The following is a 66,836-nucleotide window of genomic DNA, read 5'->3' as shown; positions in this document are numbered from 1 at the left end:
TACCTTGGAGCAATCATGAAGCTAAATGACAAGTTATTTGGAAATGAGACTTGGGAGGATGAACCTCCTTTGCTCACCAAAGAACTGGATGACTTGTCTAGGCAGAAATTGCCTCAAAAGAGACAGGATCCTGGGAAGTTTTCTATACCTTGTACCATAGGCACCATGACCTTCAAGAAGGCCTTGTGTGACTTAGGGTCAAGTGTAAACCTCATGCCCCTCTCTGTAATGGAGAAATTAGGGATCTTTGAGGTGCAAGCTGCAAAAATCTCACTTGAGATGGCAGACAACTCAAGAAAACAAGCCCATGGACTTGTAGAGGGTGTTCTGGTTAAAGTTGAAAACCATTACATCCCTACTGATTTCATAGTCCTAGAGACTGGGAAGTGCATGGATGAATCCATCATCCTTGGCAGACCCTTCCTAGCCACAGCAAAGGCTGTGATTGATGTTGATAGAGGAGAGTTGATCATTCAAGTGAATGAAGAATCCTTGGTGTTTAAAGCCCAAGGATATCCCTCTGTCATCATGGAGAGGAAGCATGAAGAGCTTCTCTCAAAACAGAGCCAAACAGAGCCCCCACAGTCAAACTCTAAGTTTGGTGTTGGGAGGCCACAACCAAACTCTAAGTTTGGTGTTGAACCCCCACATTCAAACTCTAAGTTTGGTGTTGGGAGGTTCCAACACGGTTCTGAGCATTTCTGAGGCTCCATGAGAGTCCTCTGTCAAGCTAGTGACAATAAAGAAGCGCTTGTTGGGAGGCAACCCAATGTTTTATAATTAACTATTCTCTTTTGTTATTTTATCTTTTTTGTAGGTTGATGATCATAAGAAGTCACAAAAACAATGAAAAAAGCAAAAACAGAATGAAAAACAGGAAGAAAAACAGCACACCCTGGAGGAAGAACTCACTGGCGTTTAAACGCCAATGAGGCTAGCAGTTGGGCGTTTAACGCCCAGTCTGGCACCATTCTGGGCGTTTAACGCCAGAAAGGGGCACCAGACTGGCGTTAAACGCCAGAAAGGGGCAAGATGCTGGCGTTAAACGCCAGAAATGGGCACCAGCCCGGCGTTTAACGCCAGAATTGGCTCAAAACGTGTTTTTGAGTGCCATTTGGTGCAGGGATGACTTTTCCTTGACACCTAAGAATCTGTGGACCCCACAGGATCCCCACCTACCCTACCACTCTCTCTTCTTCACCAATCACCTCAACACCTCTTCCCCAAAAACCCCTCACCTATCAAATCCCATCTTTCTCTTCACCACTCACATCCATCCTTCATAAAACCCCACCTACCTCACCATTCAAATTCAAACCACTTTCCCACCCAAACCCACCCTCAAATGGCCGAACATCTCTCTCCCCCTCTCCTATATAAACCCTCCTTCACTCCTTCATTTTCACACACCTTAAACACTACTTCTTCTCCCTTTTGGCCGAACACAAAGCCCTCTCCATCTCCTCCATTTCTTCTTCTTCTACTCTCTTCTTTCTTCTTTTGCTCGAGGACGAGCAAACATTTTAAGTTTGGTGTGGTAAAAGCATTGCTTTTAGTTTTTCCATAACCATTTATGGCATCCAAGGCCGGAAAAACCTCTAGAAAGAGGAAAGGGAAGGCAAAAGCTTCCACCTCCGAGTCATGGGAGATGGAAAGATTCATCTCAAGGGTGCATCAAGACCATTTCTATGAAGTTGTGGCCTTGAAGAAGGTGATCCCCGAGGTCCCTTTTTCACTCAAAAAGGGTGAATATCCGGAGATCCGACATGAGATCCGAAGAAGAGGTTGGGAAGTTCTTACCAACCCCATTCAACAAGTCGGAATCTTGATGGTTCAAGAGTTATATGCCAATGCATGGATCACCAAGAACCATGACCAAAGTGTGAACCCGAATCCAAAGAATTATCTTACTATGGTTCGGGGGAAATACTTGGATTTTAGTCCGGAGAGTGTGAGGGTGGCGTTCAACTTGCCTGTGATGCAAGGAGATGAACATCCTTACACTAGAAGGGTCAACTTTGATCAAAGGTTGGACCAAGTCCTCACAGTCATATGTGAAGAGGGCGCCCAATGGAAGAGAGATTCAAGAGGAAAGCCGGTTCAATTAAGAAGGCATGACCTCAAGCCCGTGGCTAGAGGATGGTTAGAGTTCATACAACGCTCAATCATTCCCACTAGCAACCGGTCCGAAGTTACCATAGACCGGGCTATCATGATCCATAGCATCATGATTGGAGAAGAAATAGAGGTTCATGAGGTTATAGCCCAAGAACTCTATAAGGTGGCGGACAAGTCCTCTACCTTGGCAAGGTTAGCCTTTCCTCATCTCATTTGTCACCTCTGTTATTCAGTGGGAGTTGACATAGAGGGAGACACCCCCATTGAGGAGGACAAGCCCATCACTAAGAAAAGGATGGAGCACACAAGAGATCCCACTCATCATGAGATCCCTGAGATTTCTCAAGGAATGCACTTTCCTCCACAAGACTATTGGGAGCAATTGAACACCTCCCTAGGAGAATTGAGTTCCAACATGCGACAACTAAGGGTGGAGCATCAAGAACACTCCATCATCCTTCATGAGATTAGAGAAGATCAAAGAATCATGAGGGAGGAGCAACAAAGACAAGGAAGAGACATTGAGGAGCTCAAGCACTCCATAGGATCTTCAAGAGCAAGAAAGAGCCGCCATCACTAAGGTGGACCCGTTCCTTGATTTCCTTGTTCTTTATTCTTCTGTTTTTCGAATTTTATGCTTATGTTTATCCATGTTTGTGTCTTGTGATCATTAGTGTCTTAGTGTCTATGCCTTAAAGTTATGAATGTCCTATGAATCCATCAATGTTCTTAAATAAAAATGTGCTTAATTGAAAAAAAGGAAAGAATTGCATGAATTTTAAATTTTATAACAGTTTAATTATTTTGATGTGGTGGCAATATTTTTGTTCTCTGAATGTATGCTTAAACAGTGCATATGTATCTTGAATTTGTGGTTCATGAATGTTGGCTCTTGAAAGAATGATGAAAAAGGAGACATGTTATTGAGGATCTGAAAAATCATTAAAATGATTCTTGAAGCAAGAAAAAAGCATTCAAAAAAAAATCGAAAAAAAAAAGAGAAAGAAAAGAAAACGAAAAAAAAAATATAGAGAAAAAAAAGAGTTGTGATCCAAAGCAAATAAGAGTGTGCTTAAGAACCCTGGACACCTCTAATTGGGGACTTTAGCAAAGCTGAGTCACAATCTGAAAAGGTTCACCCAATTATGTGTCTGTGGCATGTATGTATCCGGTGGTAATACTGGAAGACAGAGTGCTTTGGGCCACAGCCAAGACTCAATAAGTAGCTTTGTTCAAGAATCATCATACTTTACTAGGAGAATCATTAACACTATCTGGATTCTAAGTTCCTAAAGAAGCCAACCATTCTGAATTTCAAAGGATAGAGTGAGATGCCAAAACTGTTCAGAGGCAAAAAGCTAAAAGCCCCGCTCATCTAATTAATACTGATCTTCACAGATGTTTTTGAGATTCATTGCATATTCTCTTCTTTTTGAATAGCTTTTTCTTGCTTCAAGAATCATTTTTAATGATTTTTCAGATCCTCAGTAACATGTCTCCTTTTTCATCATTCTTTCAAGAGCCAACATTCATGAACCACAAATTCAAGATACATATGCACTGTTTAAGCATACATTCAGAGAACAAAAATATTGCCACCACATCAAACCAATTAAACTGTTATAAAATTCAAAATTCATGCAATTCTTTCCTTTTTTCAATTAAGCACATTTTTATTTAAGAAAGGTGATGGATTCATAGGACATTCATAACTTTAAGGCATAGACACTAAGACACTAATGATCACAAGACACAAACATGGACAACCATAAGCATAAAATTCGAAAAACAGAAGAACAAATAACAAGGAAATCAAAGAACGGGTCCACCTTAGTGATGGCGGCTCTTTCTTGCTCTTGAAGATCCTATGGAGTGCTTGAGCTCCTCAATGTCTCTTCCTTGTCTTTGTTGCTCCTCCCTCATGATTCTTTGATCTTCTCTAATTTCATGAAGGATGATGGAGTGTTCTTGATGCTCCACCCTTAGTTGTCCCATGTTGGAACTCAACTCTCATAGGGAGGTGTTTAATTGCTCCCAATAGTTTTGTGGAGGAAAGTGCATCCCTTGAGGAATCTCAGGGGTTTCATGATGAGTGGGATCTCTTGTGTGCTCCATCCTCTTCTTAGTGATGGGCTTATCCTCATCAATGGGGGTGTCTCCCTCTATGTCAATTCCAACTGAATAACAGAGGTGACAAATGAGATGAGGAAAGGCTAACCTTGCCAAGGTAGAGGACTTGTCCGCCACCTTATAGAGTTCTTGGGCTATAACCTCATGAACCTCTATTTCTTCTCCAATCATGATGCTATGGATCATGATAGCCCGGTCTATGGTAACTTCAGACCGGTTGCTAGTGGGAATGATTGAGCGTTGTATGAACTCTAACCATCCTCTAGCCACGGGCTTGAGGTCATGCCTTCTCAATTGAACTGGCTTTCCCCTTGAATCTTGCTTCCATTGTGCGCCCTCTTCACATATGACTGTGAGGACTTGGTCCAACCTTTGATCAAAGTTGACCCTTCTTGTGTAAGGATGTTCATCTCCTTGCATCATAGGCAAGTTGAACGCCATCCTCACACTCTCCGGTCTAAAATCCAAGTATTTCCCCCGAACCATAGTAAGATAATTCTTTGGATTCGGGTTCACACTTTGGTCATGGTTCTTGGTGATCCATGCATTGGCATAGAACTCTTGAACCATCAAGATTCCGACTTGTTGAATGGGGTTGGTAAGAACTTCCCAACCTCTTCTTCGGATCTCATGTCGGATCTCCGGATATTCACCCTTTTTGAGTGAAAAGGGGACCTCGGGGATCACCTTCTTCAAGGCCACAACTTCATAGAAGTGGTCTTGATGCACCCTTGAGATGAATCTATCCATCTCCCATGACTCGGAGGTGGAAGCTTTTGCCTTCCCTTTCCTCTTTCTAGAGGTTTCTCCGGCCTTGGATGCCATAAATGGTTATGGAAAAACAAAAAGCAATGCTTTTACCACACCAAACTTAAAATGTTTGCTCGTCCTCGAGCAATAGAAGAAAGAAGAGAGTAGAAGAAGAAGAAATGAGGAAGAGGGAGATGGTGGTGTATTCGGCCAAAGAGGGGGAGAAGTAGTGTTTAGGTTATGTGAAAATGAAGGGTTGAAGAAGGGTATATATAGGATAGAGGGGGGTAATGGTTCGGCCATTATGGGTGGGTTTGGGAGTCAAAGTGGTTTGAATTTGAAGGGTGAGGTTGGTGGGGATTTATGAAGGATGGATGTGAGTGGTGAAGAGAAAAGATGGGATTTGATAGGTGAAGGGTTTTTGGGGAAGAGGTGTTGAGGTGATTGGTGAATGGGGGAAGAAGAGAGAGAGTGATGGTAGGGTCCTGTGGGGTCCACAGATCCTGTGGTGTCAAGGAAAAGGCATCCTTGCACCAAATGGCATCAAAATCCACGTTTTGAGCCATTTCTGGCGTTAAACGCCGGGCTGGTGCCCATTCCTGGCGTTTAACGCCAGGTTCTTGCCCTTTCCTGGCGTTTAACGCCAGTCTGGTGCCCCTTTCTGGCGTTAAACGCCCAGAATGGTGCCAGACTGGGCGTTAAACGCCCAACTGCTAGGCTTACTGGCGTTTGAACGCCAGCAGCATCTTCCTCCAGGGTGTGCTGTTTTTCTTCCTGTTTTTCATTCTGTTTTTGCTTTTTCTATTGTTTTTGTGACTTCTTATGATCATCAACCTACAAAAAAGATAAAATAACAAAAGAAAATAGTTAATTATAAAACATTGGGTTGCCTCCCAACAAGCGCTTTCTTTAATGTCATTAGCTTGACAGAGGACTCTCATGGAGCCTCAGAAATGCTCAGAACCGTGTTGGAACCTCCCAACACCAAACTTAGAGTTTGAATGTGGGGGTTCAACACCAAACTTAGAGTTTGGCTGTGGCCTCCCAACACCAAACTTAGAGTTTGACTGTGGGGGCTCTGTTTGGCTCTGTTTGGAGAGAAGCTCTTCATGCTTCCTCTCCATGATGACAGAGGGATATCCTTGGGCCTTAAACACCAAGGATTCTTCATTCACTTGAATGATCAACTCTCCTCTATCAACATCAATCACAGCCTTTGCTGTGGCTAGGAAGGGTCTGCCAAGGATGATGGATTCATCCATACTCTTCCCAGTCTCTAGGACTATGAAATCAGTAGGGATGTAATGGTCTTCAACTTTAACTAGAACATCCTCTACAAGTCCATAGGCTTGTTTTCTTGAGTTGTCTGCCATCTCTAGTGAGATTTTTGCAGCTTGCACCTCAAAGATCCCTAATTTCTCCATTACAGAGAGGGGCATGAGGTTTACACTTGACCCTAAGTCACACAAGGCCTTCTTGAAGGTCATGGTGCCTATGGTACAAGGTATAGAAAACTTTCCAGGGTCCTGCCTCTTTTGAGGTAATTTCTGCCTAGACAAGTCATCCAGTTCTTTGGTGAGCAAAGGAGGTTCATCCTCCCAAGTCTCATTTCCAAATAACTTGTCATTTAGCTTCATGATTGCTCCAAGGTATTTAGCAACTTGCTCTTCAGTGACATACTCATCCTCTTCAGAGGAAGAATACTCATCAGAGCTCATGAATGGCAGAAGTAAGTCCAATGGAATCTCTATGGTCTCAGTTTGAGCCTCAGATTTCCATGGCTCCTCATTGGGGAACTCATTGGAGGCTAGTGGACGTCCAGTGAGGTCTTCCTCAGTGGCGTTCACTGCCTCTTCTTCCTCCCAGAATTCGGCCATGTTGATGGCCTTGCACTCTCCTTTTGGATTTTCTTCAGTATTGCTTGGGAGAGTACTTGGAGGGAGCTCAGTAATTTTCTTGCTCAGCTGACCCACTTGTCCTTCCAAATTTCTAATGGAGGACCTTGTTTCAGTCATGAAACTTTGAGTGGTTTTAATTAGATCAGAGACCATGGTTGCTAAGTCAGAGGTATTCTGCTTAGAGCTCTCTGTCTGTTGCTGAGAAGATGTGGAAAAGGCTTGCTATTGCTAAACCTGTTTCTTCCACCATTATTGTTATTGAAACCTTGTTGAGGTCTCTGTTGATCCTTCCATGAAAGATTTGGATGATTCCTCCATGAAGGATTGTAGGTGTTTCCATAGGGTTCTCCCATGTAATTCACCTCTTCAATTGAAGAGTTCTCAGGATCATAAGCTTCTTCCTCAGATGAAGCCTCCTTAGTACTGCTTGGTGCATTTTGCATTCCAGACAGACTTTGAGAAATCATATTGACTTGTTGAGTCAATATCTTATTCTGAGCCAATATGGCATTCAGAGTGTCAATCTCAAGAACTCCTTTCTTCTGACTAGTCCCATTGTTCACAGGATTTCTTTCAGAAGTGTACATGAATTGGTTATTTGCAACCATTTCAATCAGTTCCTGAGCCTCTGCAGGCGTCTTCTTCAGATGAAGAGATCCTCCAGAAGAGCTATCCAAGGACATCTTGGACAGTTCAGAGAGACCATCATAGAAAATACCTATGATGCTCCATTCAGAAAGCATGTCAGTGGGACATTTCTAATCAATTGTTTGTATCTTTCCCAAGCTTCATAGAGGGATTCTCCTTCCTTCTGTCTGAAGGTTTGGACTTCCACTCTAAGCTTACTCAATTTTTGAGGTGGAAAGAACTTTGCCAAGAAGGCATTGACTAGCTTTTCCCAAGAGTCCAGGCTTTCTTTAGGTTGAGAATCCAACCATGTTCTAGCTCTGTCTCTTACAGCAAAAGGGAATAGCATCAGTCTGTAGACCTCAGGGTCTACCCCATTAGTCTTGACTGTGTCACAGATTTTCAAGAACTCAGCTAAAAACTGATGAGGATCTTCCAGTGGAAGTCCATGGAACTTGCAATTCTGTTGCATTAGAGAAACTAATTGAGGCTTAAGCTCAAAGTTGTTTGCTCCAATGGCAGGGATAGAGATGCTTCTCCCATAGAAGTCGGGAGTAGGTGCAGTAAAGTCACCCAGCACCTTCCTTGCATTGTTGGCATTGTTGTTGTTTTCGGCTGCCATTTGTTCTTCTTCCTTGAAGAATTCGGTCAGGTGCTCTAAAGAGAGTTGTGCTTTGGCTTCTCTTAGCTTTCTCTTCAAGGTCCTTTCAGGTTCAGGATCAGCCTCAACAAGAATGCCTTTGTCTTTGCTCCTGCTCATAAGAAAGAGAAGAAAACAAGAAAATGTGGAATCCTCTATGTCACAGTATAGAGATTCCTTTAGGTGTCAGAGGAAAAGAAGAGTAGAAGACAGAAGTGGAAAATTCGAACTTATCAAAGAGAATGGAGTTTGAATTTTGCATTAAAGGATAGTGTTAGTCCATAAATAGAAGGATGTGAGAAGGAGGGAAGTCATTTTCGAAAATTAAGTGAAAAATTTTGAAAACATTTTTGAAAAACATTACTTAATTTTCGAAAATGAAAATGGAAAAGAAATCAAGTGATTTTTGAAAAGGATTTTGAAATTAGAAATAAAAACGATTTGATTGAAAACTATTTTGAAAAAGATGTGGTTAAGAAGATATGATTGATTTTAAAAAAAATGTGATTGAGAAGATATGATTTGAAAAACATTTTAAAAAGATTTGATTTGAAAATTAAAAACTTGACTAACAAGAAAAGATATGATTCAAACATTAAACCTTTCTCAACAGAAAAGGTAACATACTTGAAATGTTGAATCAAATCATTAATTGATAGTAAGTATCTTTAAAAATGGAAGGAAATTGGTTTTGAAGAAGATTTGATTGGAAAATTGATTTGAAAAAGATTTGATTTTGAAAAGATTTTGAAAACTTAGAAAAAATTTGATTTGAAAACAAAATCTTCCCTTCTAGCCATCCTGGCGTTAAACGCCCAGAATGGTGCACATTCTGGCGTTTAACGCCCAAAATGCTACCCTTTTGGGCGTTAAACGCCCAACCAGGTACCCTGGCTGGCGTTTAAACGCCAGTCTGTCCTTCTTCACTGGGCGTTTTGAACTCCCAGCTTTTTTTGTGCAATTCATCTGCTGTATGTTCTGAATCTTCAATTCTCTGTATTATTGACTTGAAAAGACACAAATTAAAAATATTTTTGGATTTTTAATAATAAGGACAAACCAAAATGCAACAAGAATCAAATAACAATGCATGCAAGACACCAAACTTAGCAGTTTGTATACCACTGACACTAACAAAATGAAAATGCATATGAGACACACAAAACAATCAAGTCAATAGAATTTCAAAGATCAGAGCAAGTAAATCATCAAGAACATCTTGAAGATCAATTAGACACATGAATGCATGCAATTGACACCAAACTTATGATGAGACACTAGACTTAAACAAGAAATATTTTTGGATTTTATAATTTTGTAAAATTTTTTTGTGTTTTTTTGAAAATTAAGTGGAAAAAGATATCAAAATTCTTAATGAGAATTCCAGGAATCAGTGCAATGTTAGTCTAAAACTCCGGTCCAGGAATTAGACATGGCTTCACAGCCAGCCAAGCTTTCAAAGAAAGCTTCGGTCCAAAACACTAGACATGGCCAGAGGCCAGCCAAGCCTTAGCAGATCACTGCTCCAAAAGCAAGATTGATAAGAAATCAACAAGCTCTTGTGGTGATAAGTTGAAACCTCGGTCCAATGAAATTAGACATGGCTTCTCAGCCAGCCAGATTTCAACAAATCATCATGAAACTCTAGAATTCATCTTCAAGAATTTCGAAAAAAATAAATACCTAATCTAAGCAACAAGATGAACCGTCAGTTGTCCAGCCTGAACAATCCCGGGCAGTAACACCAAAAACTTGATGTTGCTGCCGGATCTTGGCACTGATGTTACCAAAAGCTTGCTCAAAACTTGAACAATCCCCGGAAACGGCGCCAAAAACTTGGTGGGCGAAATTGTGAACAATACTTTTTCACAACTCTCATAATCCCCAGTAATGGCTCCAAGAACGTGGTAGCTCAATACCATGGCATTACACAACTTCGCACAACTAACCAGCAAGTGCACTGGGTCGTCCAAGTAATAAACCTTACGTGAGTAAGGGTCGATCCCACGGAGATTGTTAGTATTGAAGCAAGCTATGGTCATCTTGTAAATCTTAGTCAGGCAAACTCAAATGTATATGGTGATGAACGAAAATAACACAAAGATAAAGATAGTGATACTTATGTAATTCATTGGTAGGAACTTCAGATAAGCGCATGAAGATGCCTTCCCTTCCGTCTCTCTGCTTTCCTACTATCTTCATCCAATCCTTCTTACTCCTTTCCATGGCAAGCTTAAGCAAGGGTTTCACCGTTGTCAGTGACTACCTCCCATCCTCTCAGTGAAAGCGATTGCATATGCTCTGTCACAGCATAGCGAAATTCATCTGTCGGTTCTCAATCAGGCCAGAATAGAATCCAGTGATTCTTTTGCGTCTGTCACTAACGCCCCGCCCTCAGGAGTTTGAAACTCGTCACAGTCATTCAGTCATTGAATCCTACTCAGAATACCACAGACAAGGTTAGACCTTCCGGATTCTCTTGAATGCTGCCATCAGTTCTCGCCTATACCACGAAGACTCTGATCTCACGGAATGGCTGGCTCGTTTGTCAGGCGAGCACTCGGTTGTCAGGCGATCAACCATGCATCGTGCAATCAGGAATCCAAGAGATATTCACTAGAGCCTTGAACGCTTGTAGAACAAGAGTGGTTGTCAGTCACCTTGTTCATGGGTGAGAATGGTGATGATTCGTGACAATCATCACCTTCATTAAGTTGAAGAACGAGTGATATCTTGGATAAAGAACAAGCGGAATTGAATGGAAGAACAATAGTAATTGCATTAATACTCGAGGTACAGCAGAGCTCCACACCTTAATCTATGGTGTGTAGAAGCTCCACCGTTGAAAATACATAAGCATAAGGTCTAGGCATGGCCGAATGGCCAGCCTCCCAATGATCTAAGAACTAAAATGTCCAAAGATGATCTAGAGATCTAAAGTGATCAAAAGATTTCTAATACAATAGTCAAAGGTCCTACTTATAGAAAACTAGTAGCCTAAGGTGTACAGAAATGAGTAAATGACATAAAAATCCTCTTCCGGGCCCACTTGGTGTGTGCTTGGGCTGAGCAATGAAGCATTTTCGTGTAGAGACTCTTCTTGGAGTTAAACGCCAGCTTTAGTGCCAGTTTGGGCGTTTAACTCCCATTTGGGTGCCAGTTCCAGCGTTTAACGCTGGGATTTCTTGAGGTGACTTTGAACGCCGGTTTGGGCCATCAAATCTTGAGCAAAGTATGGACTATCATATATTGCTGGAAAGCCCAGGATGTCTACTTTCCAACGCCGTTGAGAGCGCGCCAATTGGGCTTCTGTAGCTCCAGAAAATCCACTTCGAGTGCAGGGAGGTCAGAATCCAACAGCATCTGCAGTCCTTTTTGGTCTCTGAATCAGATTTTTGCTCAGGTCCCTCAATTTCAGCCAGAAAATACCTGAAATCACAGAAAAACACACAAACTCATAGTAAAGTCCAGAAAAGTGAATTTTGACTAAAAACTAATAAAAATATACTAAAATCTAACTAGATCATACCAAAAACATACTAAAAATAATGCCAAAAAGTATACAAATTATCCGCTCATCAGTTTGTTAGTAATTTTAGATTGAAAAGGCTAGGAATGGATCAAAGGAGTGAAGAGAAAAGCATGCAAAGTAGAGAAATCATGAAAAGGCAAAGAAGTTGAACTCGCCCATGGACGCGCGCGCGCACCTGGACCTTGCGCTCACCTTGCGAATCACCCCATGGACGCGTACGCGTGCTGTGCGCGTACGCGTCGGTGCTGGTTTATGATTTTTTAATGAAAACGTGACCAACAAATTCTCAAGGGTTGTGGGGCCCAATTCCAACCAACTTTGGCGCCTAAACTGCTATTTAAAGCCAAGGATTGAAGAGCAAAGGGAGATTAGTTCATTCACACTCATTAGGATTAGTTTAGAAGTAGTTTCTAGAGAGAGAAGCTCTCACTTCTCTCTAGGATTAGGATTAGGATTAGGTTTAGTTCTTAAATCTAGATTTTAATTCATCTTCTTCTACTTCTATCCTCTCAATTCCTTGTTGTTACATCCATTCTTCTTCCATTATTTTATTGTAATTTCCTTTATGTTGTTCTTATACTTTGTTGTAGATCTACTATTGTTCCTTCCATTTTCTTTCAATTCAATAAGAGATAATTCATAATAATTGTTCTTCTTTGCTTTTCTATTGTTGATCTCTTGCCTTTGTAGTTAGATCTTTCTTTAATTCTTGCAATTTATGTTGTTTACTTTTATTGCCTTTTATGTGTTTGTTGAAATGCCTCTTCTAGATATAGTATAGATTTTGTTCCTCTTGGCCTAGGTAGAGTAATTAGTGACACTTGAGTTATCTAATTCCTTTGTTGATTGGTAATTGGAGAGATTGCTAATTGGTTTGGAGTGCACTAAAGCTAGTCTTTCCTTGGGAGTTGGCTAGGACTTGTGGCTCAAGTCAATTCATCCACTTGACTTTCCTTTATTTAGTAAGGGTTAACTAAGTGGTAGCAATGAACAATTTTCATCACAATTGAGAAGGATAACTAGGATAGGACTTCTAATTTTCATACCTTGCCAAGAGCCTTTTATAGTTGTTAGTTTATTTTCATTGCCATTTACTTTTCATGCTTCTTATCCAAAACCCCAAAACACATTTCTAACCAATAACAAGGCACTTTATTGTAATTCCTAGGGAGAACGACCCGAGGTTTGAATACTTCGGTTTATAAAATTAGGGGTTTGTTACTTGTGACAAACAATCTTTTGTATGAAAGGATTATTGATTGGTTTAGAAACTATACTTGCAACGAGAATTCATTTGTGAAATTCTATACCATCAAAAATCCAATCATCAAACACCGACGCGGATGCATGGCTCACGCGACCGTGCGAATTGGAGAAAATCGCAGTGATGCATTCGCGTGCTTGATGCAAACGCGTGGATTGGAGTCTTCATAAATGACGCGAACGCGTGGACGACGCGTACACGTGGCAAGGAAAAATGTTGAATGACCTGCACGTATGGATGACGCGTACGCGTGACATGTGCAATCTGCAAAATTAACAGAATACGCTGGGAGCGATTTCGGGCCGCATTTTGACCTAGTTTTCAGCCCAAAAACACAAAATAAAGCCAGGAAACATGCAGAGACTCAAGGCATACTTATCATCATTCATAATTTACAATTTTAGTTTTTAGATGTAGTTTTAGAGAGAGGTCTCTCTCTCTCTTAGGATTTAGGATTAGGATTCCTCTTAAAGGATTTAGAATTTCTTCTTCTCAATTTCCAGGTTTAATGTTCCTTTTATTTATTTTCCCAATTTAATTTATGAATTTTTCCATGTTAGATTTGATTTCTTTTATTGATGCAATTTGAGGTAATTCATATTTATGATTTTAATTTAGCTTTTTACACTCTTAGCTTTGGTTGAGTAATTAGTAACACTTGAGTTATCAAACTCAGCTGTTGATTGAAATTGGAATCCTCTGCTGATTAATTTGTACTCCAATAACTCTAGTCTTTCCATAGGAGTTGACTAGGACTTGAGGATCAAATTAATTAGTCCTCTTGACATTCTTTTATTTAGTAAGGGTTAACTAAAGTGGGAGCAAAATCGAATTCTCATCACACTTGATAAGGGTAACTAGGATAGGACTTCAATTTCTCATACCTTGCCAAGAGATTTTATAATTATTAATTTATTTTCCTTGCCATTTAAATAACCTGTTCCTTATTTTAAAAACCCAAAATTATACTGTTTTCTTTAACCAATAATAAATCATACCTCCCTGCAATTCCTTGAGAGACGACTCGAGGTTTGAATACTTCGGTTATAAATTTTATTGGGTTTTGTTACTTGTGACAACCAAAACTTTTGCACAAAAGGATCTCTGTTGGTTTAGAAACTATACTTACAACGCGATTATATTAGTGAATTTCTTTACCGATAGAAATCTGATCATCAGTCATATATTTCTGCTTCTTCAAAAAAATATAAATTAACTTTTCGGAAAGTTAAAAGCTTTTTTTAAAATGGTAACAGATACGCGTATTGTGACTTTTCATAATTCAAAAAAAAATTTCTGCTACTTCCCAAATAGGCTCTTAGTGTTTTTATGTCAATTTTCAAGATCTTACAAATTCATTGATCAATTATGGAGGCATTAATATGGATAAAAAGAAAGAAAGACAACTAATTCCACATTTTGGACAAGGTAATGAGAACTTGATTGCTAATGAATTGTCCATGAGATATGATTTAATCACAACTCTTACTCCTAAATTCTTAGTATTTTATTATATGAATAATTTTTACGCAACTAAATCTTATTTTTGCTCTATATCTATTGCTTGTGAAGATATTAATTTAAAGTGCCATAGTGGAATCAAAAGAATCTCAAATATGTTATCTATATATTTTATTGGCCTCATAAATGTAGGAGTATAGATGGAATTTATTCTAGTTTTATTGCATAAAAAAAGTTGAATCTCAAGCTTTTTTGAATATGTTATGCATTTCTTTGCTTGTTGCTACTCATACCTAGATTGATATTTCTATGGATTTTCTACTTTGGTTGTCTAGGGTTAGAAAACGTACACATATAATTAATTTTTCAGTGGATGGATTTAATATGATGATATTTCTAATTGCAAGTCTAAATATTAAAGATGTCACACGCATTACTGAGTTATTTCACAAAGAGTTTGTGTTAATTTATGCTAGTTGTTTGGATTTATGCTAGTTGTTTGAATGAGTATATCTTGTATGTTTAGCCTGTTTTGAATAATTCTATGCGAGATATTGAATGTCCTAAAAATTCTGATATTTATAACTCTGTTAGTTATTATCCTTGTGAATCTCTTAATGTCTTTCAGTCTTTGACTATTTTAAAATTCTTATTTTTACCCTTGAGTAATGGTGTTACTTTAGATGGTGAAAATATGGTTGGAAAGATTGAATTTGCACACACGAGGGACATAGCCACAATTCAGTGGGTATAGAAGAGCCATCAAACCATGTTATTCGAACCCAGAGATTGGGTTTGAATTTCTTGAAAGGAAGAAGACCTTCTTATTCATAGTAAAACAATACTTGTTGCTAGAGAAGATAGTTCATTCCAAGTGTTGGGGATTATCAGGACAAATCCAGCAAGCATAACTTTTTTAGTAGGTATGATAGTCCACTTGTATTTAGTATCTCTAATTTTTTCCTTTAGATATATATGTAGATTCGAGGACGAATCTTTTTTGAAGATGACAAGGATGATACGTAGTCAAGAGGGCATTTTTGTCATTTTAGAGTTAAGGGACAGAATGGTAATCATATCACATTCAAAGATATGAATACTAGAAGAATTATACCATGCCGGTCTTGTACATCAAAAAGACCAAAAGTCCGTTTCAAAAATAGTAGTGCTGAAATGACAACAACTCATAAGGCTCGTTGGACTAAGTGAACCCAATAATACTTTTGAAATTCAATAGGAGGCATAAATTATTATTAATTTTTGAATTTTTAGACATTTATTTTAATTTGTTTTTATGTTAGAGTTTGTTAGAAGATATGATTTACTTCTGATTTGCTTAATATTTTTAGGGATTTTAAATTTAAATCAAATCTGATCTAATCTAATAAGATTAAATCTGATTTAAATTAGTTATTTAGGATTTTAAAATTTAGATCAAATCTGATCTAATCTAATAAGATTAAATTGGATTTAAATTATTTATCTTATCTTTAGGAGATTTAAATTAAGTTATCTTATCTTATCTTTTATTTAATTTGTTAGGGGCCTATTCAAAAAATGAGACGATTTACACAATTTTTGATGAATAAAATTTTCATTTACGTTATGCACGTTTTTTAGTGTGATTAAATGAGGTAAGTGATTTACTTTGCTTGTTGTATGAAGAAATCGAAGGATCCAACACTAAGGTGATTTACGTGGTGGTTTCTTTCAATTTTTATCCATCTTTTCTTTCAATTTTCATCCACCTGATCTAGGTTGTCAAAGACAGGTTCTTTAAAAGTCTAGTAAAAAATTCTTGCCGGTGACCAGATTACTAAGAACAAATTTCTTAGAAATCTAATAGAAAAACTCCTTATCTATCCTTTATATTTCTGCCTAGTCTTTCTAGCTACTTCTTTTTTCAATTTTTTTCTTGTCCCTCTATTCTTTCTTCTAACTTGATATCAGAAGAACGCGAAGAAAAAGGAATGCAAAGACGAAATAGGAGAAAAGCGAAGAAGAAGGAACAACGCGAAAGCGAAAACAAAGACGAAGAAGGATATGTGTTACGTTATTGAAACGCGCATGTATACACGCTAGTGTAATGAAAGTGATATTTGTGAGTTTGGACTAATTTAGTTGGAATTAATTACCAAAAATACTTAAATGTGTAGCTGGATTGTGATAACATAAGTAATCGTACATACAAAAAAACCTAACGAAATTCGTAAATATCAACAAAGAACTAAAGGAACAACGGAAACAACGGGAATGGCAGCCACATAGCGCTCTTCATCTGCCCGCTGCAACGACGAGTTTTGCTCATTTGTCATGGTTGACACCAAAAAGCCACCAGTATCTCTACTTTACCCGCCACAGGGTCCCCCTGAACTTGTGTTTGTTAGTTGTGCAGCTTCAGCAAATAAATCAAATAAAATACTGTGTTGTTCTTAGCCTGCAAACCAAGGAATCAACCTTAGAATCTACGAAATTAAAGGAAAATCTTTTGATTAAATATAACTGACTAGGCTCGTTCCATAGAGATCCACCATGTTTTCATTGCGGCTACAACTATCCAACTATCTCTGCTTGATAGGGAAAAATCATGATGTATTATTATCTAATTTGTACCAACATGAGTAAGGTGAAGTCTCTGGTATGGATATATCAAAATATCTATACCTCTGGATCATACATGTATGAGTCCAATAAGAGACGCGTGTTCGCTATCGATAACCTGCAAAATCACTCCTTTAAAAGAGTGCCACTGCAATAGCAGTGGGTCAGAAACTTTGTTCAAAAGTGGTCTTGTGAGGGCAGGAGGATTATTTGTTAATGTGTTATTATTAATGGAATTTTAGGGATAAAATTTTTTGGGCCATGGACTTCGTGGGCTTAAGGAAATTTTGGCCAGTTTGTTGGGGTGAAGAATATAGGAACAGAACTGTCTATGTTTTAAAACCCATAAGGAAAGGAGAAAAAATATTTTAATGAAATAGGAAGAAAAAAGAAAAATAAGAGTGACGTGAAGATCCAATAAAATTAAAAAACAGTGACATAGTGCTACATTGAAAATATGTAAACATTAAGAAAATAAAAAATTTTTAATAATTATAAATTTTACATTTCTTAAGTATTTTATAATGCATTGGTGCCATATCTAAATTTTAATATTTTTATTTATTTTATTAAAAATTATTAACAACTGTTAACATGCAAAATAAGAAATATTTTTAATTTCGTATTATCCATTTATTCTCAATATATTATTCTTGCTCCGACAAAATTTATAAAAAAATAATTCTATTAATTATGCCCATTACCATTGTTATTACAGTAGCAAATATTTTTGTTCTCTTTAATTATAAGGTTTATTAAATTTATTGGTAACTCTTAAAATTTATATTTATTTTTGTAATGTTATAAGTCTTTTTATAAACTAAGTCTAACTAAATTAAATAATAAAATAAAATAAAATTTATTGATAACTCCTAAGGTCCATTATTCAATATTAAAATAAAATAATGTTCATTGTAAATGAGATATTTTTTAATCAACGCGATGATTATGAAAACATGAAAGCAAAATTCGCTGTAAAAAAAATATAGTTGAATGGTATTTATGCCATCCATTTTAAATGAATTTTTGAAGTAATATAATGAAATTAGGTGTTTATTTCGGTATGATGATAAATTTAGATGAATTAGTACGACAAAAATATATTATAAGCTATATATCGTTTTTTTTATTTTATTGTTAGGTTAGTTAGGCTTAATTCATAAAAAATCTTATAGCATTACTCAAATAAATATAGGCTTTAAGAGTTACCAACAAATTTAATGAATTTTATGATTGAATATAACGAAAATATTTGTTATTGTAATAACAATGTTAATAGGCATAATTAATAGAATTATTTTTTTATAAATTTTATCGGAACAAGAATAATATATTGAGAATAAATAGATAATATGAAACTGAAAATACTTTTTATTTGTATGTTAATATTTCTTAATAATTCTGTTAACTGAGAATAAGAATGTTATGTATAACGGTATATATTATCTCTCTTAATTGATGAAAAATATTTAATTAGATTTTTGACCTTCTAGTTCATTCAATTTTCAATAAAATAAATAAAAATATTAAAATTTAAATATGACACCAATGCATTATGAAATACTTAAGAAACATAAAATTTATAATTAATAATTTTTTTATTTTTTTAATGTTCACATATTTTTAATGTAGCACTATACCTGTTTTTCAATCTTATTGGATCTTCACTCCACTCTTATTTTTCTTTTATATTTTTTCTCCTTTTCTTATGGGTTTCAAAACATAGACAATTCTCCTCTTATATTCTTCACGCCCAACAATCTGGCCAAAATTTCGTTAAGCCCACGAAATCCATGGCCCAAAAAATTTTATCCCAACATTCCATTAATAATATCACATTAGCAAATAATCTTTCTGTCCTCACAAGATCACTTCTAAACAAAGTTTCTGACCCACTGTTATTGCAATGGCACTTTTTTAAATGACTGATTTTACAGGTTATCAAAAACGAACACACACATCTTTTATTGGACTCACACACGTATGATCCAGAGATATAGATATTTTGATATATTCATACCAGAGACTTCACCCATGAGTAAAAGTCTATCTAGGCATAACTGGTGTCGACAAATAGCTTTTCTTGGCCAGGCTCAATCTTGTAAGTAATTATGACTGAAAAAAAGAACTTCCGGTCAAATCTTCTACCAACTATATAAAAGCTAAATGTGATAGACAGAGATCAAGTAACATAACAACATAACTACATTTCAGTATAGAATGGCCAATCTAATAATAGGTCACTCTCCGGTATAGATTTAAATCTGTACAGATATACAGATATTCCTTTTGATTAAACTGTTTTATGACACGTGGATTTTTTTATCTCTTTTGAGAGAGCAGCTTGACAAATCATATTCAGCTTGAGGGAGCCACACAAACAGGTGAGCCATTAGTAAATTTTGGGTCAGCATTAATGGGCTTTTTTTCTTCTTTGGAGAATGCTTTGGTTTTTGAAGCTTTTTATTATATTTATTGTTATTAGTATATAAAAACTGTTCTATAGTGGTTATTAGTTTACTAGGATAGTATTTGATGAAAATTAATATTAAACCAAAAAAGAAAAAAAAAACTTAATATTAAACCTAAGAAGAGCCAAAGTATGTGATCTTATTTTCCGACCACATTTTTATTATTTTTAATCTTGAGAAATTAGTTTTTACATTTTTATCTTTATAATTATAAATTTGGTAAAATAATTAAAAGATTAGAATAAAATTTTATTTCAAAACATAAATAAAAATATTAGAATCTATTTAACAGTTACAATGTATAAAATAAATAAATTTCAATTACATAAAATATGATAAGAAAATCATGTTATTATAGATGACAGAAAATTCTTAAACTCTAAAGTATTTAGAGTTATATAGGAATACTTTAATTAAAATTTTAAATAAGTAAACGGTATACCAAAAGTAAAAGAAAAATTTAAACCGTTATAATTTGAATTCGTTGTGTGTTGTTATGATGCTAAAGTTATTATGTAACTGATAGTTAGTATTTATTCGGATTGATTTTTTTTAGTGAAAAAGTATTTTTTTAAATAAAGTATTTTCATAAAAATTTAAATATGTTTACATATTAAAAAAAAGTATTTTTGTTAAAAAATTATTACTTTAATTTTTTAAGTCAATAATATTTTTCTTTTTAAAAAAAGTAAAAGCAAAAACTTTTTTAATATTTAATTTTAAAAAAAAAATCCATCCTAATGTGCAATCGTTTTTTTCTGTTTATCAAAAAGAAAAAAAAGTTACATTTTCAAAAAACCAAAGATGACCGTCATATTTTTTGTTTAATGAAATTAAGTTCTTAGATAAAAAAATTAGTAAAAGTTGTTTTTAGCATAGTTATTAAATCTAGTTTGATCTTGTTAGTCGAATTGGTAAATCTAGTTTGATTTTGTTGATTGAATTAAAAATTCGGTCATCAATCCGTATTGGGTCATTAAAAATATAGTTGCGCTAGTGTACAGATCAAAGTTCATATAGATATACAGATTTATTTTCACTTTGTTTCACATATCGACACGTGTTGGCCCCTTGTTGCAGTATGCAGCTGGCGCAGAGGAGGTAGCGTGAGTACATGGAAGGTGCGATGAAGCCGGCTTGGTGGGGTGTAGTCAAACCGGATTTCGAACGACATCTTCATCAATTTTGAAGTTTTCTCCCGAACGGTTCGGTTGAACCAATTTTTACCGATTCTAAGAAGTTTTTACCTGCTTTGACCAGTTCTAACCGATTTTGACCGGTTCTGTTCCTTAAGCTGTTCTAAGATTGCACCAGACCAGTTGCGAGTCCGATCCACCGGTTTTTGCAGTCAAACAGGCCGATTCGGACCGATTCTTACAACTATGTTGATTCATTTAATCTTTCTTGCCATCCACCAAAAGCCACATCGTCTCTTTTCTCTCGGCTCTCCTTCTCTTCGGTCACATCATTCAACAACGAAGAAAGAAGGAAACGGAAGGTGCAGAAGCTACGGTGGGTTGTAGAATAAAAGGTGTGTTCCCGCATCCATACAAGAAAAAAGGGCTAATACCAAGAGCCTAGTCACACTACGGTCAAAGCACATCAAAAACTATTTTTCTTTATTAAGTGTAATTTACTTAGATATGATTAAAAAATAATTGAATATTATGTAGAGTAAAAAATTGATATTATTGAAGGATAAAATTAAAATTTATTTCTATGTATCGTTTTTGTCCCTAACGTTTTCGTCCTATTTAAGTCCCTAACATTTCAAAATCGTCTCAATTTTGTCCCGCCGTCAATTCTGTTAACAGATCCCTAACGGCAGGACAACATTGAGTCAATTTTAAAACGTTAAAGACTTAAATAGAACGACTGAAACGTTAGGAACAACTTTGAAACTTACCCCAAACATTGAGAACAAAAACGATATTTTACTCAAATATAAACCTAAAACATAAACTAAATAGCATATAAAGATCTATTATTTCACTTTTTTTCAATTAACTTCATATTTTTTTCCAAAATTTTTATAATTTGCATGGCCCAAAGTTAGTTATGAATAATTTTTTTCTTGCACTTAATGTAAAAAAATTATAAATATTTTAAAAAAGATACATGCAAATATAAATATGAAATTTAATTTATTTAAGTAAAAATACCAAAAATTCATTTTTTAACATTTGTCATTATTATTTTTAATAATAAAATTTTTATGGTTAATAGAATTGTTTTAATAAAAGTAGTTTTGTTTAATTTGATTAATTTTAAAATTGGCAAACTTATTATAAATAATATCAAATAAATATGGATAAAATTTCTAAATCACCCTGGATTTTTGAACACACTTTTGAAAAGTTCTGTCCTCAAAATATTTTAAAATAGATAAAAAGTACTCAACGTTAAATATATATTTTTAAAAAATACTTTAAAAATTAAAAAAAATTTGAAATTCTTTATTTATATATATTTAAAAACATATGTATTAATAATTATGAATAAGAAAATATTTATAATTTAAATAATTTTTTGAGTATGAAATTAAAATAATATCCCAAAAAATCAAACAACAAACTAATAATAAAGCCAAACAATAAAAGATCTATTTTGAGACCCAATATCACAATCCAATACTCTATTATCGGGCCAAACATTTAAAGATCCACTTCCACTACATCTAAGTCAAGCCAGCAGCATGGCTTGCTTCTAAATCCTCCCATAAGCTCTCAAACTGTTTCCCCACCTACCAACATTATTCTACTGTCATCATGATATCCTTCCAAGAGAATATCTGTATATGGAAATCTTAATACTATAATTGGCCCTAATAATAACCAAGTCTCATTCTATTAGAAAATGTGGTCAGTGTTAATAAAGAGCTAACCTTTCTGACACACTCAAGAGTATAAGTGACACTAAAGCAATATTTCTCATATCGAACAGGTGATACGAAAGAAATTACCATTCATTTGGTTAGGCAATGCACCTTCTTGCACTTTCTTTCCCGTTCTTTTTACTGCTGCAGCTGAACCATAAACATTGTTAATACTGATACTGAAAAGAGAATCCTCTGTCCACGGATAATTTTTACAAAATGCTGGGTAGCTTTCCTCCTAGAACTATCACACAAAGGGTATGCTAATGCAACTATGCATCATGGTATAGTCACCAGGCAGACCATGCACCTTTATTGCAGACAATCATACCTTTAAATCTTCTTTTCTTATTAGCTCTCCTTCTCTTACTCTCTTCCTTTGTAAGCTCTGTTTCTTCCTTAATATCACCCTTGCCTTCGAACACCTCCTGAGGAGCCAGCATAGCTGCATCTGAGACAGCCACAGCCCACAGGTGCAATCTGCCCATGGAAAGTGTATCACATTGTAAGACACTAGTAGCTGGAAGAAGCAGAAATTAAATTGATATTGCAAGGTAATAGCTCTTTACTTCTTCCATTGCCAGAGCAGGCACATTAATTTGAACAGACATGTCCTCTACAACCTGCCAAGTTCAACACAAGCCGATTAAGAAGACAAAAAATAGCTAGTGATGTGCACATCTATCAAGGGCAACCTGCAGTATGATATAATACCGGTTTTGGAGCAAAACTGAAATGAGCAAGGGCGTCCAATTTCAGTCCAAGTTTCTTGAATAATACGCTTGCCTGATCACAAATAAAAGGCATTCAATAGAACAGATCAGAATTCAAAAAAAAAAAAAAAATTACTAAGTAATGGAAGCAGAAAATAATGTAAAGCAATTGAGACTTCCATCTGTTGCTTCTGTTCATCTCTGAATGACAATGGTGCAGAAGTGGGGTCCTCCTTCTCAACATACTCTTGCTGTCCACATGCAAAAACAGTAACTAAAGGTCAATTTTTTATGACGAGACATTAAGAATTGAAAATAGCAAAAGAAATACAGACCTCATAAATTTCTGCAAGACCCTTCTTGCTTTTATTGTAATCCTGTAATCATCACCAACATGATTTGCCCAAGTAAGCAACATAAACTAATATAGCTGGATAAGAAGCCGAACTCCATATATTTATTTCAGAAAATGAAGGCTTACCAATTCTTTAACTTACCGTGGCACTTTAGATGGCAATTTAGGAGCTCTTTGGACATCATTAAAATTCCCCTATAATATACAAAAATCCAAATTAAAAAACCACATATATTGTAGACCATTTGCAAATCCCACCAGCTCACTCATTAATGGTTCATAGTCTCTCAATTATCATCTTAAAATACCCAGCTTTTTAGAGATAGTCTATATATTTATCACCATTCAAATATCTGCTTCCACCCTTGAGGAGATAAAAAGGTGCGTTATAGTATAAGTCTGAGACCAAATCACTTCAACACATTAACTTACCTCAGTGATCCTTTTCTTGATCATATCCTCAATTGAAGCTGTAACCTCCTCAGTGATTACAGGAGCAGGTCTGACATTATGCTTAAAGTCTAGATCAACCTCCAATGCACTATTCTTGGGTCTCTTTGCTGCAGTTACCTTTTATAGAATCGGGAAAGAATAATCTCATCCATAGATTGACAAAGATGGACTGTAAATTCATTAAACAAAATGTCAGGTTGAATAAGGGGCTCTTGTATTACCTCACCCTGCATATTCCAGGCTTTCGGCTCTAAGTTAGCTTTCTCCATCTGCTCCATCTTTGATTGAATTTTCTCCAGTTGCTTTTGATGAGTAGAAGCAGACCCTTTATTCTATATGCACAAATAAAAGTTCGAATATAAATTATTTTAAAATTAATCTCATCGTGGATGTGGGTGTTTCTGTGTGTGTATAAAGAATGTTGTACTTGTTTCTTAAATTCCATATCATCATCTTCCTCATCGGAACCTTCAGATTCCTGATGCAATTGAGCTTTCATTTTTTTTTTTTTGAGTACTTTCCCTTATCTCCAAAGAAGTCTTCATACCTAAAAGGCAATGGACCCAAAAGATAAACTTAGAATACCAATATTATGCAAAACATCTAGATTGGTAAGTCTACCAGGATTTCATGGATCTATTTTTTTTATCTCTTATTTCTTTTAATTTTTTCATTCTTTTTTATTATTTTATTAAATAAATGTTACTTTGTTTTTTTAAATAAGTGACAAACATACTTCTATCTGGAAGGCACGGTGAGAGAGCAAAGGGTAGTGTGAAGTGTGATACTATTTAACAGAAAATACGCAGAGGAAACGTAAACTAGAGAAGAGAGATTAGACAAGAACTATGTGAATTCAATGAACGATACAATTGCATTAAAGTGTATCTTCCCTTTACACCAGAGAGAGTCTATTTATAATAGAAGTCCCCGAAGACATGTTACCCAAGAAATCAGAACAGAAAGCTCAACATCTAACTAACTAATTTGAACTGAAGTTTGTTTTCTTGAGACTTCTCTTGAACACTATCTTTACTACTCTCAACAGGCAGGGGAGACAAGTGGCATTTAGTAGTAACCCAGACTACTGAGCAAGTAACTGAAACCTATTTTGACATAAAGCAATTTGGAATTTGGACGGGAAATATTTTAGTTTAATTACAATTCGGAAGTGTTATGTAGCACTAGAGGTAGTCCCTTTAGTTACACGCAAGAGATAGATAGGTTCAAAGAGTTGCAAAATTGACCAGCAGCTGCGAGCTAGTTGCATAATACATGAATGATAACAACACTTGAAGGAAACCATTAAAGCAAATCTATCACAGACAACCCAAGAATAAATACATGGTAAATAGTGATAAGTTAAATACTGAAAACCTAAGAAAGAGTATAAACTGCTCATCCCAACCACAGTGCTTAAGAGTCAAGAAGACACCACAGAAGAGATCCACACCTGAGGATGAAAAATATAAAATATCCTACAAAAATTACTAGGCATAAAGGAAATATGAGGCTCCTATGACTCAAGAGTTAATGGTAAAGGGAATCAATTAGCTAACTTGATTTCCTTCGGATTCCTCAAGCTGCAATTAAGGTTAATTACAATGTAAATGAAAAAGCTCCAGTTCACCTTGATCAAAGTATTTTCAATTTCAGTTTTACAGATTATTTTTTAGAATAAAAATTCAGTTTTGTAGACTAAAAAGAAAGGGAATAGAACATTATGCAAACACTCAGCAGCAAATGGAAATTCCATGTTTCACACCCAGCCAGCATGGACTCATGGTCTACCAAGTGCTAACAAACTATTCAGCTTAGAAGAAGCGGATCCAGAATTTACAAACTAGTACCAGGCTTGGGTAAACAGGATTAGTTATCATTTAAAATGTGATTTTCTGGGCAGTAAATGCAATCAACGTGGGACTAATGCAGGTAAAACAGTAGAAACAAAGGAGAATATATGCATGTAACCTTCAAAGTATGAAGGTAACAAAGTTAACTGAGTAATTTTCATCATCATCAGCTGAAGATAATTTGGGTTTTTGAGGCTTGATTGCTCCACAAGTTAATCAGGCAATTTATATCATATTGTCAAGTGACAAGCATTAAACATTAAAATAAAACATACTTTATACTTACTAGTTACTACAATAGGTATAAAAGTCCTACCAACTGAAGATGGCTTTGGTGGAGTGAGAAAGAAGAATGGTATATGAATTGAGAAACTGATGAACTAACGAGTTCAGACTGGAAATGTTGAATTGGCAGTGGTTGAGATGAGTCGAGAACTCGGAATTGAATGATAAATCATTGATATACGGAAAATGTTTTCTGAAAATCACTGTATCACTGTTTTACATTGAGATTGTTGAGACGATATGCACCCAGCAGGGACGATGGTTGGATCCTGCCTGTCGAGGTAGCGGCAGCGGCGTAAGGGCGGCGGTTCGTCCCGCTTGCGTTGAGATGTGAGGTCCGTGGCAATAGTATCCCTCTCACATCCCTTCGGATCACTAGAGTGTGCATGCACAAAATCCTGGACGGTGTTTCGAGCACCATATCTCAGGGGTTCCCAATTATGATTCCTAAGGACAACATCTCCATGGAGATGTATCGGGTTGGTAGTTGAATCGACAATGTGATATCACAACCAGTAGGACAGGCATTCATTAAATGCATCTTCTTATTGTTTTTTCTCTTTGCCGACTTGTAATTGCTTGCCAAATTGTATAACATGCTTAATTGCCTATTTGAATTACTTGATATATATGCATATACTTGTGTTTTACTTGTATTGTAATTAGTTATGTTTTCTACTGGGATTGAGGAGGCTCGGAAGGCAGTGGCGATGAGATCGCATGGAGGATAGGTTGGTGAAGGCTGTGGGACAGCGGAAAACTGTTAAATTAGAAATCCCCTAAGATATATTACCCCTTTTATTATGTTAAGATTTTAGTTATACTTTACTGTTTTAGTTATGCTTTAAGATGAATCTTGTGATAGATATGAAGTTCTAGGATTGCCTTTGGCGTCCCGGAGTCTTATATCTTACATCACTGGGCACTGTTACCATACTGAGAACCTCCGGTTCTCATACCATATTCTGTTGTTATTTTTCATATGCAGGTCGCAACCCATCTCGGTGAGTTGTTTCGATGGTGACAGAGCGAAGGATCCTGGATATGTTTTGGAGTCTTTTTGCTTATTTTGTTCATATCACTCATCCTTTGTACTTACTTTTGCCTAGAGGCTTACTTTGAGAGAAAAACTTATATAAGCTGTTTTAACTGTCAGGATTCTGTATTGTCTGTATATGGTTAGTCGGCTTAAACTCTGTGAGCCGTGGCTAGATATTTATACTATTATACTCTGATATTTTGTTATATTACATCTATATCTTATGCGTTAAGTTTGTAGCTTCGTGAGTGCGCTTTGTGCTTTTCAAATCCTGTTTTTGAGCTATATCCTTCATCGGGCTTCTAGATTATATTAATTTTATCGATATATTATATGTATGAGCTTAGAACTGTCGTAACCTTTGATTAACCTTTGCTTTACGACGCGAGGTAAGGCTTAGGATAATTAGGGTGTTACACAGAGAGCATAAAGGGTCATTATAACTTCCTTCTTCTTTCTCCCTTTTCTATCCCTTACAAGGGCCTGAGCGCGACAATCCCGAGATGGATTTCGGGTAGCAGTGTGATAAACCCCAATTTTGTGGTTTATCTTGTGCTTATTTTGGGAGATTTCATCACCTTTTCTCACATTTATTCAATGAAATAGCATGATTTTATAATTCTCCTTGAATTTGTGCTTAAGTATAAAAACATGCTTTTTAGGCCATAAAATTGGTAATTTTTATTCACTTTTGATTCCACTAGATGCCTTGATGTGTTTGTTAGTGAATTCAGGTTGAAAAGGCTAGGAATGGATCAAAGGAATGAAGAGAAAAGCATGCAAGGTAGAGAATTCATGGAAAATCAAGGATTTGGAGTGCATTCATCGACGCGCACGCATGACAGACGCGCAAGTGTGAATATGAAGTCGCATGGCGATGCGTACACGTGACATGACGCGTACACGTGGATAATAAAATGTCAAGCGACGCGTACGCGTGACCTCATTAAAGTGAAAACGTTGGGGCAATTTCTGAGCTGTCCAGACCCAAATCCAACTCGTTTCTGAGAGTATTTCATGCAAAATTCAAGCTTGGGCAAAGGAGGGGGAGCACTTAGTTGTAGGATAGCATCATGTAGGTTAGTTTTCTAGAGAGAAAAGCTCCCTCTTCTCTCTAGAATTAGGGTTCTTAGGCTATTTTGCATCTTAGATCTAGGGTTCAATTGTTGTTTTCATCTTGTTTCATGTTTTTACACTTTAATTCTCTTAGTTCTCTTGTTAAATTTTCCTTTCATGCCTCTTTTATGTTCATGAATGCTCATGTTAGATTTGGATCTCTTTTAATGCAAATTGATGATTGATGTTCTTTTATTGTTGATTTGAGTTGTTATTATTGTTTCCTTGTAATTGGTAGTTAGTAGATTTACTAATTCTTGTCATTTACCATGCTTTCCTTTTATGCCTTCCAAGTGTTTGACAAAATGTTTGGTTGGATATTAGAGTAGCTTTTTGAGCATTCTTGGCTTGGAAAGAGGGATTGGGTGATCTTGAGTCATGAATATCCAACTTATGTTGGTGATCTAGAGTTGTTAGCTAATATTGTTTCCATTAATGCTAATCTTTTGCTAATTCAATTAGTAAGTTGATTAGGACTTTTGGATTGAGATTAGCTAGTCTTATTAGACTTTCTTCGAGTGTGAAGATAACATTATACCTTCTTCCATCGTCAGGGATGACGTAATAAGATAAATTCTTGTTAATTATTGTTATGATTAGTGACTAGGATAGAAAGCGTATGTTCTCAATCCTTGCCATGAATGTCTTTCTTTATTACTTGTTTTCTTTAATTGCTTTCTTTATTTTCTTGCCATTTAATTTCTTGCCCCTTTTATCAATCAAATCCCCTTGTTCCTTCATAGCCAATAATTGACCACTTCATTACAATTTCTTGTGAGACGACCCGAGGTTTAAATACTTCGGTTAATTTTATTGGGGTTTGTTACTTATGACAAACAACTTTAAATTTGGTGTGAGAGTTGTTTGTTGGTTTGGAGCTATGCTTTCAACGAAATTCTTCTTTCTATAGTGCCAGAGGTGACAATGACGAGGTGGGCAACGACTCTCTTAGCGACTAGTCCAACCTTGTTGTGGTCGTCGAGACTGAGATTGAGAAGCAAAGAGAGAGCGTTCTCGCAAAGGGAATTGTAATACCCGGTTTAACCGAAAGTAATTAAATAATAAGTTAAATAGGAGCGAATATGGTTGGAAGATTTGGCAATTGGAATTTGATGATTTAAATATGATATTTGGATTTAGTGAATTTTTCCGAGTCGGAAAACATAATTTTCTGCATAAAAGCGCGCAGTGGAATTTTGTCCGGAAGTACCGGCTGAGATCTATCTGGTACTACAGCTGAGAAAATTGATTATGAGTAAATAATATTAAGAAATGAGAAATTATAATTAAGAGAGGTAGAAATATTTAAAGTGCGATTTGGAGCGCTAATCTTAAAGGTTTTGGCCCAAAATTGGGCCAACGGACAAAAATAAGTGAACCGGGCCTAAGTGGGCCCAAGACCCAACATATATAAACATTAGTTATGAGCATTTCAGCTCATTTTACCATAAAAGGAAGGGTTGGGGCGCTGAAATTGAGAAGAGAGAAGAGAAGAGAGAAAACCTAACTCTCTTTGATCTTCAAACCACTATAACTTGAGCTACGGAGCTCCGGTTGACGAGCTGTTTGCGGCCACGCGTCGCTCTTCTCATCCTCTATAATTTTATCTAAGTTTTGTGGTGAGTATTCTATTCATCTCTGCCCAGTTTTCGATATTCCCCACTGTTATACATTTTTGGGTAGTTAGTGTTGAAATCTTGTGATTTTGGGTGTTTAGGGATACTCTAACATGGATTCCAAGTGGGTTCTATCCCTACTTCATATGGGCTGAGGTAAGAAGTGCTCAAACCTTTGTGATTTGTCATTTTTATGAGCCCTAAGTTGATGTATGTATATGATATTGGTTATGTTAGTGTATTTGATGATCTTGGTGCACAATTGAAAGATTGGTGTTGCTTGAGGAGCTTTGGTGAAGCTTGGGGCTAAGGTTGGTGGAGACTTCTAAAGAAGAGGCTCAATTGGTTTGGCTACAAGAAGTACGGTTTAAGTTTCATTTAAGTACCGTGTGGTGTGATGAGAATTCATAGGCTAGATGCCCCTAGGATTAAGTTTGGATTGTGTAAATGGTTGGTGCTAATATACATAGTTGGTATGTAATGTGAATTAACGATTGGGTTGAGAATTGTGTGGCCTTGTATGCTTGGTATATTGAGAATTTGATGTATTGGGTAATGAGTATTGATTTGTGGTTTATGCATTTAAATTGTGAATTTGGGCCGGAGGCCGGAAAGAGGTAAGGAAGGTAAGTTGATGTGTGCATTGTATGATGACACAAGTGATTGGATGAATTTCAAATAATGAATATATGAATGATTAGGTTGGTTATTGAATAATAAGGTTTGAGGAGTTGAAGTGTGGAATTTGGTAGTTTTGGGTGAAATTATATAGATGAGGTATGTTTGGTTTTGGTTGAGGTATGTTATGTGGTCATATATGTGATCATGATTATTGATGCCTTGATGGTATGATGATGCATGAGAGATATGTATGTTGTGATATATGCTTGAGAAATGATTAAGGTTGAATTGTGGGTGAAACCATGTGATAGTGAGTATGATATTGATTATGTATAATGATGATTGATTGGAAATAGTAGTGTTGGAAATTAGGATGAGGAAGGATGTATGACATGTTAATGTGTTTGTAATTTAGCCATTTGTTTGAAATGGGTAAAAATGGTTATATGGCGGTTTTGTGAATTGTGGTAATGTGTTAGTGTATGAGTTGAGGAGGCTTAATGTCGATTTTGATATACTTTGATTGATTTAAAAGAAAAAGGATGAAATTGGCATGTTTTGCTTAATTTTGAAAAGAGTCAGAAATGGCTTGTTTTGAAAATGGCACTTTGTGGTTTTGAGTGAAAACATGATTTTTGGGCATACTTTGACGGGACATAACTTGGACTGTAGATTTCTGTTTTGTGCTAAACTTGTTTAGAAGTGAAATTGGATCCAGGATGTCCATGCTATTCGAAGAACGGGCGAAAAACGATTTAAAATGAGAAAGTTATGTCCGTCGGAAGATTAGGGGTTGAATCTGTGAATTCTGCAGCTTTTAACTTAGAAAATTTTTAGCAGAATGACCCTCCACGCGTAGGCGCACTTGGCGCGTACGCGTCGTTCTTCAAGAAGGCACCATCCACGCGTGCGCGTGGTGTGCGCGTGCGCGTCGATGCGCTGCACCCAATGCCCAGCCATTTTCCCGAGAGTTGTGCCAGAGTTGTGTCAGTTTTGTGCCTGGGGCGCAAATGCACCCACGCGTACGCATGGCTGACGCGTACGCGTCGTCTGGCTGTGTTTCAATCCGCGCGTCCGCGTGTATTACGCATACACGTCGATGAGCTTTGTGGCCATCCACGCATGCGCGTGAAGTACGCGTGCGCGTGGCCCTGTTTTCATCCCAAAGTTGATTTTTGAGTTTTAAAAACTAAATCTCATACTTTTAAGCCTCCGATCTCACCCCTTATGTATTAAATCATTATGATATGCCTAGCAAAGTGGAAGGAGCTAGGGAATGTGGTAACTTGCGAATGAAGCAAGGGGAAAAATTGTGATCAATGATGATCAAAGATGATTATATGAGATATGGAGGATGATGGTAGAAGTACCGTGTATGCCATGAGCCGAAGGGCTATATTTATTGATAAATGGCTGGTTCTTGATTGAACCATGAGTCGGATGGTTGAGTTATTACTGGGTTACGGCAAAGCCATTATTGATTATGGCTGAGTATAAATGCATATATGATTAATGAATGAATTTGTTAAATGGATGATAATGGAAATTGTTGAAATGTGATGTGTGACCCCAGGTATGAGACGGGAAAAGGTGTTTATGATAAATGAGTTTAATTATGGAGTTTTGAATGAATGTATTTGTGATACATGGGTAGTAGTAAGGGTGGTGGTTCATCCCGCTTGCTCCAGGTTAATGTTTGAGATTTGATAACAATGATGATTACTTTTAAACTGAACGAATGTATGTTTTGAGATCCTGGGCAGTAGCAAGGGTTGTGGTTCGTCCCACTTGCTCTAGGTCAGAGATTGTGACGCCTGGGTAGTAGCAGTAGTAGTGGTGAATCCACTCGCTCCAGGTTGAGCTTTTAAACATCCGCCTGGGTAGTAGCCGCAGTAGTGGTTGTTCCACTAGCTCTGGGTTGAGCAGGTAGTAGCAAGGGGGTTGTAGTTCAAACCTACTTGCTCCGCAAGGGGTGTTTCTGTCCAATGGTTAGCTACCAGGACATGTCGGGTTGGCTATATAACCGACAGATGATATCATCAGCCATAGGGCAGGCATACATCATTTGCATATGTTTGAATTGTTTGGGTTTGCCTATTTGTTTTGAATTTCTACATCATATATGCTATGTTACCTAATTATGTGCTACTTGTTCTACTTGTACCTTATTTGTGTATTACTTGCCTGTATTGCTTGTGTTTGTACAACTGAGAGACCCCTCATGTTGGTGTCGGTAGATGTTGAGGGCTGTTCTTGATGAGATGAATTGATGATGCGATTTCATGATGATGATGATTTTTGAATGAGATAATTTGAGCCCCCTGGGTAGACGCAGTGATATGATTTCACTAGCTCCAGGCGAGGGTATGATGTATTGATATAGAGTTGCTGAGGCAGAACAACTGGTGATGATTTTGCTTATGATTCTGAGTCTGATTCATGGAAGAGTCAGCGAGTTGGGAACACATGTGTAACATGAACTAGATTTAGTATCCCCTTACGACAGTTGCCTATTCATGGATTAGTGAGAATTTAGGCTGGATATTTGGTGAAAAGGAGTTTAGGATGCTTAACGAGTTTTTATTGCAGTGCATTGTATTTATTTGGCACTTTTACCATACTGGGAACCCATGGGCCCGGGGTTCTCATTCCGTATATATCTCTTGTTTTTTTCAAATACAGGTCCAGATGCTCAGAAGTGAGCTGTGGTTCGTCTGAGAGACGGCGAAGATCTTTATTTTCTCTACTTTGTGTTTTTCTTAGAATCTCTCCACCTTTGTTTTGAAAAGATTATATTATGTATTGAACTATCTTGAACTTGCCTATAGAGGCTCTCATGTTTCCTTTGGGAGAGATTAGGATATACTGTTGCCAACTACTTTAATACTGTACCCTAGCTGGCCTAAACTTTGCGAGTCGCGACTAGTGGCTGTTTACTTATGTTATATATATCTATCTGTTATCTATCTCTTAATCTCCTTTATGCCTTGTCCGTATGTCGCTTTCGGCTTCACGGTTTATCTTTTTGTTGTCGAAACGTGAGTGATACGTCTTCGCGATTTTATTTCTACTCTTTTCAGGCTTCTCGATTAATACTCCTTTCGAAATTACCTATATTTATATATTAAAAATCCATCTGAGAGTCGTACCACCGTAATATCATTGACTTATGACTTGAGCATAAGGATTTGAATATTAGGGTGTTACAGGAATCGTGGTCGTGGGATTCGATGCAAGAGAGTAACGGAGGACAATTTTCGAGTCGGTGAGACGACGGAAGAAGAGTGAGTTGTGCTTGGCAAATCAAGTGAGTTGATAGAGCAAATCAGGTTTGGAGGAAGAAGAAGAAGCAGAGGAAGTGTAGGAAGAGATTAGGTTTTTGGCTTGGAGGAGAGGAGGCGAGGGATTGAGAGTTGGAGTTGGAGTGAGAGGAGTAAAGTTGGTTATTGTTGCAGCTGCAAGCTCTCCTCTTAGCCGGAAACACCATCAGAGCTCTCTACCACCATATTGAAACTTTTCCAATTGTCAGATCAGCGTTTTTCGTTTCATGTGACCTCATATTTTTACATTTGGGTGTTTTTGTCAAATTTTAAAATCTTTTAGGGATCATTTTGTCAATAATAAAGGTCAGGTACCAATTTGTTAGTGCTAAAAGATTTCGGATACTGATTTAGTATTTACTTCTTATATTTTTTTAATTGAATTTTTACACTATATTGAATTTTCTAATTAGATCATTATCAGTGTAAAATATATTAAAGTTAATGAAATATTTTTTCCCAAATTAAATGTATTCACAATTAAGAATCTAATTAGATCTTTGATTATATATTTTTCAAAAAGAATATTCTATTAATTTTAATATTTTTAACACGAAGAAAATCTAATTACAAAATTAAAAATAGTGTAGAGACCTAACTAAAAAATATAAAGATCTAATTATAAATTTGATAAAACTATAAAAACTAATAGAGTAATTAAACATTATTTAAAAAGAAAACATCATAAAAAAGACTCTTGTTGTACACCAAATACCATTGACGTCGATATAAAAATACAACTATTATTAATTAATGATGTATTTTAATTATTGGGTAAACTAATAAAAATACACCCAAATAATTTTGTCGCTAACAAAAATGCACTCAAATTTTGTTATCAACAAAAATACCCTCAAATAATTTTAAAATGTGACAAAATACTCAAAAGAATCTTTTTTTGTAAGTGACAAACGACTTTTATATTTGACAAACTGCTTATGCATTTAATCCAAAATTTTATAGGAATATTTAGATAGCTATTTAAAAATACACACAAAAAAGATAAAAATTTGGTTTCTATATTTTTTATTTTTTAGAAGTAATATTAGTTTTTGACAAAAAAAAAACACAAAAAATATATACTTAGCAAAAAATCACCAAATTTAAGGATAAAAATATCTCATTTTTCTAATCATGCTTGCAAAAAATTGTTTCAAAATTTAATTTCTAAAATATTGTTTGAGAATACATATTTCATGTTGGGCATGTTTGTTATATTTTAAAATTATTTGAGAATATTTTTATCGATAACAAAATTCAAGTATATTTTTGTCAACGATAAAATTATTCGGATGTATTTTTGGTGATTTATCCCATTTTTAAACATTTAAAAAAATATGCTTTATATGCTTGCTAATAATAAGAAACATCCAACATTTTCATGCTTTCTAGTTTTTTTATCCGTATTCAATTTTTCATTGCTATGCTTCTTTGATGAATACTAATACATTTTCAAAAAAAAAAGTGTAATACTCCTTAGATGATAAGAATAATTCCGATGCAATTTATTGAAAGTCTCTGTTTTAACACAAGGGGACTTGATAAAGCTTTATGCATTGAAGAAGAAATAATTGTCATCCATGTTCAAAATTTCAGGAAATAGAGCTCCTCTGAACAAGGATAAAAAATTTCTAATAAGCCACCAGATTAAATAGCTAAACATAGAGCCTTGGGAGATGTATAATCAATCGGTCGAGTAGATTCTTCTAGCATCATTTCTGTTCTATTTGCTAAAGATGGACCGTCTTTACGAGTTGCTTTTTTGTGCTTATTCTTTTCTCTTTTCTTCTTTTTTTTTTTGTTTTTATATCACAAAAAAAAAGAATAACTACTTATCGATAATAATACATAGTATTCATCAATAATAATGTATAATTTGTGATTAAATTAAAATATTTATATTAGGACTCTATCATTTTAAAAATTTTTCTTTAAACAACATTAGTACTTGAATTCGTAGACATTTTGCAATGATTTATGAGTAAAACTTTTAGTTCTTCTTACTCTTATGTTAAAACCGATTCCAATAAGTACGATCCAACATGAAATAAAGTTTGCTTGAACCTTTCTTATTATCATGGATAGAGATGACAATGAATATCCGTAGAGTAAATATCCCTCTCCCACCTCCCATTGATATTTATGATAATGACTTTCTTATCCCATCTTTATTATAAGTTCTCGATTAATTGTCCTGTGTTAAAGATAGATACCCACAAATATTCATGTGTATTGTCTTCAATTTTTTTTAAAATAAAAGTTTAACATAAAACACATGACACATAAAGTAACACAATCTAAAATTTCAAACATAATTTAATATAATTCAATACAAATGTTAAATATTCAACATGGCAACTTATAACTTTTATATAAGGTGGGGAGATTTTAGTAAATTTTTTCTTGCATAGATTTTTGGGGACCTCATGAGGCGGGTATGTCTACCCCTGTCTCTGTCTCCATTTATTCACGCAGCAGATTCCCATTTCATGAAGATTGTACGTGTCTCCATTTAACCTCATCGCGGATAATCCCGTAGGTACTCACTTTAACGGGTATTTTTGTCATTCTTAATCATGGCAATAGATATTAATATATTATATAAAAAAATATCCTTGTTAAAATTTAACTTGGACAATATTATTTATTAGTACCATATTCATTTTTAGAAATAAAGTAATATGCTTAATGTTGGTACCTGTTGAAACTTACAAACTTATTTCGTTTTTTCTTTAGTTGAAGTAATTGTATTCATACTTAGAAAGAGTTTTATATTTTTTATTAATTTAAACACTTAACAAAATTGCTAACAATAATATGAATACACAATTGAATCCGTAATATCTTATCTTGAGTCTCATGGAATAATAGAAAATAATTTGTCTCAAGTCACTACCTAGTACAAGCATTAAGAAATTTCTGTCAATGCAATTAATAAATCTCATGTCAAGAGCTATCCTAGATGTATTTTGGTATTGAGATATTGTTGAAAGTTAGTAGAATAATAAACAACCTCCTAAAATATGATTTCGAGGCCTACATGGTTACTCTTTAATGGTATTTATGAATTTTTTTATCATCTTATAACAATTCAAGAGTGAAATATACGTCTTTATAGGTAGTATAGAGTATTTGCATCCTCTTTGAGTATTCAAAAAAAATCATGGGTAATAATTTTTAGAATTTCTTAAAGAAACATTTTCTAAAATTACACTTCCAAGACATTTATAAGATAGCTATATAAACATAGAATATTTTTCTGGTAAAGTGAACGACAAAGATAAATTTTTATATGCCATATAGGATATTATCATAGTTGAAAGTCATCTAAATATTTTTCTTAATAATATCAACAAAAAAAAAATAAAATAGATGTGGAATACATGTTATTAAGACATCGAATTGAAATTATTACACATATATGCAAACAATATTGAATATATACTTTTTTTTTTTACTTGCAAGCACATAAGTCAACCTTTTAATTATAAAATGTATTCTTTTGAACAAACTTTTTGTTAAAAATAACATAAGTCAAATTTTAAATATGAGGGTATGACCTCTTAGTTGTCATTTAATCTAAAAATATAGACTTATAATATTTTATCTTTTCAACAATATTTTACATATATATAAAAAGATTATTTGTAAAGTAAATCATGAAATGAAAGTCTAATTACAAATTGTTCTTTCTCTTCAATATCATAGTCAAACATTCGTCATATTGCGCCGCATCCCGAAATGTATCTATAATTATTGAACTAATTTCTAATTTTGTCAGCAACTTATATTTTTTTTTCTAATGAATCACTAATATTCTATATAGTGATTGTTACACTAATATTGCCTTTGTATACTATTTAATGGTTTAGTTTTAAGCAATTCACTTGACTTTAAAGTTGTGCTTTCAACTTTCATAACCCTTACCTTTTCATTCTAACAAAAAATTTAAAATTATTTTTTATAATATTTGTTTTATGAATTTCGTACTATTAACACATCCATAATATTTTTTGAATAATCAAAAAGTATTTAATATAAATTTATTCTTATTGATTATTCTTAATTTTTCATCTTATTAAAAATGAAGTAATTACTAAAACTATTGAGTTAATACTCAAATTGCTCCACAAAATTATACTTGCATTTCAAATTGGTCTTCAAAATTTTAATTAACTCAATTTAGTCCCTAAAATTGACATGCGAGACTCACTGTAGTTTCTCAAATATTTTTTTCATGGTACGTTGATGTGAGATATTGACATAGCATACTGATATGGACTATCAATGCCACGTGTTAGAATATAGTTTCATTGTAAAATCCAGTTAAATAATAAATAATAAATTAATTATGAACAAAAATGGTTAAGAATTTAAAATTCAGATTGAAAAAGATAAAATATTCAGAATACAAATTAAAATACTTATTTTAAAAATTTTTGGCCCTAGGTTGGGCTAACGGACCAAAATCATGAAACAGACCTATGTTAAGCCCAAACCCATGATAAATAAGCTCATAACTTAGTAATTCAACACACACTCCCTTACTTGAGAAGAGAGATCAACATATAGAGAGGAGAAGAGGGGTGAAGAACTTGCCCTAAAGCACTATTCACATACTCATTTCAAATCCACATAACTTTCAAACCATTGCTCCAATCAAAGACCCAGTTGTAGCCACGCATTTCTCTCGTCATGCTCTTCGATTCTATATTATATTTACAGTAAGTACAACCAAGAACTTTGAACTATTATTGAAATTTCCCTTAAATTTGTATTTTGGATTTGTAGTGTTGAGATGGTTGTGATTTTGTTGTTTAGGAAAGCTCAATCTTGAGTTCTAGCAAGATTTTGACCCAAGGCTACATAAAATAAAGTAAAGGAGCCTTTTTTCCTTTGTTTTTCCTAAATTTGATATATGATCAGAATAAGAATAAGAATACACCCTGAAAATAAAGACTCAATTCTTAATTAATCGCTTAAATTCTTCTTATTTCCCCACTTTCAAATTCTTCTTTTGCTTGAGCACAAGCAACATTTTAAATTTGGTGTTGTGATGCATGTGCATCTTAATTAGTTAAGCTAGTTTAGGACTTCATTTTATGACTTTCATGCAAATAATACAGTGATTTTATTGCTAATCATCACTTACTTGTATAGGAAAGAAAGCATTAAACAACAAGAGGAAGTTAGGTTCATTCATGAGTATTTGAGTTTAGAATTGTGAATTTGTGTATTTGATAACATTCATGATCATATGAGCCATACTTTGATGCAATGTTGTTTATTAGTTTCTAGAAACAGGGGACTAGCTAGAAGGTGACAAGGCATGAAGCAAGAGAGCAAGCAAAATCACCCTGGGGGTTTCTTTAGTGGCATTTCCAACGCCAAGGAAGAAAATAAGAGTGAAGCATTTGATGTATCTAATGCCTTCGAACAAGGAAGCTAGCACCATTTGGGAAGTACCATTTTGGGCATTTCTAGCGCCACTATTGGTGCCCAAAATGCCACTTCCATCACCCTCCATGGGCACCATACTTGGTGCCTCATTTCAACTTCATTCTTAGCATTTCTAGCACTACTACTGGTGCCCAAAACACCATAATTCCTCCCTCCAGGAGCATCACACGTGGTGCCCTAATCTTGGCCTCATCAAAGGTGTTTCTAGTTTCACTATTGGGGCCCAAAATGCCACAAATACTCCTCTCCAAGGCACCACTCTTGGTGTCCCAACTTGAGCCTTCATCTTGGCATTTTCAACACCAATAGTGGCACCCAAAACACCACAAACACTAACCCCAGGGCACCACATTTGGTGCCCCACTCTTGGCTTTCCCTTAGCATTTTCAACGCCCTTAATGGTGCCACAAACACTTCATTACTCACCTTAGGGCACCATACTTGATGCCTCATTCTTGTGCCTCCAAAAGTGGCATTTCTAGCGCCCATAGTGGCACCTTAAACTCTTTGTTGTACATTCTCCAAGGCTCCAATTAGGTGCCTTAAGCTTGGCGTTTCAAACGCCCTCAACTTTTTATCTTCAATAGCATTGATTTGAGCTTCTAAAGATGGAATTTCTAGCGCCATACCTGGCATCCAAAATGCCATTGTTGCCTTCCTCAAGGGAACCACACTTGGCACCCCAATATTAGCTTGGTTCTTGGAGTTTTTAGTGCCACTAAGGGCGCCCAAAATGCCACTTTCATTACCCTCCAGGGGCACCACACTTGGTGCCTCATTTTAGCTTCAAACCTGGCGTTTCTAGCGCCACTATTAGCGCCCAAAACGCCACATTTTTCCTTTCCAAGGGCACCACACTTGGTACCTCAATCTAAGCCTCATTAAAGGCATTTCTAGCGCCAATATTGGCGCCTAAAACGCCAAGAAGTACACCCTCTAGGGTGCCACACTTGGTTCCCCAACTCTACCCTCATCTAGGGCGTTTCTAGCACCCTTATTTGCACTTAAAACACCATGTATACTCTCCTCCAAGTGCACCACACTTGGTGTCCCAATTTTTACTTCATTGAGGGAGTTTCTAGCACCCTTATTGGCACTCAAAACGCTTCATGATTCACCTCCAGGGCACCTCATTTGACACCTCATGCTTTGACCTAATTCTTGGCGTTCAGAACTCCCTTGTTGACATTCAAAATGCCCTTGAAACTCACTTTCCAAGACACTAAGCTGAATAAAAGTTGGCATTTCAAACGCCTTAACTGGCACCATAAACGCCACTCTTTATCACCCTCTTGGAAGCAATTTTTAGCCCATTTTCTGGTATTTCAAACGCCAATCTTGTGAAGTGTTGGGGTCATCAAGCGCCTTCAAATGCAACTTTCAAGATGTCATGCAAAGCGTGCTAAAAGTTGAGCCATGCTTTCTCAAAGAGTACACTTTTGTTGTTCATGCATTATAATGCCAATTTGATCATAGAACCCAAGCCAAAAAGCCCACAAAAGCAAAAGTACAAAGATCCAATAGAGAATTGTAGAATGTGGGGAGGATTAAATTGTAAAATTGAGATGTATGAAGGTTATAAAAAGGGATCTGGGTAGCTAGTTTGAGGGGTTGGATACTTGAGATTACACAATTTACTTGTACATTTCTTACTTCTCTTTTGTAATTTAAAGAGCCATGAGTCACTAAACCCCTCTTTATTAGGGAGAGGAGCTCTGTTTTGATTCTAGTGAATTAATGTTATTCTTCTTCTCAATTCAAGTATTGTTCATCTAAGAGAGAATCTTTGTTCTTCAAAGATCTAATTCTATCGAGATATTAGATCCGTTAAAATGCTATGATTAGCTTGAGAAAGGATTCATAGAATTCAGTTTAAGGCTCTACTCTCACAATTTTCTTGATTGATGATTCATAACTTGATATGTGAGATGTAATCACTATGAGTTAAGATCTTGAGGTTTGTGTGGCTTGGGATCAGAAATTGAAATTTATCTCATCTCATGGGCAATAGATCAAGAGATTGGCAATTGATTATGTTAAGAGAAATTGAATTACCAAGAGATTGAAATTGAATTACATATGATCTGCCATGGATCTACTTTACATGATTGAGAAGAAGTTGAGAATCATTGATTCAGGAAGAATCAACATCTCCAATCCCTAATGATTTCACCCCATATCATTTTCTTCACTTATTTCAATTTCTCATTCTAATTACTCGCTTCAATTTCCTTTCCGAATCACTAGCTTTTCTTAATGCCTATTGTCTTTAATTCCCTTTACATTCCAACACTTTAATTTCATTGTCATTTATTCTTCCGCGTTTACATTCTTACAATTTAAGTTTATGCACTTTACATTTCCAGTTATTTACATTCCACTCTTACTTTCAGTCATGTAATTTCTTGTTCTTTACTTTTCATGTAATTCACTTTATTATCAAGTTAACTAAGAATCTCATCAAATTGCTTGTTTAACTAGAATAGCCTACTAATTAAAATTGCATAATCTCTCAATCCTCGTGGGATCGACCTCACTCATAGTGAGTAATTACTTTATTACAACACGGTGCACTTGCCGGTGGATATTGATCATCAAATCTGTATCATCAATCTCATAGAAGATCACTCCCATTTCCATCTAAAAAGGGAAAAAAGAAGGAGTAAGAACTGAAAAATTCTTATTAGGGTCGAAGTAGCTAGTTAGATTCATTTTATTACGTTCTAAGTCAGCAACAATAGTCAATCTAAGTACAATCTAACTTAGTAATTATAGAACACAGAATTTAATCACAAGCTCACACACAATCACAGAAAACACAATCATAAACAAATATGTGCAAATAAGGATAATGCATGTCTATTCCTATCATAGGTAATGAGCTCATCTGTCGGTTTCTATCCGCTCCGAACATAATCCAACTCTCTCTCAGGTCGGATATGGCTTTCCAATTGGCATAACCTCTGAAGCAACCTCACCGTACAGAGTAGCTTTCTCTAGCTATTAAATGCCAAACATAACCTCTGTAAGCAACATCATCTTACATGTAACAGGCTCTCTTGAACCGACGTACACAAACGTAACCTCTATAAACAACCCCACCTTACCGGTAATAGGCTCTCTTGAACCGATATATGTGATGATAACCTCTGTAAGTAATCTCGCCTTATAGATGACAGGCTCTCTTAAGCTGATGTATCTATGGAAAGTAACTCTCAGTGGAATTACAACCATATCTCAGCTCGTTTCTAAATCAATCAATAGATCTACTACACCCTTCACGGCAGACAACCTTTTAATCGGTTCTTATCTTTTCTCTTTCCTCTTCTTTACTCTTCTTTTCTTTTCTTCGTTATTCTTTTAATATTTTACTTTAATATTCCAGCTTATCTTCACACTCTTCTCTCGCCTTTTCCTATGTATCTTATGAAAAGAGAATTATAAAATTCTTAAATCAAGTTTGTATCTCTAAAACATTTAAAAAGTACTTCTGTTTTACTCTTCTCTATCTTATTATTATTAATAACAATAATATATTTACTAAATAAAATAATATCTTTAATAAAAGATAATAATTAATTTAGTATAAGCAAAATAGTATTAGTAAATAAAGAGTATTAACAATTTTTTATTTTAATTATTAAAAACTTGGCCTATTAAAGCTTTATTCTTAAACTCTTAGAAATTATATTTTAACTTTAAACTTTTAAACATCTTTACTTTTAACTTCACATTTTTATAAAATATTAAATTAACCTTACATATTTTAATATTTTTAGAAACATTCTTGAATTTTTATAAAAATATCCTTTTTACTCATGACTTTTATTTATTACCTGCAATACTCCAAAACTTATATAATTATTATTTTTAACCACGATCTTTTATCAAATTACATTTTTATATTCAAAAATAATTTTTGTGTTGGTGACAAACATTCCTTCTGAGGACCGAAATCTTTTCTTGTGATCTTTTAAAATATATACTTCTAAATCCGATTTCGTATTTTTTCGACTACCGATTTTTCACAGAATTCACTTTAACCTTCCAACCACCAAATCTTATCAAGATTTTCATTAAATCATACTTGAAGTCATTCCCAAATTCGTCAATAACAACTCGGTCATGGTTGTTCTTAGTAACCGAACCATAAAGCTCATTAATCATCGAAATTTTAACAAAAATCAAGAATAAACCCATTCAATTTCAAGTAATAATCATCAAACCAACAATCATAAATCCAGAACATATTTAATTATTACAAAATTGTCAAACCCTACTTTCATACACAAATCACAATAACTGAAGTTTCAGGGAAGGTTTCTGACCGAACAATTGAAGAAGAAAATGTAAAAAATCAGCTACTCCACCATCTCCTCACTTTTGTCGAACCATGCAAGCTTGGGGGAAAAATTCACTGTTGATTTCTCACGAACAAAAGTGACATCAACATGAAGAAGAGAAAGATACAAACACTTTAATCGGAATAAATTTTTTATTAGAGTTACAGAACTCAAGAAATTAAAGTTGGAAGTGGTTCATTCCATGGAATCTCGTTCTTCTCTCTCTTAGGTTCTCTTTCTTTTTTTTTGTTTTGGTGACCAAATAAAAAAATAAGATGATGATTAATTAGTGATGCTAATGAGTTGTCAAGGGCATTAAATGAAGGGGGTTGGGTGTCACGGTATTAAGCTGCTGAGTCAACGATTTAAATTTTAAATATCTTAAATGGATAATTATAAAGATAAATGTATTAAAACATAAATAATAATACATATGAGAATAAATATATATAAGTTACTAATATAAATGATATTAGTAATATAATGATTATAATAAATAAAAATATATAATGAAATATTAGCAATTTTAAATTCATAAAAAATTACTTATATTTACTTATACCGAGAGATATCAAATCCGATAATATTATTATCAAAATTCTATTTTAATTATGACATATAAAATAAAATAATAACATAATAATAATATTATATTATTATTTATTTTATTTTCAAAATTTAGAACTAACTTATTAAAATAAAACTAATCGCTGAAAAATCGAAATCTTGCAAAACGTCTTCTAGTTGTAAAAACGTAGGGCGTTACAAACAACTGGTTCTTCTTAAAAGTAATTTTTATATCAATATCTTACCTTTTCTTTCTACTTACTCCTTTACATAATCGGAGTTAGTGTTACAATTTGTAAACCATTTCTAGATTGTATTAATGATCATTAAATCATATTAGAACATTTTAACATTGATTGGTCTCTCTTATAACGTTCAGGAGCTGAGTTATAATATATAATTGACGGCCAATCTATAATAATAATAATAATAATAATAATAATAATAATAATAATAATAATAATAATAATAATAGACGACCATAACAACCTACTACTTTTCATTATTTTCCACTTTGTCACACATACAGATGTCGGGGAAGCGTTTCAATTTTACTAGGACCACAAGTTGAATCTTAACTACACGTTCAGAATTAAAAAAAATAGCTTCTAAGTTTGTAATCTTACTCATATGTCACCATTGATTATTTATTCAGTTTAAATAATCATATATTAAGATGAAACAATATAAAACGAAATAATTATGGACTTGCTTAACACGTAATTTGGCACTTCATTGGTAAGCATCCACCATTGATGCATACAAGTCCAAAATCATCACCAACTCTCACTCCCTACACTTTTGGAGGCTAACTTTTTAAAATTTGCTCATCATCATGACAATGCCAGCAATTGGCAAAGAGAAAAGAAGTTATATTATTATTAGAGTAATGCTATGTGTACATCAAAATCAGTCATTAAAGTAAATCACCAGTATAAAATACCAATGTTTTGATAAATCATTCGAACTGGTCGGTCGAATCGGTCGAATTGAAAACCATTAGTAAACACGGTTCTAACAAAAGACAAAACCGTCAAAATAAAAAACCGAAGTTAGACCACCGAACCGTGACTCGGTCGGTTTTTAAATTTTGCCAAAAAAACGCATTTTGATTTGGCCCCCCAAAAGGAACCCTAAGACTCTTTCACCCAGACACCCACACTGCGCACACACCCACTCTCGAGCCTCCCCTTTTGCCCTTTCTCACCTCTCGCTCTCACCATGTTCAGTCTCCACCGCAAGCTTCTGGTGCAACCTCCGTCCAGCCACCACCTCTGTCACAAGGTCCGTGGAAGTCACTTGCCTGCACAGACCCGTGGTGCTAGCTTTCTGTTTGCGCAACCAACTTTCTTTTCAGCCGTCAAAATCGTAGCCACCGCCAATGCCAGTTGCCGCCGCGAGTATCTTCTTGCCGGTGCCAGCTTTGTTAGACCCTTTCATCCCAGCTACTGTTCTTGTTGCCGCTAGCTCTGCATTCTTCTCTGTCTTCTACTAACCCTAGGTATAAATCTAATTTGTTGTAATAATAATTGTTGTATGATTAATTGTTAGTTCTAACTTTTAAACCTTGCTGTTATTACTTGAAGTATGATTAATTGTTGGTTCTACATCATTTCATTCAGCAACACCATTCGTATAGGGCTAACACCCATTTGAAGCATTATTAAATGATTAATTATTCAAGCTGATTGCTTGAAGGCTGAAGCATGATTAAATAATTAATTGTTGAAGCATGATTAATTGTTTGTATGTTGTTTGTTGATATTATTGGGTAGTAGGTTGCTGTGATATTGTAATTGGATTGTATTGTTATTGCTCTGTTGAGTCTGTTCTAAATCTAATTAGTAATTTTTTGAATGTGAAATCAATCAAAGAAATTGATTTTGTGTTGTTGTCGAAATTATTGCTAAAAATGGATTTGTACTTTGCTGGTGCTGTTTTTTAATTTATGAATATGCAACTTTTGAATTTTTGTTGATAGATTTATTGATTTCAGAGATTAGGGTGATTATCTTTTGCTGTTTTTTAATTTTAAACCAAATTGATGCTTTCAAAAAATTAACAAACAACATATGTCACATGTTATTGATTTAAAGCAAGGAAATCATGAAGATGCTGTTGTTGGAGGTCTTGGGAGTGATGATGATGATAGTGGTGTATTTCTTTTATGCGGAAGACGGTGGGTCAAGGCTTCAAGCAACTCATTTCTAATGTTTTTTACTTCATTCTTTAATTGCAAAATTTGGTTTTTGATGCTTTTTAATGCTGAATTTGATTGGTTCTGTGGATATTTAGACACCCTTTTGTTTATGATTCATGGAACTGAAAATTGGATTATTTGGTACTGCTCTATATGTATACTTGTTCTATGTTTTGGTGCTGAGTCTCACAAATATTCTCAATTACTTACAGCTATGATTTTCTTCTTGAATGGGATTTTATTTTTCTAAAAGAAATCATAGAGGATTAGGGTTGTGGATTTTTTAATTGAGTGATGAGTGTAAAGTTGAAGATGATGATGACAAAAGTGCTTGGAAATATATATTTTAAGAGTGTTTTAAAAAAACTTTTAAGTTTGTAAATTGATAAGGTCATATAGGTTTGGTGTGTTTATTTATATTTTATTTATTATTTTATTATAAAACGATTTTTTTGGTTCAACTACGGTCGAACCTATAAACTAGTGAACCAGTAGCTAGAGCGGGTCGATGACCGGTTCGATTTTCAGAACCTTGTAAAATACATGTTAAAATACAAATACACATTAAAAATAAATTAAACACACACGTATGTATAAATAAATACATTGATGGCTGATTTTAGTGGCTAATTTTAGTGTACAAATAGTATTTTTGTTATTGTTATCGTCGTCGTCTGATCTTTATTACTCTATCATAATTAATCATAACTTGGCCACAATAAATACATTTCCATTCTAACTCAGAAACACATAAACAACCTTTTTCTCGTTATAACAATTTATAACTCAGTAACTAAAGATTCAAATACGATAACTACACATCTTCAAAAATTGCTCTTAGAAATTACTATTCAGGTTAATCCACAAACCCTTACGTACTCCTTTAGATTGAAACAGAAAGAAGAAAATTCCTATCAAAGGGGTACACTCTAAGAAATCCATCAGAATCTCAAAGACTTGGGTAAATATCCATGCACTTGGATGCAGTTGCAATGGAGCACAATTAAGTTGTGTCAAAACTCCAAAGATTTAGTTTGGTTAGCCTAAAAAAAACTAAACTGAATATATTATGTATAATTGATTTGGATAATCTTTTACTAAAGCCTAAAACCAAACCGCAAATTGAACACTCCTATCTTCTTCTATTGATCTTGCTTGATATTTATAGATGATTTATGCGAGAAGAATATCCATTAGTCTTGTTCAGTTATGATCAAAAGCATAACTCGGATTTAATCAAATAAGAGTTGTTATGCAGTTACCAATAAGCTTTACAATGTCTAAAAGAACGCTTTCCGAATAATAATTTTGTAAGACAATATAGTTATAACAGTGAATGGATTAACTCTATGGAAGAATATATTATTACGAGAGTTAAATTTTAAAATGATCCCTAAATTTGCAATTGAGCTTTAAACTCGTCCTTCAATTTAAAATTGTCTTAAAATTGTCCCTAAACTTAACAATGATTGTTCCTAAGGCATTTTCCAGCAACGAATTGATGACATGGTTGGCCACGTTAGACTTGTATTTTCTAGCTCAATTTCATCCCTCATCAATTTGAATCTTTTCATTCTCTTTGGTGTTGCTCCCATCACCATTATCACCACCACCACCTCCTCCATCGTCATCCAAAGATATCAACTTTTCATTTTCGGCAATCTCTCTCTGCAACCTCGAAACCCTCACACTCAATTCAATGAACATCCTCAACTTATCAATCACACCCTCAGCATTCCATTTTTTTCTCTTCCAATAACCCACACTTATTAGCTTCTATTACAATCAATTAACCTCTCAATAAAGTAAATCAAGGTAATGAAATTCAAGAATACACTTAAACTCTACAAACTTAGATAAAACTTGAATTACATGTAAAAGAATAAAATAAATAAAATTCGACACCTAATCTTAGCTCAAGGATTTCATAACATTGCACTAAATATGAAAAAGCAATAACAAATGTACTTGAATTTGCGAATTCCTTTAATTTGTGGTGAAAAATTAAAAATTGAGGTGGCCAAGAAAGCGGATCGAATCAATCCAAGCTCTGCAATTGTACCTACAAATAAAGCAATTATTCACACACTTTCAATAATCAGCTATAAATAATTATGAAATATAATTAACCATAACTTATCAATTTTAACATCGAGAAATTAAGCAAAATTCGTAAACTCATTTATCAATTTCAAGTATAACTAACTTATTAACCAAACAATTGTTGGAAAGACATAGAGATAATGATAAAAAGGAAGCAACAATATATAAGAGAAGAGGAGGAGACGAAGATTGAGAGATGGAACAGTGATGAAAAATAACATACATGAAGCAAGAGAAGAAAACAATGATATAGATGGAAAGGAAGCCTGAGAAGATGACGACCATACCAACGCAGACGAACCACGGCAATAAAGAAGAACAATAATAAAAAAGAAGCAAAATAAGGAGATAGGGAACAGGAGATTGAGGGGCCTCGAATGATGCTGGTTGGTTAGAGATGAAGCAAAATGGCTTCCAATGGTGCAACACAATTTCTGGAACTCATATTGGGATTAGGGTTAAAAACCAACAATAAGGACTAAATTGAGTTAAAAACTTATAATTGCCACGTAATATAGCCGTTGATTATCCATCGTGACTTCCTTCATACACGTCATTACTCCCTTCGCGAATATTTTTCGAAAAATATCTCAAAGACGACCGTTGTTAAGTTCAGAGACAATTTTGGAGCAATTTTAAATTGAGAGATAAATTTGAGACTCGATCGCAAGTTCGAAAATCACTTCAAAATTTAAATATTATTACAATACTCAACTTGAATATTGTCTCTTTTTTTACCCCAAACAAAAATCAAGCAAAACTTACAAATATGCAAGATTAAATCAACGATGCCCAAGATGCAAAAAGTAGGTGCTGGTTCCTAGGAATTCTAGCTAGGGGTGGCAATGGGTAGGGTAGGGGTTGAATCGAATTCTAATCCTATTCACGAGTTGAATTTGCTACTAAAACTCAACATTACCATATTGATAAACCCCATTTTTAGGGTTTATCTTGTGCTTAATTTAGTGGATTTTGTCAACTATTCTCACATTTATTCATACAATTTGCATGGTTTTAAGATTCCTTCCCAATTTTATGCTATGAATAAAAACATGCTTCCAAGGCCTTAAAATCACTAATTTTTAATCCTCTCTTATTACCATTCGATACCGTGACATGTCTGTTAAGTGATTTCAGAGTTTATAGGGCAGAAATGGCTTAGAGGATGGAAAGGAAGCATGCAAAAGTGAAAGAAACACAAGAAAATGAAGATTTGAGAAGCTAATGCCGAAGCACACGCATGGAAGATGCGTGCGCGTGATCGCGCCATACTCCAATCGACGCGTACGCGTGACATGACGCGTACGCATGACCTTGAGCTTCGTCCAACGACGCGTACGTGTGGCTGACGCGTACGCGTGACAAGCGGCACATGCCTCACTAAAGTGAAATCTCTGGGGGGCAATTTCTGAGCTGGTTTCTGGCCCAATTTCAAGCCTAGTATTCAGATAAGAGGCTGGGAGTGAAGGAGGATGGGAAGAGGATCATTCATACACTTTAGTTTTAGAGAGAGATGTAGAATTCTAGAGAGAGAGGCTCTCTCCTCTCTCTAGATTTAGGGTTTTTAATTTTCTTCCTTTTAGATCTAGATCTTATTTCTCCTTTACTTTAGTTTTCCTTTACTTTTATTTGTTCTAACACTTTACTTCTCTTGTTATTTCCTTTATTTTGTCAATTTTAGTTTACGAACTCTTTTGTTGATTTCTATTTTCTTTTAATGCAATTTATGATTTTCATGTCTTTTAATGTTTGCCTTGATTTCTACTATTGATTTCTTACTTTGATTAGTTATAGCTTCATTTAATTCTTGCAATTTATGATGTTTACTTTTATTGCCCTCTATGTGTTTGATGAAATGTTTCTTTTAGTTATGAGTTAGATTTTTCTCCTCTTGACTTGGGTTGAGTAATTGGAGACGCTTGAGTTATCAAACTCTCTTGTTGATTGATAATTGGAAGTTGCTAGTTGATTTGAATGCCACTAAAGCTAGTATTCCTTAGGATTTGACTAGGACTTGTGGACTCAAGTTGATATCCACATGACTTGCCTTCATAGTTTGAGGTTAACTAAGTGGAGCAATAGACAATTCTTGTCACAATTGATGATGATAATGAGGAAAGGACTTCTAGTTCTCATTCCTTTCCAAGAGCTTTCTTAGTTATTAGTTTATTTCTTTTACTATTTACATTTCTTGTCTCTTACTACAAAAACTCCAAAAACATTCCTTCATAGCCAATAATAAAGCACTTCATTGTAATTTCTAGGGAAAACGACCCAGGATTAATACTCTCGGTTATTTCATTGGGGTTGAACTAGTGACAACCATATTAAATTTGATTTGAGGATTCATTGTTGGTTTAGATCTATACTTGCAACGAGGTATTTTTGTTAAAATTCTCTACCGACATAAAATCCCTCATCACATATTCGTGTGTTGAGAAAAAATCAACCCTAACTCTATCCGTGGTCAACCCACGAGTATCCAACCCTACCCGCGAGTTTCACAAATATGCAATATTATTATATAACCTAATGAGCATACAAATTAAAAATTCAATATAAGCAATACAATCATTTGATAAACAACATAACTATCAAATGTTCAATTCTACATAAAAATATTTGTTTAAATTAATAACACAAATGCAAATAAAATATTGTGATATAATATTGTATTTATATACTACTAAAATAGAATTAGTTTTTATGTAAGCAAAAGTGTTAAATTATCAATTGATGATCTTGCCTCAATGATAAAAACTTTTAGCACTAAATGAGAGGTTCTTGGTTTAATACCTACCTATAACATATACATATATAAAATGCGAATTGGTCGGATAGAGTTGAGACTCAACCTGTATCCTACCCGATCTACGTTCAAATCCCCTCTGCACTCAACCCTACTCGCAGCGGATCGAATTGGCAACATTATCACACTGAATAGAGTAAAGTTGAATACCCACAAATAGAATACATGTTACTACCCCTAATCTTAGCTATTATCTTCATGAATGTTATAGTAATCAACCCAAAATTAAAAGTCATTAACAATTCTAATCCAAACAACTATTCATCATTCAATTGTACAACTACTTTGAAAAAGAAATTGACCACGTGTGCTATGTGTGATTGAAGTCTTTAGCAAAGAAGTAATGATTTCCATAGCTTCACAGAAGTGATTACTTCCTTTCATAATAATAATAATAATAATAATAATAAAATATATGTTTAAAAAAATTAAACACAGTAGCTTTTGATTAAAATTAATTTTGAGATTTTTTAATTATAAGAAAATAAATAAAATTATAAAACTAATTTTTTTAAATAAAAAATAGTCTCTAAATATATATTTAAAATCCCTTAAAATTAGAATTGATTTGATTTAGTAATTAAATCTCCTCCCCTTTTGTGACACAATCCAATTGCAGGTATGATAATACTTTTATAAGACTTAATTTTTAGTATATTTATTTTAAATAATTATTTTAATTTTAAAATATTTTTAATAAAACTTTTTTTTTCTTTTTTATTTTGTTTTTTTAAGGAAAAAGCTCAACACAACAAGGTGGAGCATATAAAATAATAAAGAACAACCCGACAACTCTAGTCATGACAACCCCTAGTTATCTTCGCCATTGCCATCAACAACCATAGGGTTCACTACCACTCCACTTATCGGAGAGCAAGAAGGATCTACTAATAATATCCACCACACGTGAACTTTGATTCCTGAAGATTCTATCATTCCGTTCTAGCCAAACTGTCCAGATAACAGCAAAGAAGCCAATCACCCACCTCCTCCTCTCACCTCTTCTTGCTGCAGCATTCGTCCAGCTTTCAAAGTGTTGTTTGAGTGTACCAGGCATGGTCCATTTCCTTCCAAGAGTGAATAGCCAAGCACACCACACCTGCCAGAAAATCTCACAACCAGCAAACAAATGAAAAGCAGACTCCACAGACTTATCACATAAGACACATGTACGATCATTTGGGCTAATTACACCTAGTCTACACAATCTGTCCTTAGTATTCACCCTCCCCACCAACACAAACCAAGAGAATAATTCGATCCTTGGTGGAATGAAACCCTTCCAAATTGCACTTGTGAAGCTATAGCTTGTTATTTCCTCCGGGAGAACCACTTCCTGCAATACCTGCACAAATGAGTTAGTCGAATAAATACCAGATCTATCAAATTTTTAGACCACTCTGTCCTCCCTCTCAGATGTTAGCTGAACAGACTGTAAAACCTGATGGAGTTGGTTTACTAGTGCCAACTCCCACTGAAAACGCTCTTTCCTCCATTGAAAATTCCATATCCACTCTAGCCCATCCCAAAATCCGCAATCCCCAATAATAGAACCTTTGAGGTTTGAGACCGAGAAAAGCCTTGGAAACAACTCCTTAAGAACACCATGAGGTAACCAGATATCCTCCCAGAACCGTACTATTCTGTCATTCCCTACATCCATATAAAAACCCCTGATCATTTTTTCTCTCACATGTGGCTCACTGATTTGTAACTGGCAAATATCCTTCCAAGGATCCCCACCCTTGTAGGTACAGGCTGACCACACAGCATCTCATTCGGATTCAAGTTATTACAGGAGCAGACGACTTTCTTTCACAGGGGACAATCCTCTTTCGAGAACCTCCACCACCACTTAAAGAGCAAAGCTGTATTCCGAATTACTGCGTCTCCAATTCCCAGACCACCTGCCTTTTTGGAGCCATCACCACTTCCCATTTTACTAGTGGTATCCCATTTCTCCCATTTTACAAGTGGTATCCCATTTCTCCCATTTCGTATATTTTCCTAATGAATTTGCATTTAACTTGATAAGTTTAAGCAAGAATTAATTATCTTTTAGCCACTACGGATGCTACTTTGAGTCTTGTGCAATTCTGTTTATTTTAGGTAGCATTTGGCTAGATTTGATGGAAAGGAAGCATACAAAAGTGGAAGTAATCGCAAAGCTGTCAAGCCTAACCTCTTTGCATTCAATCAATCATAACTTGAGCTACAAGATCCAAATGAGGAAGTTCCAGACTTCTAGTTGCATTGGAAAGTTAACATCTGGGGCTTCGCAACGATATACAATTTACCATAGTTGATCTGGCGTATAAGGGCGCGCACGCGAACATTGGCGAATTGTATAAGGGCGCACACGCCCACATCACGTGCACGCGCACGTTGGCGGATTGTATATTGGCGCGCACGCACACCTGGCATGTACGCACGACATGCGCGACGTACTGCAAGCTCAAAATTCACCCCAACAATTTCTGAGCTACTTTTGACCCAGTTTTCAGCCCAGAAAGCACAGATCAGAGGCTACAAAGTGAAGGAATCAAGTGGTCTCCATCCATCAATTGAAGGCTTGCTGATTGTCATAATTAATTCTAATTTAAATATAATTTTTAAATAGGAAAAGATATTATTTAGTTTTAGAAAGTAGATTTTAAATTTATTAGGATTAGATATAAAAAGATATGCAACATTGAACTTTTCATGCCATCTCAGACAATTTTACCTGAATCCTTATTTTTCCTCTCAATCATGAGCAACTAGACCTCCACTGTTAAGGTTAGGAGCTCTGTCTATTTGTATGGATTGATTTTATTGTTTTTTTGTCTTTTAATTCATGTTTTGATTTATAATTCAAGAATTATTTTCTCTCTTTATTTTATGAATTTGGGTGGAACGGAAGTATGACCCATATTCTAATTGTGTTCTTGTATAACTTGGAAAAGCTCTTTACTTGAACAACAGCTTGAAAACAATTTCTCCTAAATTTTAATTATTTGAATTTAACAGGATACGTGACATATAATCCCCTTATTTTTGGGTAATTAGAATTTTTGTGGCATACAAACTGGAATTTGATCATGCAGCTTCTAATTGGAATTAATTGACCAAGAAATTGTCAGTTAATGAATTTTAGAGGAGACTAGAAAGGTCTAAGGAATTAGAGTCTAGTCACATATAGTTTGCCATGAATTAAATCTTACATGATTAAAATAAATTAATAAGAAAAATCAATCCAGAAAATTGATATCTCTGAAGCTTTAACTGTTTTCTCCCATATTTTATTTTCAACTTGACTACCTGTTGCCTTCTGATATTTGGAAGTCAGTTTTTAAACATTTTAAACATCTCAAAACCATTTTTCTGCTTGCCTAACTAAGTGGTTTAACCAACCATTGTTGCTTAGTCCATCAATCCTCGTGGGATCGACCCTCACTCACCTGAGATATTACTTGGTACGACCTGGTGCACTTGCCGGTTAGTTTGTGGGTCGTAAATTACCACACCATAGGACAGAAGAGAATTGTATCATTTGCAAACTGTAAGTGTGACAGCTCAATGTTATCCCTTCCAACCAAAAGTGGATAGATGCAACCATTCCTCATTGTCTCCCTAATCATCCTATGTAGCACATCAACAACTAGCACAAACAAAAATGGCGATAAAGGGTCTCCTTGTCGTAGTCCCCTTTCCATCTTGAAAGGCTTAGTGGGGGACCCATTTATCAAAACCGACATAGACGCAGAGCAGACACACTCCTTAATCCACCCCCTCCATATATGGCCGAAGCCCATCTTCTGCAAAATAATATCCACAAAGCTCCATTTGACCCGGTCGTATGCCTTTTGAAAATCAAGTTTAATAATCGCAGCACTCTTCTTCCTAGCCTTCAGCCACTGCACAGTCTCACAAACTATCAATGCCCCATCGTGAATTTTCAAACGCACTCTGTGTCTCTCCTACTAACCCTGGCATGACCTTCATCATTCTCCGAACCAATACCTTAGATATGACCTTATACACACAACCCACTATACTAATCGGCCTGAGGTCTTTTATTTCTTTAGCCCCAATAAACTTCGGCGCTAGCGCCACCCAAGTGATCTTCGAATATCTAGGTAACCTAGAAGACTGAAAAAAATCCAAGACTGCTCCAGTAAACTCCTGACCAACTTCTTCCCAACACTTCTTGATGAAATTCATATTATATCCGTCACTTCTTGGTGCTTTCGTTTACTCGCAATCCCATACTGCCTTCTTTATCTCTTCAACAGATGGCATCAACTCCAGTTCTGTTGCCTCTTCCACATCTATTTGCATTACTAACCCATCCCGAAAGCCTAAGTTAGGTGACACCTCTTGTTGGTACAAGTCCTTATAGAAATCTCTTATAGCCACCTTAATCTTGGCTTGATTCCTCACTACTCTTCCATGAATCATTAAAGCATCAATCCGGTTGTTCCTCCTTCGAGCTGAGGCTAAATTATGAAAGTACCGAGTATTTTTGTCCATCTCCTTTGCATGCCTGGATCTTGACATCTGCTTCCAATGTACCTCCTTCCTGATATACCACTTCTTACAAGAGCTGACCAGTGCCTTCCTTCTTGCTTCCAAGGTTCCATCATACACTCCATTACTGACCATATCGTCTACTTTCTTGATCTCCTCCTCAAACGTTTTAATCCTCATGTCCATAGACCCAAAATTCTCTCTATGCCATATGCCCAAAAGAATCATCATGGCCTTTAACTTGTCCAGGAACCACATCTCCTCTAGGCTTTTTCACTCTTCCTTCACCATCCTCAAGAACCCTTCATGAGTGAACCATGAATCAAGACTTCGAAAAGGTCTCGGCCCCCTTCCGACCCTTACAGCTTCCATCACCACTTGGCAATGATCCGATAACCCTCTTGGACCACCTTGTAGCCTTGTATCGGGAAACTCTTCTAGCCATTCTAAAGTAACCAACATTCTATCAATGCAGCTACAAGATTGGTCCCTGAACTAGGTAAATAGGCAGTCAGATAAGTCTAAGTCCACTAGTTCCATATCCTGAATCCAAGATTTAAAGTCCGTTGTCGACCACGTCAAAGTAGTAGCCCTTTTTTCGCTCTTCCACTTTAACGACCTCATTAAAGTCTCTCATAAAGCAAAAAGGTACTTGGCATAACCCAGATAAAAACTCAGCTCTTCCCACACAACTAGCTTTTCATTCCTAGTATGCGCACCATACACTAAACAAATAGCACAACGAAAACTACGCTTGATCAGCTACCCCTCCACGAACAACCATCTATCTCCTTTATAACAGTTGCCTATCTTAAAAACCGTTTCATCCCACATCAACAATAGACTACCTAAAGCACCTTCTGCCTCGACATACTCCCATCCTACCGCATCATTTCCCCACAGGTTCACAACATTAAATTTAGTTACTACCTCTCTTTTAGTTTCTACCAGGCCTAGCATATGTATATTAAAATTTCGCCTAAAGATTTTCACCATACTCAATTTTCCAACTCCCACCAACCCCCTAACATTCCAAGAGCTAAAAATAATTTAAAACCAGCTATACACACCTTACTCTGATTTTTTGGGCGACTTCTTCTAGCTTTCTCCTTTTCCTTTGCCTGCCTTTTCTTCTGGGCTATTGCCTCATTCTGTGCCTGTAGTACTGCCATAATATCATCTTTCTCGTTGTACTGAACCGCACCAGATTCAACTGCCAGGTTCCAAGTCTTTCTGTTCTCTTGCATGTCATTCTCACATTTATTTTCTGACTCTTTCGTGCCGGTATCACTGTCAGCATCCAGTGTTACATCCCTCAAGTCCTTTGGCTCCCCCTTGCACCATCCTCCTTTACCTCTGCCGTTACTGCCAGACCTTGGCCTTCCAAACCATCCAGTCCTTTAACTGGTCGAACCTTTTTCGAACATTTTTTGTACGGACCGCAACCTGTCCTTATCCCCTCCCCTGCCAAATCACAACCCCGTTCCCCTTTCTACATGTCAACGAGCTCAAGAGGACCCACCAACTCAGACGAGACCTCTCCTCTCAGCCTCGCCATCTCCAAGCCACCATCAATACGCTGTGTCCCTGCCGCACTCGACCCACCGGATTCATCACCGCACCCTACTACGTCATTCAATTCGCGTCGCGCCCCACTTGCAACTGTACTTTCCCTGTACATACTGCTGATCTCAGCCCCAGGAGCCCTACAATCACTTCCATAGTCCTAGGATAAGGTTCGACCCGAATCTTCTTCCGCAATACTAGGTAGCAATCCTACACCGTCGGCCGTTGTCTCTTTAAATCCCTTGATTGTTGTCGTTGCCGTTTTAGAATTCAAAAATTCGGTACTCCATTCATTCAAAATCTCCGGGGGTATTACCATTCTGCCTTCCTGCTGTTCTTCATCCATTGCCACCATAACAACCATCTCCGCCTCCGCTTCCCGTCCCACTACCTGCACGTGACTACATTTCCCAGCATCATAGGCGCTGTCGAGCATAGGCCCACGATTGCCGATCACGACCTCCTTCAATATACAACCCGGTAAGGCCCAAGCATTACTTCCCGCCTCCTTAACCACCATATCAAATCCAGTTGTGCCTACAATGAGATGGATTCTTTTACTAATGGCGTCAAGCCAAAACGTATCAATCAGCACACGCCCCACGCTAAATGACATAAGAAAAATTGTCGCAGCATCACATGACACCACCTCATCCCACTGTTCACCAATCATACGGAACGTAGCGTCTGACCAAACATGTAGAGGGACTCCAACGCACTCCAGCAAAACTCTTCTCTTATCACATCGTTCAACCTCATTCCAACATCTAACACTACTGAAGAACGTTAAAAGGCCATCCAGTTTCAGAGCAAGAGCCTCTTCCACACGACGAAGGCTATGGAAAACTAATAAAGCTTTATACGTCCCCATCTCGCAAATCTTTACCATGTTAGGAAAATCTATGCAGAAGTTGTCATCCCAATAATTCTTCTATTTAGCCAATCCAAATTAGTGATATCCGTAGAGGCCCGAATTTCCTTTACCGATGAGTCCCCTACATGATTACAAGCATTCGCGTCGTCCACAAGATAATAAGGTTTGCTACCAATAATCCCACGAGTAGCCTCCCCAATATCTGCGTGCCTCCTTTCATATACTTGCTCTTTGTCCGGGAAATTTTCCATCATCAGCCCTACCGTCCACCGCGTTCCTCCTTGTACCTCTGGTGTCTACCACAGTCTTCCCCTTGGAGGTATCCCTCCTGTACTTAGCCTCCCATACAAAAATCTCCTTCCCTTGTAGCCGCATGGAATTCATTTCTGAGATCGCTTTCAGCGCCCCTCCCTTGGTAGTGTACCTGATAAACGCAAAAAGGTATACATCACCATTTCTCATTTTCCTTGAGAGACAGATGTCATTGATCCTCCCCGTCCATGAAAACAACTGAAATAATTCTTACTTCGATATATCTCCCGGTAGCCTATCCACAAAGACGGTGAAAAAATCTTGTTCCAATCTAACATACTCTTCTCGGTTCCAAACCCTAGGATCCTTGGCTTGAGGTTGTAGTTGAGAAGCCCTATCCCGTCCGGTGTTTCCCCAATTCCCTCTCTCACTCTCTCTCTCATACTATGTACTATGTACTCTTTATGTACTCCTAAAACCAAACCATGTTTCTTTATTTTTAGCTATAATAATGAAAAAATTACAGTAGAACTAATGACAGTAATACATTCCATGTTCCATATCTATCAAGTTATTCTATTATAGCCTATTTTTTATGAAAAATTTCATTATTCATCAATCAGCCTATTTTTAAAATATTTTTTTATTAAAATTATAAGGAATGACAATCAAATAAGGATGGAGCTTCATAATTATGTTTTATTCATTTTGATATGAAAGAGTCACGCTAAAAGAAAAAAAACGAGAGGAGAAAGAAGGAACCAAAGAAACAAAGGTTAATAGTTAAATTTGTCCTTAAAAAATTACTTATTTTTTAAATTAGTTTTCAAATAAATTTTTTTAGTTATATTAATCCTTAAAAGATAAAACGTAAGTCAAATTGGTTCTTTCATTAGTTAGATAATGTGTCACGTTAAGTGTCATATGACATGATGACGTGATAGGCTAATACCACGTGTCACAAGATGATTAGTTGACGTGTCACTTGACATGTAAAAAAATTATTTATAATCAAAATAGTCCCTGAAAGTCTAGATTAAGTCACTTTCATCCCTAAAATTTTAAAAATTAATCAAATTAGTCCTTATATATATATATATATATATATATATATATATATATATTACTTTTTCTTCATAAGATTAAATTTAAATATTTTTTAATAGTACTAATTTTAATATTATTTTTTAGACCTTAATAAACAAAATTCTGTTTATATAAAATGATAAAAATAATTAAATTATTATAAAGTTATTTTGTCATTTGAATTTTAAAATTTTACATTTTCAAATTATAATTTTTTATAGTAAATTTTTTTTATTTAAACGAATTTATCAAATTATTGTTAATTATATATTTAAAATTTTAATATTTTACATCTCACTAAATAATATAGTAGTTATTTTAAAAAATTTAAATCTTTTAAATTTTTTAAAATGATAATTTTTATTATTATTTAATTTATATGGTAGAACTCAATAATTGAAAAATCAATTTGTGGGATCGCTTATTGTGTAAGACTCCGGATTTTTCTTACAAAATTAAATAATAAATTTGTTTATGATTTATTATATTTAGTTAAGATTATCTTTTAAGAGATTTTATATATAAATTAAGCAATTTTTTATTTATAATTTAGAACTTTAGTAATTGGATAATAATAAGAATTTTATATGCTTTAAGTTAAATAATTAGATTTTTAACTTTATTTTATAATTAAAAAGAAAATTAATTTTTATTGTCTCTAACTATTGAATTAGAGTATTTATTTGAAAATAAATTTTAAGTTTATAATCGAATAATATTTTTATATATATTATTATTATTGAATATAAATTTGATTTTCAATTACTCTATTATCCTAATTTTACTAAAGTTACTAAATTACCCAAAATCCCTAATTTTATAAAAAAAAAAGATTGTACGTTTTGTTTTTCCTCTTAGCTAGATTCCCGTAACAAAAAAATGATCTATAAATTCTAAGTTTCTAACTAATAATGTTATTTGCTCATAAACCATATTCAAATCACAGCAATACATACATATACATTATTAAATGACCATTGTAACAATAAAGATATTATTATCTTAGCTCAGCAAAATCAAAGGCCACTAACCTAAGCTCCACCCACTTCACTGCCAAACCCCCATATTCCTCACTCAACGGTACTCAAACACAAAATAGACACACACACACCGTGAATCAGGGAAGAGGGGGACTTGCGCCGCGAGGAAGAAGAAGGGAGGAGGAAGCCGCACTATCGTTCTGCCCCGGCTCGCCAACCAGTCAAGCCACCACCACCACGTCCAGGTGTCGTCGTGCCGCCACCTCTAGACGCCGTTGCTGCCGCCGTTTGCGAAGAGGGAATAGAGAGCTCGTCGGTGAGAGAGGGAGTGTCGCGCCAGCCACTGCCTCTGCACCGCCGTCGTTGACGAGCTCAGCCGCCTCGCCATTATTGCTGCCGGGGGTTTTGATTCTGGTGAGGAGAAGATGCCGTCGCGTTGGTTGTTGTCGTCGAGAGGGAAGCTGTCGGGTCACAGAGAGAGAGAGAGAGAGAGAGCACGAGGAGCAGAGGTGTGAAGGGAGACCCGCGCCCAGTCACCGCCACTTTTGCCGCCAGGGGACGCCGCTGCCGTCATCAGAAACATTGCTGGTAAGGGTTGAGTTTGGTTTACTTCCTTTTGGGATTCCAGGAGCTTTATTTTCGTTACATGTTATTACAGCCGTCGTCACCGGAGCTACAGCTACTTTGCTCTTGATTTTTTTTGTGCAGTAAGTTACTTCTGTTTTGAAAACGCATTTGTCACTTTTCTGTATATATTTCTAAAGTTTTGGTAAATGTAGGGTTGAGTTTTGATTATTGCGAGTCGCGATCGAAGCTGTGGTTACTGCGGGTTGCGAGGGAAAAGGGGGTTGTGACGCATTTGAGTTTGTTTTTTAGTTTCGACAATCGAGGTAGGAGTTTTTCTTAAAAGCTATTTTACATCATAGAGTTGTGATAAATAGATATTGACGCAAAAAAATATACTTCTGTGATTATATTTGTCTTGTGGGTGTGATGGTTTGTTGGATTGGATTATTGGGTGCTTGATTACGTGAGTGGTGTATGGTTGTTGGTAAAAACCGGTTTGAAATGTTATTTACTTGATTATTATGAAAATGAATTGATTTTAGGAGGGGTTTGATTTTGAGTTAGTCTAATTTTATAAATGATTTAATATTTGAGTTGATTTGATTTTAAAAAGAGTTTTATTGTTGGAATTAGTTTGTTTTGAAATAAATTGATATTGGAACTGGTTCAACTCTGGAAAATGTTTGAGATTTGGAAATGGTTGAGAAAAGGTTTGAAAAATATTTGGATGGGACCCGAAAATGGTGGCAGTGTCCGAGTTTTAGAGGAGATGCTGCCAAAACTTTATAAAATTGGAAGTTTTATTTGAAGTAATTAATTAAAAAGATTTGTTTTTAAACATTATATGATTTAAGATTGATTTATCTATTAAAGAAATAATTATGTTTTGGAATTGAGATTGTTAATGAATGGAATGGAAAGAAGGATGATGAGGATTTTCTTTGAAATATGGTTTTTGAATGAATTTGGAAATGAAATTTGGATTGATGAATGATTATGAAGTTGAGAAATGTTGAGAATGTTGAGATATGAACTTTGAATTATTCACATGGCTTATGAATTTGAATTATCTGAGATACGAGTTTCTCTGGATAAAGTACTATGGCTTGCCACCACAAGTACCAGGTTGAAAACTCGATACTCTATTGACCCTACGACGTAATTGTGATCGGGCACTATATAAATTCCCAGGAATGTTACCCCCATTGAGCAATATTGATTATTTGAGAAAAGTTATGCATAGACTCTTGGGGATGCACGTCGGGGGACAGTCTAAGGACAATTCAGACTTGTCGGGTTGGCTGGATAACCGACAGATGAGCCTCATCAGCCATAGGACAGGCATGCATCATATACATTTGTATGATTTGCTTGGGTTTGAATTTGTTTTGGTTTGCCTAATTGCTAAACTGTTCTTAACTGCTACTAGAACTATTTGTTGTAACTTCAACCTACTTGTGCTTTCCTTGTCTATCTTGCCTGTGTTTGTCCTGGTGTGCTACATTTGAGAATGAACTTTGGTGCTGAATTAATGATTGTGTTGTTTGATTGCGTGGTTGGTTTCTGATTGAGATTTTTCTTATAAGAAAGAAAATGTTTTGGATTTCTGAAAGATTAAATATTTTTTCTTCGAAAAGGTTTGAACGATTTTCTATTGATTTTTAAAAGATTCATAAGGCAATGATAATCACTGAACTTGAAAATAGTTTGCTTATTAAATATCTTTTTATGACAACTTTGAAACTCCGTGGTGAGACCGTGTGGTTAGGTTCTCACCCCCTACAGCTTTACCTTTTCAGGAACCGGATGAAGAAGCATTAAGAAAAGTTATACTGCGTTTGGTTTATATGTTGTTGTATTAATTAGTTTATTTTCTTCCCTCGTCTTTGTTATTACAAATTTGTAAGAGGGATAGGAATTGTATGTTTTATATACATATATTATTATGAGTTAGTATGTAAAGAGTCTTGTATATGAATCTATGCCTGCTTATATTTTTCTTAAGATAAGGTATTAATTTTTGGTTTTCAAAGAAATCAGCGATACAGTGTCGAGTCACAGGCTCCTATTTTAGTATTTAGTATGTAAAGTAGTTGTAATATTTCTTGCTATAAGAGTAGCGCAGCCGGAAGCGTGACTTTTGGTAGTGAGGGTGCTACATTGTGGTATCAGAGCGGTCTTTCTTGTAGAGCTTGAGGAATGGACCGACTATGCTTCAATTGCATACTCTGAACGTCTATCATATAATAGGTCTCATTCAGATAACGAGAATTAGAGTTTTATGCACATGATTGCCTATTAATTAACACTGTTAGCTTATCATTGGATATCTGTTGATGTTAAGTCTGGCCAACTTAATGTTGATGACATATGTGAACGGGAAAGTTAATAGGTAATTATAGGCGAATAGGAATTTATAAGTAATAGGTAATGCGAGTTACGTGGTTCGAGGATACTATAGTTCTCTTTTCGTGCTTGGTTTCGACTTATGATTCTTGTTTACGTTGCTTAGGTTGGCATATTGTTTCTTCTTTACTATTCTCATGGATGTTCCTTGACTTGGATTCCTTTCTTGAACCATGATTTGATCATTCTCCGACCATATTTTATTATTCCTCTATAACCTTGCTTGATTGTATTCCTGAGAATTTGTTTGAGTCTTTAAAAGAAATCTGTTTTTATCAATGTTTATTTGCAATGTTTTACCCATCTTTTTATAGACATGTAAAAATAATTTCTATCTAAGATTTTCTTCTTTGAGTACAACTTGAGTTATTTCCAACTTTATCATAATTTTCATACGTATTCTTATGTGATTTCGAACATAGATATTTATCAAGACTCTTGAGAGAATATTTTTGCGCATACCTCAATTAAATTTTATTTTATAAACTTTGCATATTTTAATTTAATTTTGATTATTTTGATACAATACCTTATTTAAATTTTTTGTATTTCTTTTAGGAAATGAATTCATTCCATTTTGAGATTGGAATGTTATGAGACTAAAAGCTAAGCGAACTACAACAAGTATATTTATTAATATTCAATTTTGAAGGTTTCGTATTAACTAGGAAATTAGTTATGATTTTTCAAAGTCGAATTATGAAATCTGATTTTCTGCACTACTTTTAAACAAAGTAGAAACTTTGAAAATCTATAACTAATTCTGTGATGATTGGAATTGTATGGAACCAAGTCTGGATTAAGCTTGAAAATATAAGGAGCTACATTGGTGAATTTGAAACCTTTCTGTTAAATTTATGATTTATGGTGAATTTTAGAATTGTGGATTTCAAAATTAATTTTTCTGCAGAAAGTTTAATACAACAGCAACTTGTCTCCTCTACTAGAAATTCTCCAGTTTGAATTTCGAAATAAAACCAATTTTAAATGAAACTTTAGTCTTATTAATTTAATTTTATAAAAATTCAGAATTATTGGAGTTGTGGTTTTAAAGATATGGATTTTTGAAATAAGATGTATTATGCAGTAAAAATCAGGTTTTGTTTTCTAAGTCAGTAAATTTGAAACTTTATAATCTTTAATTATGGAGTGATATTGAGATGCAATCAATTAGTGGTGAAAGTTGAGTATATTTAGTATATATGATTTAAATTTCAGGGTTTTTCATGTTTTAATAAGTGAGTAATGGGACTTCGAAGAAGTTATGTTCAATGGTTTCTAAAACAGAATTCTGCATAAAAGTACTCAACTTCTAAGTTACATAACTCCTTCATTAAAAATGATATTGACCTGGAATCAACAGAAAAAGAAACCTGGAGAGGTGAAGTTGAACCATATTAATTTTTAAGGTAATTAGATTTAATTTAAATTTTATATTGAATTTTAAATATCATATGCTACTGTTGTTTTTTGGTTTTTAAGCACTGCAAAGTAGTCACGGTTTTTCTTCCATTCCCAAAGCTGGAGTAAGTGAAAAATTACGATTTTTAGTTTAATAGAAAGCTTAATCCGAGACAGTCGTATAGATATAAAGTTTGTACAATTCTGAGTTCATTTGATATTTTAAAAATAATGTTGTAATTTGGTGACTGCCTTGGGTATGAGATTCAAGAATTGATTTCTAGTATTTTTTTTAACTTAGCTCAAATCCGGTTTAAAAAGAATACACAGTTCTTTCTCTTGATTGTTCCTACCGAAGTTCTTAGATTCAAATTCTTTTTAGCGATTCCAACTTGGTTTTCGACCAACCTCGCTTTTGTTTTTATGCAAATTCTTACTTTATTATGTAAAATGTCTTTCAAGGTTTTCAGGAAAACATTTCATTCTTAGCCTAGCTAATTTTCATTTCACAAATCTTGCATAATCTAATTCGACTTGAAATTGTTTTAACATGACGCAATATTTATGTTTTTATTAATTCTCTTGAATTTCGTAAATAATTGCCCTGTTTCCTTTTATGGGTTCTATTGGAGTTCTTTGAAAACAAAATTATTTCCTATTTGCATTTCGATTCTTTCTTCTGACATATTTCACGACTTTTGACCATTCTAGTTTGTTGGTGATATAAACCATTCCTTCGTATTCTTGTAAATTTTATGCTTCTCTGATTTGGTTTCAGCTTATTTTGATATAATTTATGATTACCCTTTTCTCGTTTTCTTTAGAATTCCTAAATTCAATATCTCTTGTTAAGATGCGAAATAAGTCTTTTTGAAACGTTTTCTCGTGCATGTACATTCTTACTTAGTTGTAATCCTATGCCTCCTTCCGAATTCATGTGATCTTACCATTGCCGCTTATTTTTCTCTTACTGAGATTTGTATCTCTTTGAACATACTCGCGCTTATCTCTCTGAAAATTGTTTCGGTACGACACGGATCCTTGAATCTTTGAAAATGTTCAGTCCTCCTCTTAATTAGATGGTATAGGCTTATGCGTTCTAATCGTGCCACGTAATTTGATGCGTCGTTTGTTCTTCTTATTTTCTTGAGATGTAATTTATATTTCTTTACTTCACAATCTATACCTTATGCATCTCTTGATCTGTTTATATTTCCAACTGTGTTAAAACTCTTGCAACACGATTGTTGATCTTATGTTCCTCCATGAACTATGAAACTTTGTGATAATTTGAAGTTGGTCCACTGCGATGCGTTACTATTAGTTTTGATCATTTTCTCTTTTGTAAAAATCTCATACTTTTTCGACTTAGCTTGAATCTGTTTCAAACTAATGCGCTGTTTTTCTTCTTATTGATCTTATCGAATTTCTTTGATTCAAGAGTTATCTTTGTAGTTGTCAGTTGATTCTCTTTTCAGTACCCTTCATTGCTAGTACATCCTTGTTTACTTGTGGTCTCAACAATTCTTTCAAACGCTTGTGAATGTTGTCCTTTTTTTCTAAGGTTTCGTATCCTTCTGAGTAAACTTGAAAATTGTTTTAATGTCACGTGCGACCTTTAAGTATAGTAATGTGATGCATTAGTTCCTTAAGACATGGTTGTGGATATGGAAGGTAAAGTGGTAAATGTACGACGTTGTGAGGAGTTGTGAAAATTTCCTTTCTCGCGGAAGGGTTTGCAGATGTTAGGCTTGTCGTCGGTCAGGGAGTTGTGAAGTGACTGATGAAGTTAGGAAGTTGAATTTTTGAAGTTGGTACGAGGTCTGTGCGCAGACGTTATCTTGTTTGTTTACATCAGCCTGTTTTCAAACTTTTGCCTTCTAGATACCCCTTTGTTTTAGCAAATACCTAACTAGAACATTTGCACCTTCTTGTGCTTCAAGTTTTGATAAAATAATAGCCTCAAGTGGCATCT

General features: G+C 35.1%; 2 protein-coding genes, 1 long non-coding RNA gene and 1 pseudogene across 3 annotated transcripts; 1 reads left to right on the top strand and 3 right to left on the bottom strand.

The window, feature by feature from the left end:
* Window positions 1–11,355: 11,355 nt before the first annotated feature.
* On the bottom strand, window positions 11,356–24,490 carry LOC112715712 (M phase phosphoprotein 10-like; annotated as a pseudogene).
* Window positions 24,491–38,272: 13,782 nt separating this feature from the next.
* LOC112715711 (uncharacterized) lies at window positions 38,273–40,959 on the top strand. The gene is made up of 2 exons (XR_003159915.2): window positions 38,273–38,462; window positions 39,030–40,959. It is a non-coding gene; the product is annotated as an uncharacterized lncRNA (long non-coding RNA).
* A 6,894-nt stretch (window positions 40,960–47,853) lies between these two features.
* On the bottom strand, window positions 47,854–55,423 carry LOC140175671 (uncharacterized). Its single transcript, XM_072204204.1, has 7 exons — window positions 55,223–55,423; window positions 54,727–55,116; window positions 53,128–53,227; window positions 52,662–52,978; window positions 52,465–52,565; window positions 52,220–52,319; window positions 47,854–48,084 (listed from the first exon to the last, which is right to left on the bottom strand). The coding sequence occupies exons 1-7, from the start codon at window positions 55,421–55,423 to the stop codon at window positions 47,854–47,856; spliced, it is 1,440 nt and encodes a 479-aa protein (XP_072060305.1).
* Window positions 55,424–55,453: 30 nt separating this feature from the next.
* On the bottom strand, window positions 55,454–55,987 carry LOC112717647 (uncharacterized). Its single transcript, XM_025769622.1, has one exon. The coding sequence runs from the start codon at window positions 55,985–55,987 to the stop codon at window positions 55,454–55,456; it is 534 nt and encodes a 177-aa protein (XP_025625407.1).
* Window positions 55,988–66,836: the final 10,849 nt, after the last annotated feature.

This window comes from Arachis hypogaea, chromosome 10, assembly GCF_003086295.3.
Source record: "Arachis hypogaea cultivar Tifrunner chromosome 10, arahy.Tifrunner.gnm2.J5K5, whole genome shotgun sequence".
NCBI classification, from domain to species: domain Eukaryota; kingdom Viridiplantae; phylum Streptophyta; class Magnoliopsida; order Fabales; family Fabaceae; genus Arachis; species Arachis hypogaea.
Note: the sequence above shows the minus strand (reverse complement) of the source record. Positions and strands in the feature narration are given on the sequence as shown.

Excerpts from the sequence above, each read along its gene's own strand:
- LOC112717647 (XM_025769622.1), bottom strand. The coding sequence starts at position 55,987 with ATGTGGTTCCTGGACAAGTTAAAGGCCATGATGATTCTTTTGGGCATA.
- LOC140175671 (XM_072204204.1), bottom strand. The coding sequence starts at position 55,423 with ATGAATTTCATCAAGAAGTGTTGGGAAGAAGTTGGTCAGGAGTTTACT. Across the intron at positions 52,566-52,661 it reads TAGTAAACCAACTCCATCAG|GTATTGCAGGAAGTGGTTCT; the intron begins GTTTTACAGTCT and ends TCATTTGTGCAG. Across the intron at positions 48,085-52,219 it reads GAATGCTGCAGCAAGAAGAG|AAGCTAATAAGTGTGGGTTA; the intron begins GTGAGAGGAGGA and ends TGATTGTAATAG.